Source organism: Dendrobates tinctorius, unplaced genomic scaffold, assembly GCF_039654945.1.
Source record: "Dendrobates tinctorius isolate UK_male_01 unplaced genomic scaffold, ASM3965494v1 ptg000228l, whole genome shotgun sequence".
In the NCBI taxonomy this organism is placed as follows: Eukaryota; Metazoa; Chordata; class Amphibia; order Anura; family Dendrobatidae; genus Dendrobates; species Dendrobates tinctorius.
The window spans coordinates 969,133-1,041,221 of NW_027361895.1; the positions used below are offsets into that span (position 1 = coordinate 969,133).

The window sequence follows — 72,089 nt, forward strand, 5'->3', positions numbered from 1 at the left end:
TCTTTCGCATGACTGGAAAAAAACACTGGGTGTGCATGAATTTGTGTTGTTTATGCGCATGTGTTCAATATGACATGAGACAAAAATGGGCGTGTCTCATGGGATTTCTATATGTATTGTGAATAACGCATGCATATTGAACGCATGCGTACGCATGTCCTTGCGTACGCATGCGCTCCCTTAGACAGTAATGCGTTTTTTGATGCACTCATCCGCATGCCTGCGCATATTTGACAGATTTTTGACGCCTCAAAAAAAAAAGCATGTGAACGCATGCAAACGTATGTCCCTGCATATACCATGTTAAATATATGTGCGCAGGACGCATGCGGATCTATGAGGATCAAATGCTGCGCACACAGACGCAAATGTGAAACCAGCCTAACACATTCCATTAAAGAAAAAAAAAATAAAAGTATAAATAAAAAGAGCATTATAGGTTAGAGTAGAGCTCAGCCAAAAAAGAGTCTACCTTGCCGTGGTGACCAAAAGCTTTTGGCCAAAACAAAAGCTGCCAGCTATGCATGTGATCTGGTGATGGAAGCTGTTAATATGTGATTGGTGAGAATGTGGTGCAGAAGTGGAGTTTTTCCAAGAGAGGGTGGTGGGACTGTGGAAGGTTTGAGAGGCGGAGGCAGAGCTGGGGTGGAACCTGGGCAGAGTCTCAAAGGGGGCCGAAATTATGCCAGTATGGGACCTTTAAAATTCCTGGTGACAGCCCTGGGCATGAAATTATATTTCCAATATTCTTCACGCTGTGTTTTACAGTAATAGAATAAGCTATGAGACTTCAGAAATCTCATGCACACATTTTTTTTTCCTATTTGAATTGAAAAAAATCCTGCGTTTTTTAAAACTATATGCTATTTTTTCAGCATTTTTTCACCCATAAAAGACAATAAGTAAAACAAACGCATCAAAAATGAAGGTATCAGACTTTTTGGTGAGAAAACCCAGGAACAACAGACACCAAACTGTATTAGCATGAGAAAAGCGGCAAGAAAAACGCAGCAAAATATGCTTTTTTTAAGCAGTTTATTTAGCGCCAAGAGAGCAGGTTTTGCCTGTAAAAAAAAATGCAGCAAAAATGCAACATGTGAACATAGCCTTACTGCTATTCAGTGTGACCAGATTTGGGAACGCTGGACCTCAGGGCTGCCACTAGGAATTTCGGGGCCCCATACTGGCAAAATTTTCGGGGCCCCCTTGAGACTCCGCCCAGGCTCCACCCCAGCCCCGCCTCCACCCCTCAAACTGTCCACAGTCCCACCGCCCTCTCTTGGAAAAACTCCACTTCTCACCTATCGCACATTAACAGTTCCCATCACCAGATCACACATATAGCCGGCAGCTCTTGCTTTGGACAAAAGATTTTTTTAAGCCACTACCATAACCATGTGGTGCATGCAAATACATGCATAAGAGTAACAGATAGACACACGCTGCAATCACATAATTACCCAGAGCCCAGGTTACACCATCAGGTCTGTCTGGTACGACGCGCGTCGATGTCCCCACAACAGCTTTGTCAGGGAGGTCCCAGAAATGATGTTACTCTTATGCATATGTTTGTATGCACCACATGTTCACTGCTGAGAGCACTCTGGATATAGCATTGTTACTGCTCTGGCACTATTTTTAAGTGATAACATTTCATTAATTATCTATCATACCAGCCTTTCTGGTTTTGAGCAATTTTTTACATGATTTTTGGCTTTGTGCATAAATTATTTCTCTGTATATTGCATTCACCAGAGCAATACAATGGCGCATAGTGCCCCAGCTTTGGCTAGTTTGTGAGTTCTTTTTTGATCTTTATAACACAGTTGCATGGAGTGCACTCAGTCTATAATGTTTTATATATGTATCTAGCGCATGATCTCTGCTCAGGGCGCTTTTGGTATTAGTAAATTAGCAAATTGGAATAATTTTGATGTGATATTATATTATCGAACATTAGCTATAATATCATAGCATCTATTTATATTGTGGACTGGAATATTAGTTATCCTTTACATGCCGCCCTGGCAGTGATCTGTGTGTGAATCACTTATTCACAGCTGCACCTTTATCAAATATTGCCCTTATGGTATACCTTGTCAGGCTTGAATTGTCCATGTTCTTTGTGATTTTATGGTGTTTTTAAATATATTTTCTGTCTGTCAGGCATTGGTGTTAAATAAAGCCTTTTTATACACATATTTGACCTATTTGTGCACTGTTTTCTGCACTTCTGTTTCTACTCTCCCAATTTACAGTGTTTTTGTCGCATAGTAGCACCCGGTTTATTTACTGTCTAATACTAAGTGTGGTGCCCACCTTTTCTTTCATCATTACCATAACAGGGTAGACACTTTTGGCTGAGCTCTATTCTACTGTAACCTTTTAAATATTTGTTAAAATATGCAATACAATTTAGGTGTATTTTTATTTATTTTTCAATTTTTAAAATTACCAATAATATCACATACAAGGAACAAATACCGCTACACCATGTCCAGACAACAAATTACCACCACATAGTGACCTATAATACCACATACAAGGAACAATTACCGCCACACCATATATTACTACCGTAGTGACCGAATAATATCACATACAAGGAACAAATACCGCTACACCATGTCCAGATCAAATATTACCACCACATAGTGACCTATAATACCACATACAAGGAACAAATACCGCCACACCATATATTACTACCATAGTGACCGAATAATATCACATACAAGGAACAAATACCACCGCACCATGACCAGACCACATATTACCACCACATGGTGACTGAATACTACAATGCTGATAATTAATAAAAAAACATAATACATGTAACGGGGTCTACCCAAGCTGGGGTACCTCTTACAGTACCACCCTATGTTTTCGGAGGTCCGCTCTGCGTTGGCTGGGGTCTGAATGAATGACGCTGGCTGGAATTCCTTGGTTACATGGGCGCATATAAAAGATCACTGCTTCTCTACGTATTTCCAGTCTGACAACACTTTACTCACAGGACACAGAATATATCACACAGATACAGAGGGCAGGCCAATAGAAAAGCGGCAGGCCAGACATGCATTACAAAAGCCGCAGGTGGCCGGAGCCTGCCGATGTTTACTGTGGAAATTACAAAGGTGGGGGGAGGGCGGACAAAAGGAGAATATCGTGTCCTCTCTGCCCAGGGGCGCAGCCTGTGGGCTGATGCATTAGGGACATGCATCTCACATAGAACCTATTATACATACATATAACTGCACAACATATTCTGGGTGCTGAGTGGTTCTGTAACACGTAACACGGCTCCCCTTTTCAGCGACGCGATCGGCATACATAGTCTGATCCTCAACAGATCGGTTTGGGGATGACCGAAGTTTATGGGGTTGGTACAGGTTCCGTTTGTTGACTTAGTCCATCGGCGTTACCATTTTGTTTGCCGGGTCTGTGGTGGATGGTGAAGTCCAGAGGTTGTAGGGCTAAACTCCACCACAGCAATCTGGCGTTGTCTCCGGAGACCCAATTAAGCCAGACTAGGGGATTATGGTCCGTTAGGAGGGAAAACTGTCGTCCATACAAATATGGTTGCAACTTCTTGAGTGCCCACACTACTGCCAGGCACTTCTTCTCGATGGCCGCATAGCTTACTTCACGGGGCAGTAGTTTCCGACTCAATTAAGCTACCGGGTGTTCTTGACCGTCCGGCCCGACTTGGCTCAGTACTGCCCCCAATCCAAACATAGAAGCGTCTGTGTGAACAAGGAAACGTTTAGTTGGATCGGGTGCGGCCAATACAGGGGTATTGGAGAGGGCGTCCTTTAGTTGGCGGAAGGCTTCCTCACACTCTGAGGTCCAGGTTACCTGGCGGGGTTGGTTCTTACGGGTCAAATCAGTGAGGGGCTTGGCTACGCTGCTGTAATTGAGAACGAATTTCCTGTAATACCCCGCTGTCCCTAGAAACGCCATGACCTGGGTTTTAGTGCGTGGGATGGGCCAATTGGCTATGGCCTCAATCTTGGCTGGTTCTGGTCGCTGTTTCCCACTTCCCACCCAATGCCCTAAATACTGAACCTCTGCTTTGCCCACTTGACACTTGTTTGGGATCAGGGTGATTCCGGCCTGGTGGATCCTGTCCAATACTGTCTCTAGGTGATTTAGATGCTCTTCCCATGTCGCACTGTAGATGGCAATGTCATCCAGGTAGGCACAAGCATAGTCCTGGGACCATCCAGAAGCCGGTCAGCCAGCCTTTGGAAGGTCACCGGGGCATTCTTCATCCCGAATGGCATAACTCAAAACTGGAATAAGCCGAACGGGGTGACAAATGCCGACTTGGAAATAGTGTCAGGACTAAGGGGAATCTGCCAGTAGCCTTTGCATAGATCGATGGTGGTCAAATACTTTGCCCCCGCCAGCCGGTCTAACAACTCATCCACACGCGGCATGGGGTATGCATCCGTCACTGTTTTCTCATTGAGCTTACGATAGTCTACACAAAACCGTGTAGTCCCATCCTTCTTGGGCACTAACACTAAGGGGGATGCCCAGGGACTATCTGACTCTTCAATGACCAAACGCAACATCTCTTGTATCTCTTGTCGCATCCCCTCTCGTACAGACTCAGGGACGCGGAAGGGATTTTGTCGCAGGGGGGTCTGATCCTGGGTCTCAACCTTGTGTTGTGCCAGGCGAGTGTACCCCGGTCTCTCTGAAAACATCCTCTGTCGCAGCCTCAACAATGCCTCCGCCTGCTGTCTCTCCTGCGGGCCTAGGTCTTCACCCAAGTGTACCTGGTCCCATGTTTTAGACTGAGCCCTTTCCCCTAAGACATCCGGCAAAGGAAGTCCGGCTAAATCCTCTGCTTCAGGTGCACAGATGGCCACAACCTCTTCAGGGCGCTCCCGGTAGGGCTTCAGCATATTCACATGGAACATGCGGATAACCCTGGGGTCGTCACAATTGGCGACATTATAGGTTGTGTCGGCTATTTTCCCCACTACCTGGTAGGGCCCCTGCCATGCAGCTTGAAACTTATTCTGCTTAGTGGGCTCTAACACAAGGACCTTCTGTCCTATTTCCAAAGTGCGCTCTCTGGCCCTCCGATCATACCATACGCGCGGGCGCCGCTGTGTCACCTGCAGGTTCTCACGTACAAACTGGGTCAGCTCCTGTAGGCGGTCCCGGAATTCCAGCATATAGGGTACAATAGGTATCCCTTATATGAGGCCCTCCCCTTCCCAGTGTTCCAGCACTAAGTCTAGGGGTCCCCTTACCCGTCTCCCGTATACCAGCTTGAACGGGCAGAACCCCGTGGATTCTTGGGGCACCTCCCGATAGGCAAACAGGAGGTGTGGCAAGAATTTCTCCCAGTCCCTGTAGGTCCTGGTAAAAGTCCCAATGAGCTGTTTCAATGTCCTGTTAAAGCATTCACACAACCCATTGGTTTGCGGGTGGTACAGGGCGCTTCTAATGGACTTTACGCCGCACAGCTTCCACAGTTGGTTGGTCACCTCTGCTGTAAACTGGGTAACCTGGTCCGAGATAATCTCCCGGGGAAATCCAACCCGTGAGAAAACCTGGAGCAGGGCAGCCGCCACCGTCTCTGCCAGTATGTTAGGTAACGCAACCGCCTCTGGATACCGTGTGGCATAATCTACCACTGTCAATATATACTTTTTCCCGGACGGACTGGGTTTGGCTAACGGCCCTATCAGATCGACCGCTACTCGGCTAAATGGTTCCTCCACAATGGGGAGGGTGCGTAATTTGGCCTTGCATCGATCCCCCCTCTTGCCAATGTGCTGACAACTGTCACAGGTCTGGCAGTACTGATGAACATCATAGGTTACCCCCGGCCAAAAGAAGTTTTGTGTCAGACGATGCCTGGAGCGACTGACGCCGAAGTGCCCGGCCAAGGGTATATCATGAGAGATTCGCAGTAACTCCTGCCTATACTTCTTGGGAACTACCAGCTGTTGTTTTATAGTGGGCTCGTCCCTGTGTGGTGCTGCTCTGTGATCCGGTAGAGGAGTCCCTGCTTCCATACAAACTGTTCCTCTTCCAGTACTCCTCTCCCCTCCTGTGCCTTCCCACGATATCCCTCTAATGAAGGATCCTCAAGTAACTCCCTCTTAAATTCATGTGGGGTGGCCCAAGAAATGTGTCTGGCTATGGGAATACGTGCAGGGCTGGGATGTCTTAACTGGGCCTCCTCTGAGTGTGATTCCGCCTCCGCAGCTCGAGCTTGTCTCCGGGTGGTCACAGGATAGGTCTCAGCCAGAGGGGCCACCGAGAATGCAGACAACATGGGCCCCAAGTCATTTCCCAGCAAGACATCTGCAGGCAAATCCTCCATCAAGCCGACCTCAACAAGGCCATCCCCGACTCCCCAGTTCAGGTGAATCCTGGCAGTGGGTAGTCGATGTATAGCTCCCCCTGCTACACGGACTGCCACTGTCCGGTCCGTCTTCTCTTGGTCCCGGACGAGATGAGGCTTCACAAGGGTCAAAGTTGCCCCGGAATCTCTTAGTCCCTGCATACGTTTCCCATTAACCAGCACTTCCTCCATCTCTTCCACCCCTTGGTTAGTCGTAGCCCCCAATGCCGGGTCAGCTACGCCTTGGTAGCAGTGTACAGCAGCCCGGCTGAAGGTAGCTGTTCCCTCCTTTGGCCACTGGGTATGCTGAGTCCGGTTGGGACATTGTCTTTGCAGGTGGCCCAGCTGACGACAGGTGTGGCATCGCGCCCCAGGGGGACTGTGGTAGGCCGGGTTTCTAGCTGGTCCCCCTACAATCTTCGGTGGGTTGGGGCCCTCCAGGTTCATGGGCGGGCCCCTAGTGACCACCTTTGATCCGGACAACTGCGGCCTCCTGGCATCTTGATGTTCATCAGCCCGACGAGCAGCTTCCTCAAGAGTCGTTGGCCGCCTGTCCCGAAGCCATTCCTGTGTCTCGGGGTTTAGTCCATTAAAGAATCGTTCTAACAGGAAGAGCTGGAGGACGTCCTCCTTAGTGGTTGCTTGGCTCCCTTGTACCCACTGTAGCAGTGACTGCCGTAATTTACAGGCCCATTCAGCATGGCTATCGGTTACGCGTTTTATAAGTCCGCGGAACTTTTGGCGGTAGGCCTCTGGTGTCAGCGCATACCGGGCCAAGATCACTTCTTTGATCTGCTCATAGTCCATACAGTCCTCATCAGGTAACGTGCGATAGGCGTCCACTGCCCGGCTTGTCAGCTTGCTGGCCAGAATCTGAACCCGTTCCTCCAGATTCACTTGATGAAGGGCACACTGCCGCTCAAAGTCCTGCAGAAAGCCATCAATTTCTTCCTCTGCCTCCCCCAACTGTCGGAAGGCATTATACTGGATCTTTTTGTGGCTTACTGTTGAAGGTACCTGGTCGAAGGCCAGAGCTCCCCCTGCTCACTGACTCTCCTCTCTCCGCTCTGCCATCTCCATCTTGGCCAGCTCCACTTTGGTCCGCTCTGCCATCTCCATCTTGGCTAGCTCTATCCTGGTCCGCTCGGCCATCTTTTCCTTCAGATCAGTACGCACATCAGCCATCACCTCTCGTACGATCTCTACTGCCGGGTTTAGGTCATAGAACACCAGTCTGTTCTTTACCTCCCTCTGGAATTCGGTCTCCTCCACATTCACATTGGGGGGCGCTGCACTGTCGTGTTCCATTATGGCTGCTATCAAATCCGCTTTTGTTTTGTTGCTGGCGATCAACCCTCGTGCTTCCACCAGATCTTTTAATGCAGTCTTCTTTAACTTCTGGTAGTTATTTTCCATTCATTCCTTTCCTCCGGTAGAAGGGGTATCAAATCCCGCTGTCTGCCACCAGTGTAACGGGGTCTACCCAAGCTGGGGTACCTCTTTCAGTACCACCCCGTGTTTTCGGAGGTCCGCTCTGCGTTGGCTGGAGTCTGAATGAATGAGGCTGGCTGGAATTCCTTGGTTACATGGGCGCATATAAAAGATCACTGCTTCTCCACATATTTCCAGTCTGACAACACTTTACTCACAGGACACAGAATATAACACACAGATACAGAGGGCAGGCCAATAGAAAAGCGGCAGGCCAGACATGCATTACAAAAGCCGCAGGTGGCCGGAGCCTGCCGATGTTTACTGTGGAAATTACAAAGGTGGGGGGAGGGCGGACAAAAGGAGAAAATTATGTCCCCTCTGCCCAGGGGCGCAGCCTGTGGGCTGATGCATTAGGGATATGCATCTCACATAGAACCTATTATACATACATATAACTGCACAACATATTCTGGGTGCTGAGTGGTTCTGTAACACGTAACAATACTATCACCATAAGTGGCATTATACACAGGAGATCTGTATTTAGTATGCAGTGTCTGTGTACAGGTAATATAGTGATCAATGACATTATACACAGGAGCTCTGTATATAATGTACAGGTAACACAGTGATCACTGGTGACATTATACCCAGGACCTCTGTATATAGTATACAATGTATAGTGTCAGTGTATAGGTAACACACTGACTCACCAGTGATGTCTCTAGGTGAAGTCCTTCATCCTTGCTTTTCATTCATCCAGCACAGACCGCCATCACGTCTTCCAGCCAGGACTCGTCTCTGCAGGAAATAACACAGTTATCTAGAGCTCCACTTACAGAACACATTACTTATTTTTTCCCAACTTCTACAGTACAACACATGAAGAAAAAAAGGCGACATAGTGTCGCTCTGCACAGGAACAGGACCGCCCCCCATTTAAAAGTATCCTCAAAAGACTAAATACATCAATGCAGTAATAATATCCCTTAATTAGCTCCTATGGTAATAATATCCCCCATCCTGACCCCCGCGTGTCTCATTCCTGGCTTTAGCCATATGTTCTCCCATCCCGACCTCATGTGCATCCATTCTGCCCCATCTATCTCCATCCTGCCCCATGATCCTGTGTGATCTGTCTCCAACCCTGCCCCATCTGTCTCCAACAATGCCCCGTATCTCCATTCTGCCCAGTGTCTCCAATCATGCCCCATGTCTCGCATTCTGCCCCCATGTCCAGCATTCTGCCCCATGTCCAGCATTCTGCCCCCATGTCCAGCATTCTGCCCCAGTCTCCAGCATTCTGCCTCATGTCCAGCATTCTGCCCCATGTCCAGCATTCTGCCCCATGTCCAGCATTCTGTCCCCATGTCCAGCATTCTGCCCCAGTCTCCAGCATTCTGCCCTATGTCCAGCATTCTGCCCCATGTCCAGCACTCTGCCCCATGTCCAGAATTCTGCCCCCATGTCCAGCATTCTGCCCCAGTCTCCAGCATTCTGCCTCATGTCCAGCATTCTGCCCCATGTCCAGCATTCTGCCCCATGTCCAGCATTCTGTCCCCATGTCCAGTATTCTGCCCCAGTCTCCAGCATTCTGCCCTATGTCCAGCATTCTGCCCCATGTCCAGCACTCTGCCCCATGTCCAGAATTCTGCCCCAGTCCAGCATTCTGCCCCATGTCCAGAATTCTGCCCCATGTCCAGAATTCTGCCCCAGTCTCCAGCATTCTGCCCCATGTCCAGCATTCTGCCCCAGTCTCCAGGATTGTGCCCCATGTCCAGCATTCTGCCCCATGTCCAGCAATCTGCCACATGTCCAGCAATCTGCCACATGTCCAGCAGTCTGCCTCATGTTCAGCATTCTGCCCCAGTCTCCATCATTCTGCCCCAGTCTCCATCATTCTGCCCCATGTCCAGCAGTCTACCCCAGTTCAGCATTCTGCCCCATGTACAGCATTCTGCCCCAGTCTCCAGCATTCTGCCCCAGTCTCCAGCATTCTGTCCCCATGTTCAGCATTCTGCCCCATGTCAAGCATTCTGCCCCATGTCAAGCATTCTACCCCATGTCCAGCATTCTGTCCCCGGCCCCCTGGATCGCCGCTGTAAAAAAACAAACAAACAAACAAAAAAACAAGTTCTTCTTACCTGGCCGCACTCCAGCGGCGGGCGAGGTTCGGGCTCCGTCCCTCCAAGCTGCTGAAGCGTGCTCTAGCCGGCGACTGACAGTGACGTCAGACGCCGGCGATGTGCGCGCTGCGGCTGACGTCAGCTGCCAGCCTCCGATTGGCTGGCGGCTGTTAACTATTGAGTGCGGTCCGGCGGACCCGCATGTCAATAGCGTTTAACTGCCGCCCGTAGCACCGCGCTAAGGGCCCCATTTACCTGCCGGAAAGGGCCCGGTGAGCAGAGGAGACTGGGCCTGATGTGGGCCCCCTCTGCTCACCGGGCCCCATATGCCAGTCAGGGAAGTAATGCCCTGATGGCGGCCCTGCTGGACCTGCATGGGAATATTTTTGCTAAAAAATTGGTGAACCAGGAACAGTCTCTTGTGTTTCTCTCTCTCTTTTTAGGTTTTTCAGGTTTCCATTTCTGAGCCACAGGGGATTCTCTGGACTATGTGGGACCTGTATTGTTTTTTTTCCAATAAATTGGTCAACCAGGGATAGTGGGGGGTCTTTATTGAAATAAAAAAGAATTGTGTTTTTCTTTTTGATTACTGAGCTAGCAATAGGGGTGTCTGATAGTCCCCTCTCCATTACTAACCCCAGGGGTTGATGGCAGCTATGATTTTTGACAAATCACAGCTGACATCAACCCCAACTACAGTTACCCAGATTGCCACCACAATCGGGAAGAGCGAAGGCTAAGTGCTCGAATATGATGCGCCACTCCTAGCTGCGGGCTGGTATTTTAGGCTGGTTAGGAACCAATAACCATGGAACATTCCATCCTGATAATATAAGCCTCCAGCTGTCTGCTTTACCTTTGCTGGATATCAGAAAGGAGGGACTCCACGTTATTTTATCTATTTACTTAAAGGTAACCTGTCAGCAGGATTGTGCACAGTTACCGACACATGGTGTCAGGTTGGTGCCGTTATACTGATTTAAATGATACCTGGTGGTGAACTCTGTCTTGTGGTGGTTGTTTATCCTTTACTGTCAGCTTTGAGTTAATGAGATTCTCGTGTTCCGAAACAGCATGTGGGCGGGGCTGTGGGTGGAGCTTTTTGTAGTGACCTGCCCCCTTAACACCCTGTCCCCCAGCAGCACCTCACACCCTGCCCCCCAAGCAGCACCTCATACAATGCACCCTAGCAGCACCTCACACCCTGCCACCTGCAGCACCTCATACCCTGTTCTCCCAGTACCTCACACCCTGCCCCCAGCAGCACCGAACACCCTGCCCCCAAGCAGCACCTCATAAAATGCCTCCTAGCAGCACCTCACACCCTGCCCCCCAGCAGCACCTCATACCGTTCTTCCAGCACCTCACACCCTGCCCCCAGCAGCACTGTACACCCTATCCCCCAGCAGCGCCTCACACCCTGCCCCCAAGCAGCACCTCACACCCTGCCCCCAGCAGCACTGCACACCCCATCCCCCAGCAGCACCTCACACCCTGCCCCCCCAAGCAGCACCTCATACAATGCCCCCTAGCAGCACCTCACACCCTGCCCCCCAGCAGCACCTCATACCCTGTTCTCCCAGCACCTCACACCCTGCCCCCAGCAGCATTTCACACCTTGTTCCCCATCAGCACCTCACACCCTGTCTCCCAGCAGCACCACACACCCTGACCCAGAGCAGCACCTCACAACTTGCCCCTCAGCAGCACCACGCACCATCCCCAAGCAGCACCTCACACCCGGTCCCCCAGCAGCACTGCACACCCTGCCCACAGCAGCACCGAACACCCTGTCCCCCAGCAGCACCGAACACTCTGACCCCGAGCAGAACCTCACACCTTGCCCACCAGCAGCACCACACACCGTCCCCAAGCAGCACCTCACACCCTGTCCTCCAGCAGCACTTCACACCGTTCTCCCAGCACATCACACCCTGTTCCCCAGCAGCACTGTACACCCTGCCCCCAGCAGCACCTCACACACTGCCCCCCAGCAGCACCTCACACCCTGTCCCCCAGCAGCACCTCACACCCTGCCCCCCAGCAGCACCTCATACCCTGTTGTCCCAGCACCTCACACCCTGCCCCCAGCAGCACTGTACACCCAATCCTCCAGCAGCACCTCACACCCTGCCCCCCAGTAGCACCTCACACCCTGACCCTGAGCAGCACCTCACATCCTGACCCCGAGCAGCACCTCACAACCTGCCCCCAGCAGCACCACACACCGTCCCCAAGCAGCACCTTACACGCTGCCCCCTAGCAGCACCTCACACGCTGTCCCCCAGCAGCACCTCACACCTTGCCCCCCCAGCAGCACCACACAACCTGACCCAGAGCAGCACCTCACACCTTGCCCCCCAGCAGCACCACGCACCGTCCCCAAGCAGCACCTCACACCCTGTCCCCCAGCAGCACCTCACACCCTGACCCAGAGCAGCACCTCACACCTTGCCCCCCAGCAGCACCACGCACCGTCCCCAAGCAGCACCTCACACCCTGTCCCCCAGCAGCACCTCACACCCTGTCCCCCAGCAGCACCTCACACCCTGACCCCAAGCACCTCACACCATCTCCCAGCACCACACACCCTGACCCAGAGCAGCACCTCACACCTTACCCCTCAGCAGCACCACGCACCATCCCCAAGCAGCACCTCACACCCCGTCCCCAGCAGCGCTGCACACCGTCCCCCAGCAGCAACTCACACCCTGCCCCCCAGCAGCACCGAACACTCTGACCCCGAGCAGCACCTCACACCTTGCCCCCCCAGCAGCACCACACACCATCCCCAAGCAGCACCTCACACCCTGTCCCCCAGCAGCACTTCACACCCTGTTCTCCGAGCACCTCACACCCTGTTCCCCAGCAGCACCTCACACCCTGCCCCCAGCAGCACTGTACACCCAATCCTCCAGCAGCACCTCACACCCTGCCCCCCAGTAGCACCTCACACCCTGACCCCGAGCAGTATCTCACATCCTGACCCCGAGCAGCACCTCACAACCTACCCCCAGCAGCACCTCACACCCTGCCCCCCAGCAGCACCTCACACCCTTCCCCCAGCAGCACTGTACACCCAATCCTCCAGCAGCACCTCACACCCTGCCCCCCAGTAGCACCTCACACCCTGACCCCGAGCAGCATCTCACATCCTGACCCCGAACAGCACCTCACAACCTGCCCCCAGCAGCACTGTACAACCTATCCCTCAGCAGCACCTCGCACCCTGTCCCCCAGCAGCACCACACACCGTCCCCAAGCAGCACCTCACACCCTGTCCCCCAGCAGCACCTCACACCTTTCCCCCCCAGCAGCACCACACAACCTGACCCAGAGCAGCACCTCACACCTTGCCCCCCAGCAGCACCACACACCGTCCCCAAGCAGCACCTCACACCCTGTTCCCCAGCAGCACTTCACACCCTGTTCTCCCAGCACCTCACAACCCTGTTCCCCAGTAGCACTGAACACCCTACCCCCAGCAGCACCTCACACCCTGCCCCCCAGCAGCACCCCACACCCTGACCCCGAGCAGCACCTCAGACCCTGTCCCCCAGCAGCACCTCACACCCTGACCCCGACAGCACTTCACACCCTGACCTCAGCAGCACCTCACACCCTGTCCCCCAGCAGCACCTCACACCCTGTCCCCCAGCAGCACCTCACACCCTGTCCCCCAGCAGCACTTCACACCTTACCCCTCAGCAGCATTTCACATACTGTACTCTTGTGATTTCACCATGTCACGGGCTGCCCAGCTCTTGCTCCATAGTTGCTCCAGTGGCGCAATCGGTTAGCGCGCGGTACTTATATGACAGTAACTTGTGAGCAATGCCGAGGTTGTGAGTTCGAGCCTCACCTGGAGCAGAATGTTTTGATGACAACGGTATTATTTTTAGAATAATATTCAGTAAATCCTTTTGAATTTTGTACTATGGAAATCAATATCAGGTTTAAAAAAAATAAATAAAAATATAACGAGACCAGGAGAAAGAAAAATTGAAAAATGTTTCTGCCCGGTTTCGAACCGGGGACATTTCGCGAACGTGATAACCACTACACTAGGGAGACTTCCACAGAATATAGCTGGTGGCCTGTAATGATAGCCTTGTGGTCATGTGACAATACCAGTAATACGTCATGTTAGTGAATACGGGTTCTGTACACTTTCCCTGCCAGTCACGTGTGCCTGCGCTGCATGCCAAGCTGTAGCGACGCTCTGTCCTCCAGTGGCATCTATGGTATAAGAGGATGCGTAGCTGATGTGAGACGCTCTGCCCTTCGTCACAGTTGTCTCTATGGTCGCCGTTGACAGTCGTGAGGCGGAAGTGCACTGTGTCCATGGAGATGGGAAAGATGTCGGCCGCGGTGCATTATGGTGAGACCTCCAGCGGCATATCTACGACTCCGACCCTGTCGTGGCTGCCGGACAGCGTCCTGCTAGAGGTGCTCAGCTTCCTGTCTGTGAGGGACCTGATCCGGAGCTGCCGGTGAGAGGCTGGGGCGGGGATAAAGGCAGGGCTCCCTGGGGGCTGTGACCCTTCTGAGCATGTGCCGTAGTACTACAAGTCACAGAGGGGAAAGCAGTGGATACTGGGACTAGTAATGTCGTGTACCAAAGATGCGTCCTTCATTCTACACAGTGACCATAGGTGACATATCTGCGGTGAGAGATCGGCCGACCCCCCCCCCCCCCCCCCCCAATACCACCAGTGGCAGGAGAGTGCCCCCCCCCCCAATGCCACCAGTGGCAGGAGAGTGCCCCCCCCCCAATGCCACCAGTGGCAGGAGAGTGCCCCCCCCCCAATGCCACCAGTGGCAGGAGAGTGCCCCCCCCCCCAATGCCACCAGTGGCAGGAGAGTGCCCCCCCCCCAATGCCACCAGTGGCAGGAGAGTGCCCCCCCCCCAATGCCACCAGTGGCAGGAGAGTGCCCCCCCCCCCAATGCCACCAGTGGCAGGAGAGTGCCCCCCCCAATGCCACCAGTGGCAGGAGAGTGCCCCCCCCCAATGCCACCAGTGGCAGGAGAGTGCCCCCCCCCCAATGCCACCAGTGGCAGGAGAGTGCCCCCCCCCAATGCCACCAGTGGCAGGAGAGTGCCCCCCCCCAATGCCACCAGTGGCAGGAGAGTGCCCCCCCCCAATGCCACCAGTGGCAGGAGAGTGCCCCCCCCCAATGCCACCAGTGGCAGGAGAGTGCCCCCTAACACCAGTGCCCCCAAGCCACCAGTGGCAGCAGAGTGCCCCCCAATGCCAAGTGTGCTAGTTCAGTTCCCACCCCCCAATGCCTGCAAGGTCAGCAATGTGCTTCTATGCAATAGTGCATCCCTAAAATCAACAGAGCCAGCAGAGTGCTCCCCTTATTGGTGGGACCAGCAGAGTGCTCCCCTCTAATAACAGGGGCTGTCAGCCCATTCCGCCTATTACCTGGGCAGTAGAGTGCGTCCTCCAGTATCCCGGGCCAGCTGAGTGCACCAAAGCCCTTATACCAACAGGACTAGTGGAGTGCAGCTTAATATTAGCAGGGCAGGCAGCAGAGTGGTCCCCTCCCCCATACCCGTCCATGTCTATGCTTCTAGGACTTCTGCCAGCGTGGTGTGAGGAGGAAGGTCCCGGCAGGGCACCACACACACATGATGTAGGGATCAGTCACTTTATTTTCCAAAAGTAACGCTTCTTGTCATTGACTTTTTTTTTTTCCTCTTCAAGGGTCTGCAAGAGGTGGAAAAGGCTGATTTTGGACAAGTCCTTATGGAGATACGTTGATCTGACACCATACAAGGTCAGATACTCACCGATCGTGTTTTTTGTCCACTCGTGTGTCTGTCAACTGACTGCCACACAGGATTGTCCCACCTAAAGGGGTTAATGGCACAGTGCACAATGCAAATGAGGAAATCTGGAGAACATGTGTTTCCCGTGTGATTTTAGGTGGGGTCCTTAGGAGTCCCAAGACCACCCTGCCCAGGGCTCCTCATCTGGAAGTGACCCTGCTAGGCGATGTGGCCACTGGTGTCCCAACATCATCAGGGCTTACTTTCCTTGCAGCCATGTTTTACATTCAGCCATATAGAAAGTAATGCAGATCTGAATGGAGGAACATTACAGGAACCTTCTGGGGTATCTGATCCTGATATTTGTAGTGCAGGGTCTGAGGGGGTGGGATGTGTCCAGATGCGGCTTGTTATGTGATCCTGACCAGTCTGCATTGCTCACATGCTGAGCACGCACATCACCCAGGCAGACAATCACTAGTCTCAGCGGTGAAGCCTACACATACAACATGCAAACTAAGAAGCCAGTGATTGGCTGCAGCGGTCTTGTGCATGTACGCCATGTCAGGAGCAGTAGGAACCGCTTAAACTGTAAGGATTTTTTGAGAATCATTCTTTAACACCTTAGTGTCTGCCGGTGCATATTCTATGGCTGTCATTTAGGATCATAAGCGCATAGCATCTCCCAGAGGGTGCTGTCTGAGTGGATGGGTGTCAGCTGTCCACTACACAAGGGGGGTTTGTTTTTTTGTGAGATGAGTTGAAGTTTTTCATTGTTTGTTTTATAGGGGGGTCCGGTACTTACGAATCATCACATGCCGCTATGAGGATTCTCCGGCGCCTTGAGCGGGCAGTCATGTGACCGAAAGTATGTGATTGGCATACATGTGGTCACATGCTTACTAGACGTGTGCGACCTTGCTCAGTTTACTTCTATTAAGCAAGGCCGGGCACGTCTAGTCGTAATGTGACCGAAAGTATGAAAATTGCATCCTTGTGATCACATGACGATGCTCCTGGCACAGGAGAATTCTGACAGTGCATAGTGTGTGCGATGTGACGATTTGCAAGTCTGCAGTAACATAGAGTGACTGCAGACTTATTGGGGGCGGAAAACCCCTCTAAGGCATTTGTCAAGGTCACCAGCCAGTCAATAAGGAGACAGATGGACACAGTCTGGACTCCATAAAGTCTAGATTCCAACTTCAGCTAGAAACGTGGATCATTGGTCAGAGAGCCTTTGTCTGCCTCATTAGCGAGTGGTTCTGATGAGTCTTTCGCCTGAATCCTGTAGGATTTAGGTGAAACCACCAAGGTAAGTGCGAACCGAGCCTTAAACTGATACATGGGAAGCAGAAGGAACAATTGAGCAGCAGTTATGGATTTTTCTTTTCTTGTTCCTGTTTATGCCATTCACCATGAGGGTCAGAACGATTACAGCGATACCAGATTTATAAAGGGTTTTTTTTTGTTTTTTTTTTTTAATACCATAACTCAAGAGTTATAACCTTGTTATTTTCTGCCCACAGGGCCATGTGGCAGCTTGTTCTTTTGCGGAACGAGTTAATGTTTTCAGTGATTGCATTACTTTTCCGTACAAAGTTTTGATTGCTTTTTATACCATATTTTGTTTAGCTTTTCTTTTTTTTTTTTTTTTTTTTTTTAATCTTATGGGATTTAAAATGTTGCAACAACGGTGAAATCAGTTATGGTTTAATCTAAACTTTCTGGTCTGTTCTGCGCTCCATTCTGCCGTGAGCTGAAAGCCCGAATGCTTTCCGGCATAGAGTTGGTGACGGCTGTTGCTGATGGCATGTCCTTATTTTCGTTCTGTGTTTAGGTATAGAAGTCTTATTACTATGTCAGCGGTTGATTGTTTCCAATTCTATGAGTCAGATGGCCGCGTTACAGGTACATTACTGCACATTTACGTCTTGGCTGGTAACTGTGGTCTCTACACAGCTGTCATATCACAGGAAACTGGTGGTTCGTAGGAAACCAGTAGAGCTTTACAGGTTATGTTGCCAGATGGTAAAGGAATCAGGTTGATTTGTTACAAGAAGGCCCTATAAATCTGACCTTGTATGTTGTAAATATACTGATGACTGTCTATGTGGATGGTGAGCGGACTGCAAAGTATGTCCTACGAGGAATGGATAAAGGATCTGGTAATGTTTAGCTTGCAAAAATGAAGGCTAAGAGGAGACAAAATAGCTGTCTACAAATATGTGAAGGGCTGTCAGTGTAGAGGGATCATCCTTATTCTCATTTGCACATGGAAACAGAGAAGCAATGGGATGAAACTGAAAGGGAGAAGATACAGATTAGATATTATGAAAAAAACAATTTGACAGTGAGGGTGATGAGTGGAACAGGCTGCCACAAGAGGTGGTGAGTAGAGTTGAGCGAATATCTTCGGTTCCTCGCTTACTCGGCAAGCTATAGCGCTTGCCGAATAAGCTACAGTGGGAACCCGCTTCCTGGATCACGCCCGCTAACCAGCTGATCGCAGCTGCATGTGTCGCGACTGTGTCACAGTCACAGCACATGCATGGAGAGCCTGTGTGTTGGGCTTAAATCGGTTTTATCTGATATACCAACACTATGCAGTGTTTATGAAGTGTAATGAAAATGATACAGGGTTTTCTAAATATTTTAGAAAATCTAAATCTGAAAATTGTGACGTGCATTTGTATTCAGTCCCCTGAGTCAATGCTTTGTTGGACCACCTTTCGCTAAACTTATTGCTGCCAGTGTTTAGGGGTCTGTCTTTACCAGTTTTGCTCATCTAGTGGTGACATTTCTGCCCTTTCTTCTTTGCACACTTGCTCTGCCTCAAGAGATTGGATATCTGTTAACAAAATTTTTCACGTCTTGCCACAGATTCTCAATGGGATTTAGGTCTAGACTGTGACTGGGGCCGTTCACACGCATGAATATGCTTAGCTCTAAACCATCCATTGTAGCTCTGGCAGAATCTTTCAGCAGACCCTAAACGTGAACCTACACCCCAGTTTCTAGTGTTCTGCAGCCTCTAACAGGTTTTCCTCCAGGATTGTCTTATGTTTAGCTCAATCCATCTTCCCATCAACTCTAACCAGCTTCCCTGTTTCTGCTGATGAAAACCCTTCCCACAGCATAATGCTGCCACCACCATGTTTTGATAGTGGGGATGGTATTTCAGGGTGATATGCAATGTTAGTTTTCCGACACTTATAGTGCTTTGAATTTAGCTGAAATGGTTCTTTGGTCTCATCTGACCAGAGTACCTTCTTCCACATGATAGCTGTGTCCCCTACATGTCTTTTTGTGAACTGCAAATGGTACTTCGTATGGCTTGCTTATATGCCATATGACTAATAGATGTCCTGCGGACACATTCATCCACCTGAGCTGTGGATCTCTGCAGTCACAGTGGACTTCTTGGCTGCTTCTCTAATTAGTGCTCTTCTTGCTTGGGATGTGTGTGTGTGTGTGTATGTGTGTGTATGTATGTATGTGTGTGTATATATATATATATATATATATATATATATATATATATATATATATATATATATATATATATATATATATATACACACAGTACAGACAAAAAGTTTGGACACACCTTCTTATTCAAAGAGTTTTCTTTTCATGACTCTGAAAATTGTAGATTCACTCTGAAGGCATCAAAACTATGAATTAACACATGTGGAATTATATAATTAACAAAAAAGTGTGAAACAACTGAAAATACTGTGTGTCTTATATTCTAGGTTCTTCAAAGTAGCCACCTTTTGCTTGATTACTGCTTTGCACACTCTTGGCATTCTCTTGATGAGCTTCAAGAGGTAGTCACCGGAAATGGTCTTCCAACAGTCTTGAAGGAGTTCCCAGAGATGCTTAGCACTTATTGGCCCTTTTGCCTTCACTCTGCGGTCCAGCTCTCCCCAAACCATCTCGATTGGGTTCAGGTCTGGTGACTTTGGAGGCCAGGTCATCTGGTGTAGCACCCCATCACTCTTCTTCTTGGTCAAATAGCCCTTACACAGCCTGGAGGTGTGTTTTGGGTCATTGTCCTGTTGAAAAATAAATGATGGTCAAACTAAACGCAAACCGGATGGAATAGCATGCCGCTGCAAGATGCTGTGGTTCAGTATGCATTCAATTTTGAATGAATCCCCAACACTGTCACCAACAAAGCACCCCCAACACCATCACACCTCCTCCTCCATGCTTCACTGTGGGAACCAGGCATGTAGAGTCCATCCGTTCACCTTTTCTGCGTCGCACAAAGACACGGTGGTTGGAACCAAAGAACTCAGATTTGGACTCATCAGACCAAAGCACAGATTTCCACTGGTCTAATGTCCATTCCTTGTGTTCTTTAGCCCAAACAAGTCTCTTCTGCTTGTTGCCTGTCCTTGGCAGTGGTTTCCTAGCAGCTATTTTACCATGAAGGCCTGCTGCACAAAGTCTCCTCTTAACAGTTGTTGTAGAGATGTGTCTGCTGCCAGAACTCTGTGTGGCATTGACCTGGTCTCTAATCTGAGCTGCTGTTAACCTGCAATTTCTGAGGTTGGTGACTCGGATAAACTTATCCTCCACAGCAGAGGTGACTCTTGGCCTTCCTCTCCTGGGGTGGTCCTCATGTGAGCCAGTTTCTTTGTAGCGCTTGATGGCTTTTGCCACTGCACTTGAGGACACTTTCAAAGTTTTCCCAATTTTTCGGACAGACTGACCTTCATTTCTTAAAGTAATGATGGCCACTCGTTTTTCTTTACTTAGCTGCTTTTTTTCTTGCCATAATACAAATTCTAACAGTCTATTCAGTAGGACTATCACCTGTGTATCCACCAGACTTCAGCACAACACAACTGATGGTCCCAACCTCATTTATAAGGCAAAAAATCCCACTTATTAAACCTGACAGGGCACACCTGTGAAGTGAAAATCATTTCCGGTGACTACCTCTTGAAGCTCATCAAGAGAATGCCAAGAGTGTGCAAAGCAGTAATCAAAGCAAAAGGTGGCTACTTTGAAGAACCTAGAATATAAGACATATTTTCAGTTGTTTCACACTTTTTTGTTATATAATTCCACATGTGTAAATTCATAGTTTTGATGCCTTCAGAGTGAATCTACAATTTTCATAGTCATGAAAATAAAGAAAACTCTTTGAATGAGAAGGTGTGTCTAAACTTTTGGTCTGTACTGTATATATACTAATTGAAAAGCCCGGGCATAGTAACAAACTGTGGTTAGTTATAACAAATTATAATGATTATATTGCACATAAAAACCGTGCATCTAATCCTATCCTGTGTGATACTGACTGCTGAGCCGTGTATCTAATCCTATCCTGTGTGATACTGTGCTCCCCCTGCAGTCTGTCAGAGGGTGGTCTGTGTTGGCACGGTAATAAATTGTTATTTCCAACTTTACAGAAGGACGATAACACCATAGAAATGATAAGAATAATAGGCCTCAGTTACCACAACTGTCTACAAAGAAAACTGTTGCTGATAGCAGCCAATCACAGCTCAGCGTTCATCTTTTAAACAGCTCTGGGACAGCGTGGCGAGTTTTGAGTGGCGACTTTTGTGTTTGAACTTTTATGTGGCGAGGTTGGTGTATGTGTGGTGGAATGTGTGCTGAAGGTGGTATATGTGTTGAAGCACGTGGTAGTGTGTGGCGCATTTTGTGTGTGTGTTCATATCCCTGTGTGTGGTGAGTATCCCATGTCAGGGCCCCACCTTAGCAACTGTGCAGTATATACTCTTTGGCGCCATCGCTCTCATTCTTTAAGTCCCCCCCCTTGTTCACATCTGGCAGCTGTCAATTTGCCTTCAACACTTTTCCTTTCACTTTTTCCCCATTATGTAGATAGGGGCAAAATTGTTTGGTGAATTGGAGCGCGCGGGGTAAAATTTTGCATCACAACATAGCCCATGACACTCTCGGGGTCCAGACGTGTGACTGTGCAAAATTTTGTGGCTATAGCTACGACGGTGCAGATGCCAATCTCGGCGAGACACACACACACACACACATTGAGATATATATATCACTATGTAATAAACTGTGCAAGTGGTAAAAAAAACAGTTTTCTACAACAACATGCCGTATATACTCGAGTATAAGCCGACCCTCCTAATTTTGCCACAAAAAACTGGGAAACCTTATTGACTTGAGTATAAGCCTAGGGTGGAAAATGCAGCAGCTACTGGTAAATTTAAGAAATAAAAATAGATACCAATAAAAGTAAAGTTAATAGAGACATAAGTAGGTTAAATGTTTTTGAATATCCATATTGAATCAGGAGCCCAATATAATGTTCCATACAGTTCATGATGGCCCCATAAGATGCTCCATACAAAATACACCCCATATATTGCTGCACAAAGGTTAATAATGGCCCCACAAGATGCTCCCTAGAATATGTCCCATATGCTGCTCCGTAAAGGTTATGGCCCCTTAAGATGCCCCATATGCTGCCCCTATAAGATGCTCCATAGATTATTCCCCCATATGCTGCCCCCATAAGATGCTCCATAGATTATGCCCCTATATGCTGCCCCTATAAGATGATCCATAGATTATACCCCTATATACTGCCCCCATAAGATGCTCCATAGATTATACCCCCATAAGATGCTCCATACAATATGCCCCCATAAGATGCTCCATAGATTATGCCCCCATGTGCTGCCGCTGCTGCATTTAAAAATAAGAAAAAGACCTACTCACCTCTCCGTCGCTGGGGCCAGGTGCCGCTGCATGCTGCTGTCTGGCACATCTGTCAGTGACGTTCAGACTGCAGGGGGCGCGGCGTGCACTAACAAGTCACCGCGCCCTCTGCTGTCTGAACGTCACTGACAGATGACGTGCCAGACAGCAGCAAGCAGCAATGGACCCGTACAGGTGAGTATCGCTATACTTACCGGTCCTGGCACGGTCTCTGCAGCCCCCAGCTTCTCCGCGATCTCCCTTCCTGCTTTCAGCGGTCACGTTGTACCGCTCATTACACCTCATGAATATGCGCATATTCATGAGTGTAATGAGCGTTACCATGTGACCTCTGTAGGAAGGAAGGGAGATCGCAGAGAAGCTGGGGGCTGCAGAGACCGTGCCAGGACCTAACCCCCTCCCCCCCCCCTCCCCCTCCGACCCCCTGGTGTATATGACTCGAATATTAGCCGAGAGGGGGACTTACAGCCCAAAAAAATGGGTTGAAAATCTCTGCTTATATTCGAGTATATACGGTACTAAATAACATTTGTGCAGTATATGAATTTGTTCTAAGAAATAGAATTGCCTCCATCAGATCCTCCTTCGTAGATGACCTCAAATCTGACCTAATAATTTTAAGGCTAGAGAACAACCTCTCTACACTAACTTGGGTTGGAGGCAAAGCCGTAACCACATGGGCAACATCTCTAACAATTTCCGGGTATAAAGGAATTGCCTCATGCACAGTTTTGATGAACGGTTGAATTTTTCTATTTCTTTGAGAGCAAGTGAAACATTTTGCTGAAATATGGTCAATCTGCTTGTTATAGGAGACAGAGTGAAATCTTTTTCCTTGCGGCAATGCTTTGCCTGCTCCATGTCATCCAAATACTTGTCAAAGTCAAACTCCTCATCTGATGAGGATGAAGATATGGCAGCAGTAGCACTGGCAGGACCCAAGTCCTCTTGCGCCTGGCAGTCCTCCTGTAGGCCACTCATCCTAACTGCTACCTCTCAGTCAGAGCTTCTTTTCCTTTAGTAAGCTGTTGATCATCAAGCAGTATACGATGACTTGGGTCCACATAAACAGCTGCCAGAAAAAATTTATTTTCCAATAGGTATGTCTCTCTCCATTTTATTGAAGCAGAATTGCCATCTGCGATTAAACCTCCTCTTTGGGACAGGCAAAATAGCAAGTTCTTCCACTCCCTTATGAAAATGTCAGGAGCTAAATCCTCAGCTTTTAATTTTTTAGTCACCTGTAAATGGGTGATTAAGCAATTCCTTCAGTTCAGCCACCAGTGTCCATTGACCTTCATTTAGGGTTACCTGATGGTTCACCATATCTTTAAGAAACGGATTTAGTTCAAGCCATCACTCAATCATTAAATAAGTGCTGCCCCACCGAGTGGCTTGATCGACAATTGCCTCTTTCCCAGCACGTCTTTTCAAGATGGAATCAATTTTAGGGGTTCTGGCATCAATAACCAATTTCCTCACTTTTCCAATCAGATTTCCAGCATGTCCCTCTTGCAGACTATCTCTTATTGCCAGCTGCAGCGTGTGCACAACACAGCGCATGTGATGAATAGGAAAGTGTTTTGAAGCAGCTTCAACAAGATCATCTATTTCTACAGTATAATTTTGCTGTTCTTCTGTAGTAATATCTGTTTGTTCCTCAGTTACATGAACAGCACTGTGGCCTTCCATCTCAAACATACTGAATCCTAAATTTTCTTCTAGCTGTTGTTCATTACTCTCATCAGTTTAATTGTACTTATCATGTTTGATTCATTGTCCGTTACAATAGCAAGAACCTGTTCTTTTTTGCATTCATAATCTTGTAGAACTTTTTCCACTAAGGCCTGGAGAAACTGGCTGCTGTGATGAGCTTTAGCATCTTTTACTGCCAGTGTCTTGGTAACAATTTCTTTGTTGTCACAAACATATCGAACATTGATGGCAAAATAGTTCACTCTGTGTCGTGTGCAGGCATCCATTTTAAGAAACATGAAGCGTCTTTTGAGAGTCTTTTTAAGATCTTCCTTTTGTTTAAGGGCTTCTTCAATCACTAATTTTCTAATACTTTCTCTTTCCAGAGAAACACCAAGTTTGTGGGCCATTTCTCCATTAAGAGCTGTAAAAGCTGGTCATGCAAATAATGTTAATGGTACACCGTCCTTCACAACAAGCTGTATGAGCTGTGTTTTAAACATATCTGCTGTCATTGTTACAGTAACTTTGTCACTTACAAAATATCTTGTTAGTGATGTTTGAAATGCTCTTTCCTCCTCCTTTGCCTGGCACGAAGTGCTGGGCACAGGTTTCTTGATGCTGCTGTTATCTTTCTCAGTCACAGCTTTGAAAACTTCTGGGTGGAAGCGTTGTAAGTGTCTTTTTAGATTGGAAGCTCTTGTAGGAGCATTTTTTTCACTGCCTGAGTATGCACTGATTTTGGCATCACGGCATTTGTTTTCCACTGGGTCACTTGTCATACATTGACACAAAATATTTTTCATCTTGAGTCACTGTGAAATGCTCAAAAACCGCTGACTTCATCTGGAGCTTCTTAGACATTTTGTAATCCTATAAATTCACTCTCAAAATAATTTTGTCCTATAAAATAATGTATAATTCCAGCAAGAGCAGGGAACCATGTACAGTGGGGAAAATAAGAATTTGATACACTGACAATTTTGCAAGTTTTCCCACCTACAAAGAATGGAGAGGTCTGCAATTGTACACTTCACCTGTGAGAGACAGACTAAAAAAAATCCAGAAAAATCACACTGTATGATTGAAATAATATGCATTTTATTGCACGAAATATGTATTTGATACAATAGAAAAACAGAACTTAATATTTGGTACAGAAACCTTTTGTTTGCAATTACAGAGGTCAGACATTTCCTGTAGATTCTGTTTCTCTCAGTTGAAGTGTGCCTATGATTAAAAATTTCAGACCTCTCCATTCTTGTAGGTGGGAATCGACGGTGTATCAAATACATACTTTCCTCACTGTATAATTTTAGATAGAAATAAAACAAACTTTGCATAAATCAATAGTACAGATGACAAATATAAAGTTTGTAAAATATGTTATTAGATGGCTTTACTTTGAATTTCCAATCTCACGCTTTTCTTAGGCTACAGCTCACTAAATGCTTCACAGTCTATGAAGAGGGGAGGGAGCAAGTTTGTTATGTATCATACTCCAGGAACAAAGAAACTGACAACAGAGCTAATAACTTGATGTTTTGGCTTCTATACCTATACAAGTCCTCATCAATCCTGTTGCTGTATTTTCCCTTTATATTGTATGTATATTGTATAAAAGCTAGCTTCCCAAAAGTATGTGAGCTCAAAGAAAAAACAAACAAGCATCAAGCATACAGAGAGAACATACAGTATACTGGACTATTGATTTATGCACAGTTTATTGAAAGTTTAAATATGCTTTAAGAAGTAATTACCTTAATCTTGTTATCCTGTTCACTCTAACAATTCTTCTGAGATGAGTGCAGGCCTTCCTTCTTTCTGAGTGTGTTTACTTTGTACCCTTGTCTGTAGAGGAGGAGCTTCCCTGGTGCTGGAGTGCAGCACTGACTTGTCTCAGCTAAGGCCTGTTTCACACTTGAGTTTTTTCTGTCAGTGTAAATCTGCCAAAATAGCGGAAAACGGATCCACAGGCGGACTGAAAGAAATGGGGGACAGCGGATCGGCGGATGTACGGATCCGCCGATGGTAAAAATTTAAAGGAAGGAAAAAAAATTAATACCGGTCATCGCGCGATGAGAGATGTGGGGCTGGAGATCGCGCGCGAGGAATGGAGGTTGCGGGTAAGGGGGGGAGAGAGAATGAATTTTAAACCAGCAGCGACACGTGATTCAGGGTTAAAAGGCAAAAATGCGGATCCGTACTTCAAAAAAAAACGTTGCATGGTCCGTTCGGTGATTTCTGCGGACGCCAAAATTTTGGCGGATCCGCAGAAATACGGATGCAACGGACGGACAGTCATCAGTCAAAATCCGCCGATAATGAAAGTCAATGGGGAAAAAAACTGATCCGCAAGGAAAATTGGCGGATCCGTTTTTTTCACAAAACGGCGGATCTTGACTAATTGTGAAACAGGCCTAAGACAAAGCCTAGATCCTCAGGCTGCATTCACACCATGGGTGTAGCCAGGATCAAACCTAGGGGGGGCAGAACCTCATACTGCACACCTCAGCTGCAGCACACCCCTACACTTGAAAATAAAGCCTGCACCTTAAGAAGATATGGAGATGAATGCAGTCTATTTATTCCATCTATCAATTTACGTTGATGTGTTACTGAAGACAAGCAATGCCTGTCCTCGGTGTCCTTTTGAGCAGCTATGAGGTGTACTCGACTGGTGCTAAAAAAAATAAAATGAGTGTTAAGGTACTGTCACACTTAGCAATGCACCAGCGATATGACGCGGTCAGGATCGCTGGTGCATCGCGAAGTGGACGCTAGTGAGCTGCCACACAGGCAGATCTCACCAGCGACATCGCAGGGGTCGGGGGTCGCTGCTCACCTGTCAGACGCGGCGATGCTGACGTCCTCCCGCCCGCATCCACACGTCGCTCGTCTCCACAGCAGGAAGCCCAGCAGGAAGCTGACGACGAGAAACGGCCCAGGACGTTCTCGCGCGATCAGCGATAACCAGCAGGGAGCGGTCGGAGGTAAGTATCAGACATAGCGATATCGCTAGCAATATCGCTATAACGTCGCAAAAACCAGTGCCGTTATAGCGATATTGCTAGCGATATCGCTTAGTGTGACGGGCCCTTAAGTCTGTGTACTACCCGGCTTTCATTCTTTTTAGTACTGATAAGATATGGATAAATGGATAGAGCATATTTCTAATCTGCTTTTGCTTTTGAAAACATTATCTATGAGCTCAAAAACCTTTCAGGTGATGCGGTTTTTTAAAAAGCTGATCTGCTTTTGCAGCTGAAAAACGTATCCTCAAAAAACGCAGGAAAAACGCTGTGTGTGAATGTAGCCTTAGATCAGGAATAGAACAGCCATTTTTAGGACATTTCATAACTTTCCCAAATTCCTATGATAAATATTCAGCACATTCTGCATTGAACTACTGTACCCAATTTATTATATATTTTAGGAGTCTGTCCATTTTATTCCGACTCCACAGCCTTGGTGGCGACGTGGAAATCTCAAGGCTAGTAGAGGTGGCTAAAACCTTAGGAAGAGTATTTGCATTGAGTTTTGTTTTTTCTTTTCTTTAAAGTCTCTATTGCTTTAGGCTGTGTGCACACGTTGCGCTCTTTTTTTTTTTTTTTTTTTTTTGCGTTTTTCCGCTGCGGAATCGCCACGAAAACGCATCCCATGCAATCCTATGGGTTTCTGCAATGCTGTGCTAATGCTGCGGATTTTTCCGCTGCGGAATCACATAGCGGAAAAATCCACAGCATGCTCATTCTTTTTGCGGAATCGCGGCGATTCCGCTCACATAGGATTGCATTGAAACGCTTACGCATCTAGCTATTCCCACCATGCGCAAAGTAAGTGGATCATGTGCGGATGGTACCCAGGGCCTTTAGGAGAGGAGACTTTCCTCCTTGCCCTGGGTACCATATTCCTGTAAAAAATAGAATAAAAATAAAAAATAGAGATGTAATCACCCTCCGGCGGCCCCCCGAAATTCTTCTCGCCTCTCACCACGCTCCCAGCATCTTCCGGTCCCAGTAATGCTTTGCGCGAATTACCGCTGATGACGTCGCTCTCTTGCGAGCGTGATGTCATCTCAGGTCCTACGCACAAAGCATTACTGGGGCCGGGAGTGCCGCAGAGCAGATAGGGAGCTGTCGGAAGGTGAGAATAACAATATTTTTTATCTTTTTCTATTTTTAGCATCCTATGTTGTACTATTGATGCTGCATAGGCAGCATCAATAGTAAAAAGTTGGTCACACTTGTCAAGCACTGTTTGACAAGTGTGACCAACCTGTCAATCACATTTCCACCTGATGCTTAAAATCGCTTGGAATGCGCAAGCGAAAAACGCTTGCAAAACGCTTGTTTTTCACGGGAAAAACACATGCGAATTCGCATGCGTTATACTCACGGCAGGAGTTGTGGAAATGTTACGGAAATTTCTGCAACATTTCCAAACGTGCGCACATAGCCTTAGGGTGCTTTCACGTTCCGTTTATTCACCCATTCAAGGGGCCCTGTTGGGGCTTTTCGTCATTTGTGATTCCGTTATCCTTTGCATATTGCTGTTTGTCAGTCACTGACATTCTTTTCACGATTCCTTTATATACTGCCCATGGTAACATAAAAAAGCCTTTACTAATTAGTCAGATTTTTGTAAAGTTACTAATTTTTACCTAAATCCAGACCAGTTGTAATAAAATGTTTCTGTTTTTAAAGTGTATAACCATTTGTATCTGTTTCACAGCTGAATTCGAAGATCTTGTGGCATCTGTTGAGGCATTGGCTCGGGACCAGCCTGCAGACCCTGAAAATTAAGGGCCTCTTAAAGTCGGTGAAGAAACAGGAGTTCCTTACACCAGCCGTCCTTCAGGTCCTTGAAAAGCGTTACCAGAGTCTAGAATACCTCCATCTCCAGGAAACAAACCTCCGCTCCGTGGGCTACGACTGTTTACCATCCACCTTGAAGACGCTTGAACTGTCAGAATGCGAGGTCCCACTAATCTGGTTCAAAACCACCGGCAAAACCAAAGAGCTCCTGAAATTAGAGAATCTCATCCTGAACAAAGTGTCCTCTTTTTCCAACCAACATTTAGAGATCGTTTGCAGCCAGTCAAGCCTAAAGAGCCTCTGCCTGTCTGGCACCTACAGAATTAATGACATTGGGGTTCAAAAAGCAGTTCCTTACCTGAAAGAATTGGAGCACTTAAAGTTGAACGAATGCGACATAACCGATATCACTTTACACTTAATCGGCTGCCACTTGAAGCATCTCCAGACCTTAGCGCTTCTAGATCTCCGCTATTTAACCGATGCAGGTCTGGCCTGTCTATCTGGAATGAAGACCCTAGAGAAGTTGTGGTTGGACTACTGCATCGGTTTCTCCGCCCCGTCTATTGTTACCGTGAGCGGCAGCCTCCCTGTCCTGACCTTTCTCAGCCTCAATGGGATCTTGTTTGAGAGCCAAGGAATAGATGAAATACAGAAAAGCCTCCCACACTGTACAGTTAATGCTTTCTCCAACACGGACAATCTTAAAAATAAATAGTGTCACCTGCGAAACAACACAACGCAACCTTGCTCCTATGTTCTGAACAGTGCCGGAATTAGGTGCCTATATAGCTGCTTCTCTCCTCCGTTCTCTGTGCTTATGTTATTTCCTCTACAATGTACACTGAAATATTATATCTATTGCAGCATAAGGGTATGTTCACACAGCGTCTTTTTCTGGTGGTCAATAAGTTTTTTTTTCATGCAGAAGACTCTTCCAGAAACACTTTTTTTTTTTTTTTTTTTTCTGGAGTTTTGTAAACCTAAAGGGTCTTGTTTTTCTTAAGTTGCTTCCTGAGCACCTTTTTAACTTTCTATTTGTCCTATTGACTTGCTTTAAGTATCGAGTGTCTTTCTAGCAGAAAATGGCAGAAGTATGAATATGTTACTTTTCTAACCTCATCACGAGGTTGTGTGCTTGCATTCCATGCAGGCTCAGGTGCTGAGCCCGCTTGTTTTCTCTCAAATTGCAGCTGATTTTCATCAGCTGACTTGTGCACCTAACAGCCGCGGCTGTTAACATGTTAAATGCTGCTGTCAATCTCTGACGGTGACATTAAAGGCTGGGTCCACATTGCGTTAGGGGGGTGCGTTTAGCATTAACGCTATGTAACGGATGCATTAACGCACCCATAGACGGCAATAATGTAGCGCATTGCTAACGAATGTCATAAGCGGCATGCGTTAGCGATGTGCCGTCATTCTGTGACGGACCCTCGGAAGCGGTCTGCAGCGTTCGAGGGTCCGTCACTGCTAGCGCAGATGGAGCATCTGTACTAGCGCGATCGCGTTAGGGAGTAGCGTTAACAGTCCGAAAAACGCAATGGGTTGAACGGACTGCATTAACGCTATGTGAACCTGGCCTTACATAGTCACGCTGGAAGCATGTCATTAATCTTGCCCATGGGTGCCCCATCATATGATCACGACGCGCTGATGGGTTGGCATGACAACCTGGGGTCTGCAGGAGACCCCTGTGGTTGTCATTTCCGCTTTGCTATGAGTGCCGCCCAGTGGCCTGCACTCATACCAGATGATCAATTCTGCTACAAATAGCAGGGCTGAAGCACTACTATGTGTAACACAGTCGATCAGATGATCGCAGCTTTAAGTCTCCTATGGAGTCTATTGAAGCAAGTTAAAAGCAGAAAAAAGGTTTTTAAAAATATAAAAAATGTAATGTAAAGGTTCAAATCATCTCCCTTTTGCCCCATTAAAAATAAAGCAATAAAAAACATTTATCGCCGCGTTCAAAAATGTCTGATCTATCAAAATATAAAAAGAATTTACTAGAAAAAAAAATCAAAATGCCAGAATTATACTCTGGATTTTTTTTTTTTTTTTTACCACTTAAATGAAAAAGAACCTATGCATGTTTGGTGTCTACAAACTTGTAATGACCTGGAGAATCAATGGCAGGTCAGGCCAGTTTTAGCATTTGGTGAACATGGTAGAAAAAAGAAAAAAACAATTTTGGAATTGAACTTTTTTGCAATTTCACTGCACTTTGAATTTTTTATCCCATTTTCCAGTACAAGATGTGGTAAAACCAATGGTGTCTTTCAAAATTACAACTCATCTCACAAAAAACAAGCCCTCACATGGCCATATTGACTGAAAAAATAAAATGTTTTCTACCTCTGGGAAGAAAGGGAGCAAAAAAGAGAAACTGAAAAACCCAAGGTCTTGAAGGGGTTAAACGCGTGGCGTCTTTTGAAAGGCTGATGTGCTTTTAAAAGACACTCCAAAAATTGGACATTTGAAGAGCAAGTCATGTTATACAACTGGGCGGAATGAAAAGGTGCAGTGTGAACATACCATATGGTGTACAGGGAGAGCTAGATTTCCACATAGCTAAGCCTTTTCTTAAACTTTTTCCAGACACTTATCAAAAAGTGGCATTTTGAGTTGAGCAAAATAACTCCCAGGATCCTGTGTTTGGCAGGTACCACAAGCCCAAGGCTGCCGGGCTAGAGAATGCCAACCTCTTCCTACCTCGGACATGCCCAGTGCAGTACCATGCATGCGTCACGGCACAACAATGATATCTCGTTGGACCTGACGGAAGGTAGGAGGACGTTTCACGGGCCCTGGTCTAACCTGACGACTAGTCCAAGGTCTTGCAAATAGTTTTTTGCTCAACTTGAGGGGCTCATTCTGAAATCGGTGATCTTTCATCGGTGTCTATATGTCACAACCAGAAGTGTTTATTTCAAAAATACAGAACAGGTGTCAGTCTTTCAATTCTAGTTCCACGCCTGGTTTTAGCACTTGTCAGTGGTTCTTTATCAGTGTTCATCTGAAAGAGTCCTTAGGGCATCTTAAGCATGGGATGAAGGATCTGTTAATTACTGATTGTCCATACTAAATCTCCTTTATATACCAGTCGCCCCTTCATTTTACTTTAAGGGATTATCCTGATTAGAAACCTGTTCACTTATGCCGTAGAGTGTATTGGCTACAGTGAAGAGACCGGCCTACTATTTTATGTGTATCGATGAGGAGTCGGGAATCCACCTTCCTTATCTCTAAAAGGAAATAACGACTGGGCATGTTTAATTTCTATGTGCTCAATCTTCTGTTCTCATGGGAGATAATCCACTATCAAAGGTGTCTGGCGGTGGCATATTTTCCTCTACACATGTGCATGTGTTTGAAGGGGGGTTCTGCTTTTGGCTGAGTGAGCCGCTATTGAAGGTGTATAGTACCATTACTTCTTCAATAGTCACAGCAGGACTCCCTGTGCACTCCTCTTCCATGTGTGTCTATAACGTGTCCTCTACTGGACCCTAGCCGCCGGTTGCCAACCGCTGTATGTGTTGCTTTCTTCTAACGATTACTGATACAACGCAGTGGAGCGTGATGATGTCAGCGATTGGTTTTATCGAATGTTCTTCTGGCAAGTCACACAATACTGGTCTTTCCTTCCTTCTCATAGGATGTGTCCCCTTGCAATCGGCATCTCGCTCATACATGGACAAGACATAAATGTGATTATTTGGGTGGATATTGCAGGATGACAGAATCTAACTTCATGTGATACAATAGGAAGAAAGTTTTATGTTTTCAGTATTATCAGATGGTGCAGTGGTGATATAAGTGAAGATACCGTCTGCTATATTATGTTCCCGTGAAGAAAAGCAATCAAGAAATGATTTGTGTTTCACTGCTTAATCGAATAATTCTGTTCTTTTGGTATGACTTAGATGACTTTGTACCTCTCTATCAGACTGTCTCCTGTTGAATGAATCGGGTCATCATCTCCACTGTAAATGGGAGTTCCATACTCCTGTCCGAACCGTATTTGACAAAATCTGCCATATATTAGGAATCTTCTTTCTAAATGTGATAATGTTGCTGAAATCGTCCACACCTGATCATGGATTATGAAAATTCCTAGAAAGCTCAACTGAACTTTTCAGTGAGGGTCCCAAAAGTAGGACCTCCAATGATCAAATCTTAAAAGCCGTAAGTCCTGAAACAAGAAGTGTGGTTGAACCTCATCTCTCTTTGTGTGACTTATATACGTGCATGGAAGAGTAGAAGCAGTAAGATCTTCTTTTGGGAGCTGTTCCCATTTATCATATGGGAATTTAGTTCTTAAGTTTGACCCTCGCGTTATGCACACAACGGTACTACAAAGCCATAGAACAGGAAGAAAAAGTTGGACGACGGCCGTTTCACGCTCCCTTGCGCTTCTATGGGTCCTGTCCAACAGATTGGATTTTAGAAACAGTGAGTGCCACCCTTTTTGCTCTTCAGTATATGGATTTATGCAATTGTTTATATGGGTTGGCACCCGTGAATCCGTAAGGGCGGTGTATTTGACGATGTAATCACACGTGGTGGATATTTGGGTTCAGGTGTTGCAGTGGTGCAGGATTTTCTCCTCTACAGTATTGATCCCGAATGTCATTAGGTTTGTTTGTGGTTTTAGGTCTGACTTCTATCGTATATCTGGACAGTACCAAAATAATGAGAATCAACACATTGCTGATTTATTTTTTAACCTGGCTTAATGATGGGTTGTATTTAGGGAGGAAAACAAAGGGTGCACTCTTTTGGCATCCCTCATTTTACTTTTTGTATGGATGCTGAACCTGGAATATAAATTGGCTTCTACAAGGACAAGCATCTCTGAGAAAAAGGCGAAGATGTTTTTGGCAGAGTTGCGATAAGTCTGGGTGGGCTTCCTTTCATGAATTCCATTGGTGGACACTGAAACTATAACAGTGACCAAGTCTTCAATTATTATGGAATCGCATAAGGCAGGAGAGGACGAAATGTACAAGACTTCAGGACGACGGCCGTTCCGCGCCAGTGTGCGCTTCTACGTTTTTAAAGGGACGGTGAGTGCCACCATATTTCTGATTCAACATTGAAGACTTGGTCACTGTTATATTCCATTGGGTGTGCACCCAGGTACCCTGTAGTAGGTACACCGTTGAGCCACAGTTATAATCCCACTATGTTTTCCTGTGAAGTCACAGTGGAGGTGGGGCACTGTTTACAATTTTCAGACATGACGGACATACCAGGTTTAGACATCCGTTCCAGGTTTCCCCAAAACAAGGAAAAATGTCACAGATTATGGGCCCGCTTCATGACTGCTTCCACGCCAAAATTTTGACATGAAAGCTTCGAAAAGTTGTGAAATTTTATGTGCAACTCAGAGGTTGCGCCCAAATTTGAAGACTTATGGCTGTTTTCACACCAGTTCCTTGATGCACTAACAAACGGAGGAGCTGGAGTGGGTTGAAGGTATGTAGACTGCACCATGTCATATTCATGACGAGCGTCAACATTCACTACGCCACAAGTCTTACTCCAGCACGGATTAAGGATTTGTGGAGATTTGCACACAGAGGTTTACGCCACTGTTCTGGCGCTCCTGATTCATGAAAAGACCCATTCATCCTCAGACCAGCGTGAAGAATGATGGCCTTGATGTATGGGGCCCTACGTGTTAAGGAACTCTAATGCAAGTATTTTGGCTCAGGCACCCTGCTTGGGAAACTGGTTGTGCCTCCCTGACATGATATGTCTTCAAATTATCATTTTAAGTTCAATGCCTTCTAAAATTTGTATGAAATTTCTGACCAGGTGTTTGTTTCGTATGGGTAGTATTCAACAATCCATACTTTTTAATCACGTAATGAATGTACAATTTCCTTACCTCCTTCCTGCAGGGATTCCTCACAGCTTTCAAGATATTATTGATGCCATTCAATAGGAATTCAATTTTTTTTTTCCAGTTGTCCAGTTTGACAGGGTAAAAGCAATGGTGTCGTTCAAAAGTAAAACTCAAGCCACAATAAAAAAAGCCCCCAACATGGCCACATTGAAGGAAAATAAAAAAGTTATGGCTCTGAGAAGAAGGGGAGCAAAAAACAAAAAAAATACCCGTTAATAATCCAATAGAAGCATTCCCGTGACTGCCTCGTTAAGCAGCAGAGTGCGCCGATCATCCACACCTTCAGTAAGTAAAATACTTAGCAATAAAATCCTATTACTTCCCTGCACTATTGCCATTTATTTACTGATTTTGTTTTCATCTTCGGTTTTGACTGGTGGCCAGTGTGAACATGTGCCTACGCTCTGCCTGCCCGCCAACTTATATTCCAGTTCATCTCTCAAAAGTTTTTCGAAATTTTTGCCTGATCCGCCCATATCTAGTCCTTAGGCTGGGTTCAAATTACGTTTAGGCAGTCCGTTAGACGGTCTGCGTTACACCGCGGCATAACGTGGTGTAATGCGGTCCGTTAACTCTGCCATTGCCCTCCATTCGCGATGTGCCGTCATTCAGTGACGGAGCCTCGGACGCGGGCTGCAGCCTCTGATGCTCCGTTACCGCTAGCGCTGTTGAATCAGTGCTAGCGGGTATAGCATAACGCGATTGCGCTATGCTATACCGTTTAACCAGCCCGTCAACCCTATGTGTTGAACGGGCTGGTTCAACGCAATGTGACCCTGGCCTTACACTTTAAGGATTAGCGATGTACACTTCTATGTAATAGGATGTTTGCTTGGAAAAAGACAAAAAAAATGTAGATTTCTGAATGAAATGCAGCTGCGCAGTTTACTTATTTCCCATGTGTTTTTCGTCAGAGAATTATTTGCGGTATATGACATATGGGGCTTTATTTATTTTTATTTCATTTTGCTTCCGCACCTTGTGTTTAGAGATAGAAATGTGGATTTTAATTTCTTGTATAACATTTTTACTATTTCTAAATATAAAAAAAACAATGTTTTTAAAGCAAAGCAATTTTCTGTCAATGTTCCAGTTATCTTTATTCATTTGGAAACGACGACTACGACTGCCAGTTAGGATTTAGTCTTATTTACTTTGCTGTAAAAAATGTTATCTCCCCCCTCCCTCAGCCTAAGCCCCTCGGTCCTGCCATTTGATGACACTCCTTGTCACTAAAGGGCCGCAGTACAGCTCCCAATATGGCTGACTCTTGGGAGCACATCGTACAGTTGAAGGATTGTGCACATTTCTCATTTCGTGCTTCTCTATTTATATGTATTGTTAACATTAAAAAGTCATATCCTGAAATAATGCAATGTAAACTTTGCTTTAATAAATGTTTGTTTTGTAATATTTTTGATATATATTATTTTTTACTTTTTGTAATTATACCTCTGGTGTTTTTGGCTTTAGTTGTTTTCCGTAAAAAAAATGCATAAATCCTTCATTGCTATTTGACGCCTTACACAGGTGCGTACACTGGCGCTACATACTTGAATGCCAGCTGCGTTGTACAGCCAGCACCTGCTCCTAATGGGAAGAGTTGGCTCCGATCGCTGCTGTTAAACCATTTAAATGCCACTGTAAGTCTGACAACAGAAATTTAAGGGGCATTCCCATCTCCAAGATCTGTCACTGTAGAAGTGGTCAAAACCATGGATACCTAAGCTACCACAATGCCCTTCACATGGAGTAAGCAACATTGCAAATCAGAAGAAGTATACTACATTTGTAATTTGAGGTATTTGTGAATATTATACCTACTACATAATGGGATAGCCAATGTGGAGCTGGGAATATCCCTTCTAAAGGGATAACCAGGACTTTGTTCTCTTTGCCAACAGAGAAGTGCCTTTTCCAGTCTGTTCTGTCATTAAGGTGTCCCGCTAATTGACAGTCAGCGGGGAGCCGCTGTTAACCAGTATGTGGTACTATTAAGATTAATTATTAATCTAGATTAGATAAGACTATATGAAGTGAAAACAAGAAGACAAACATGAAATAAGGCCCAGCCGGACCTAAAGTGCAAAGACGGTGCAAAAAAAACCATACCTGTTGATTGTAGTTGAAGGGTCTTCCCCCAAAAGGGTCTATAGCGTGTGTTCCCTGTCAAATTTAATGACACCTCTAACAAAACAGACTATCACAGGTATAAAAATGTCAAAAAGACTCACATGCCACTCCTTTTAAATGTCATTTTAGCTTTTTGGTGCAAGGTGTCATAACTCAAAAACATTTGTAACTTTAAAATAAAACCTGTCTAGCAGTGTGAGATACCAATTCCCGTTATGATGTAATAAGACTGGAACACTCTCACAAATTAACAACTTGCAGGACTCAAATAGCCCGATCCGACATGTTCCATTCACATGGGCCTAATCTCGGCATGTCATATCCAGTGCATAGTATTTGGTGCCCTGCTCCTGATGCGTTTCCTCAGGCAGCAGATTGCTCGGGAGAGGACATATGTATTGTTATGGATTACCATCCCATCTTAATAGCACCGTGTCACCGCTGATGCCCGTAGCTATGCGGTGAGTGTGGGTCAGCGCTGTCTGAGCTTTAAAACTGCCATGTTCATATCTCATTGCGACGTCATTTCCAGGATTGACCGTGTCTGGCATTGACACGCATATGTCTCTTCTGGCTGGTGCATCCATTGGCACAAGTAAGTGCACTGCTCCAAAAAATAAAGGGAACACTAAGATGTCACATCATAGATGTCACTGAATGAAATATTGCAGCTGAAAATCTTTGTTCATTACATAGTGGCATGCGTTGAGAACAAAAAGCATAAAAATGATCAATGTAAATCAAAATTAATATCCCATGGAGGTCTGGATTTGGAAGGATACTCAAAAAGTTGAAAATCAAATTACAGACTGATCCAACTTCAGTGGAAATGCCTCAAGACAACGAAATGATGCTCAGTGTGTATGACCTTGCTACAATGCCTGGGCATGCTCCTGATGAGGTGGCGGATGGTCTCCTGAGGGATCTCCCAGACCTGGACTAAATCATCCGCCAACTCCTGGACAGTCTGTGGTGCAATGTGACGTTGGTGGATGGAGCGAGACATGATGTCCCAGATGTGCTCAATCTGGGGAATGAGCAGGCCAGTCCACTGCTTCATTGCCTTCATCTTGCAGGAGCTGTTGACACACTCCAGCCACATGAGGTCTGGCATTGTCCTGCATTAGGAGGAACCCAGGGCCAACCACACCAGCATATGGTCTCACAAGGGGTCTGAGGATCTCATCTCGGTACCTAATGGCAGTCAGGCTACCTCTGGTGAGCACATGGAGGGCTGTGCGGCCCTCCAAAGAAATGCCACCCCACACCATTACTGACCAACTGCCAAATCGGTCATGCAGAAGGATGTTTCAGGCAGCAGATCGCTCTCCACAGCATCTTGAGACTCTGTCACGTCTGTCACATGCTCAGTGTGAAGCTGCTTTCACCTGTGAAGAGCACAGGGCGCCAGTGGCAAATTTGCCAATCCTGGTGTTCTGTGCCAAATGCCAGGCATCCTGCACGGTGTTGGGCTGTGAGCACAAACCCCATCTGTGGACATCGGGCACTCAGACCATCCTCATGGTGTCTGTTTCTAACAGTTTGTGCAGACGCATGCACATTTGTCACCTGCTGGAGGTCATTTTGCAGGGCTCTGGCAGTGCTCCTCCTGTTCCTCTTTGCATAAAGGCTGATGTAGCGGTCCTGCTGCTGGGTTGTTGCCCTCCTACGGCCCCCTCCATGTCTCCTGGTATACTGGCCTGTCTCCTGGTAGCGCCTCCAGCCTCGACACTACGCTGACAGACACAGCAAACCTTGCCACAGCTCACATTGATGTGCCATCCTGGATGAGCTGCACTACCTGAGCCACTTGTGTGGGTTGTAGAGTTTGTTCCATGCTACCACAAGTGTGAAAGCACAACCAACATTCAAAAGTGACCAAAACATCAGCCAGAAAGCATTGGTACTGAGATGTGGTCTGTGGTCCCCAGCTGCAGAACCACTCCTTCAGGGTACCGTTACACTTAGCGATGCACCAGCGATCCCGACAACGATATGGATCGCTGGTTCATCGCTAAGTGGTCGCTAGTGAGCTGCCACACAGGCAGATCACGCCAGCGACATAGCAGGGGTCGGGGTTCGCTACTTACCTGCCAGACGCGGCGATCCTTACGTCCTCCCGCCCTCCTCCACGCGTCGCTCGTCTGCGCCACAGGAAGCCCAGCAGGAAGCGCCCGACGAGAAATGGTCCAGGACCTTCTCGCACGATCAGCGATAACCAGTGGGGGAGCCGGTCGGAGGTAAGTATCACATGTAGCGATATTTTCTAGCAATATCGCTGCTACGTCACAAAATCGGTGACGTTACAGCGATATTGCTAGCGATATCCCTATGTGTAACAGGCGCTTTATTGAGGGTGTCTTGATAATCTAATATATAAAGCTCAATGTGTGTGTGTGTGTGTGTGTATGTCCGGGTTAGGCATCCGCACCGTCGCAGCTACAGCCACAAAATTTTGCACAGTCACACGTCTGGACCCCGAGAGCGTCCTAGGCTATGTTGTGAGGCGAATTTTTAATCCCACGCGTTCCAATTCACCAATTCATCAAATGGATTTAAGCCCAATAGATATTTTTCTGAAACTAGTCTCACAGGAACTAAGAGATCTTGGGGCCAAAGGACACATATGGAAATTCAATATGACAAGAACAGAAATGGAGGCACTATGTAACCTATAGAAGGATCACATGATCATCATTAAACCATCAGCCAGAGGTGGGAATGTGGTGATGATGAATACAGCTGATTATCAAAAGGTATGCATAGGATCACTACATGATAGAGTGTTACAACATACTTCACAACCTGTGCACTTGACCCCATCCCACCTCCCCAACCTCACCACCACGCTTATCCCATCCCTAACCCACCTTTTCAACCTATCGCTAACATCCGGTACCTTCCTTTCTGCTTTTAAACATGCCACAATCACGCCTATCCTTAAAAAGCCAACACTCGACCCAACGGCTATGTCCAGCAATCGCCCAATATCACTGCTCCCATTCGCTTCCAAACTCCTGGAACAGCATGTCCACGCTGAACTTTCCTCCCACCTCTCATCTAACTTGCTATTTGACAATCTACAATCTGGTTTCCGCCCCCATCACTGCACTGAGACAGCCCTGACTAAAACGACTTACTTACAGCCAAAGCAAACGGACAATACTCTATACTCTTCCTACTAGACCTGTCCTCTGCATTCGACACAGTTGACCACTGCCTCCTACTACAGATCCTCTCCTCCTTTGGCATCAAAGACCTCGCCCTATCCTGGATCTCTTCATACCTTTCCAACTGCACATTCAGCGTCTCCCACTCCCACACTACCTCCTCATCCCACCCTCTCTCTGTTGGAGTCCCCCAAGACACTGTTCTAGGACCCCTACTCTTCTCAATTTATACCCTTGGCCTGGGTCAACTCATAAAGTCCCATGGATTCCAGTGTCACCTTTATGCTGATGACACTCAGATCTACCGCTCTGGCCCAGACGTCACCTCTCTGCGGTCCAGAATCCCGGAGTATCTATCAGCCATATCCTCCTTCTCCTCTCGCTTCCTCAAGCTCAATGTGGACAAATCTGAACTCATCATCTTTCTTCCATCTCACAGATCTTCCTTACCTGACCTATCTATCACAATTAATGACATCACGCTTTCCCCAGTACCAGAAGGCCGCTGCGTCGGAGTAACCCTTGATTCTGCCCTGTCCTTCAAACCGCACATCCAAGCATTTTCTTCGTCCTGTCGCCTCCAGCTCAAAAACATTTATAGAATCTGTCCTTTCCTCAACCCTCAATGTACTAAAATGCTTGTGCACGCCCCCATCATCTCCCGCCTCGACTACTGCAACATCCTTTTCTGTGGTCTCCCTGCTAACTCCCTCGCACCTCTCCAGTCCCTCCTTAACTCTGCTGCCCGACTAATTCATCTCTCTCCTCGCTACTCCTCTGCTTCTCCCCTCTGCAAATCTCTTCACTGGCTTCCATTCCCTCAGCGTATCCAGTTCAAATTACTAATACTGACCTACAAGGCCATCTATAACCTGTCTCCTGCATATGTCTCTGAACTAATCTCCCGATACCTTCCCTCACGTAATCTACTGTCATCCCAAGACCTCCTTCTCTCCTCCACACTTATTCACTCCTCACCCAACCGCCTCCAAGACTTTTCCCGAATAGCCCCCATCCTCTGGAATTCTCTGGCCCAACATGTCCGACTATCAACCACATTCGGATCCTTCAGACGGAACCTGAAAATCCACCTCTTCAAAAAAGCCTACAGCCTGCAATGACCCTGCTACCTCCTCACCACTACTGGAAATATCACCTCAACCAACACCGGAACTGCTGCAAACCACCAACCTACTGTCTCCTTCCCCACAATCCTGTAGCATGTAAGCCCGAAAGGGCAGGGTCCTCTCCCCTCTGTATCAGTCTGTCATTGTAAGTTTCTTTACTGTAAGTGATATCTGTAATTTGTATGTAATCCCTTCTTATGTACAGCACCATGGAATCAATGGTGCTATATAAATAATAATAATACTTGAGGAGAATCCACAGGACAAATTTCAGCAGGAGTTGGGCAAACTTGCAAAAGCGGGCCTAGACAGTCATGTTCTCAGTAAACAAGAATATGACTTTGTGTGGCCCCAGTTTCCAGTGATGGCAATTTTTTATTCATTGCCAAAGATCCATAAGGGCACTAATCCCTTGAAGGGACACCATACTGTGTCAGGGGTAGACAGCCTGACAAAATTTGGGTATATACCTAGAGTCCTAAAACCATGTGTGAGCTGCCTTAACTCTTATATCTGTGATACCCCTGATCTCAGGACAATTGAGGGCCTGATTTTGGACCCAGGTATGATACTGGCAAGCATTGACATTGAATCTTTATTTTCATCAATTTCACATGCCAAAGGAATAGCAGCAGTTGACTTTTTTTTTTCTTGAGGAGCACTGGTCACAAGTATGGAACAACAAAATGAATTTATCCTGAAGGCCCTCCTGTTATGTCTGTCCAAAAAACATTTTTCTCTTGAATAGGTAGTATTTCCACCAGCTCAAGGGTATGGCGATGGGGAGTCCCTGTGCCCCATTGTAAGGCTACTTTCACACTAGTGTCGTGCACTGCACGTCGCTATGCGACATTGCAGCGCACCGACGCACAGTGTGGAAGCGCCGCCCAACGGGGGCAGCGGATGCTGTTTTTCATTGCATCCACTTGCTCATTGTGAGGTGCGGGGAGGCGGGGGCGGAGTTCCGGCCGCGCGTGCGCGGTCAGAAATGCTGCAGACGACGCACCAAAAAACGTTACATGTAACGTTTTTTGGTGGCGACGGTCCGACGCAACCGTCGCACGACGGTTGCGACGTGTGGCAATGCGTCGCACTGCATCGTTAATAAAAGTCTATGGAGAAAAAACGCATCCTGCAAGCACTTTTGCAGGATGCGTTTTTTCTTCAAAACGACGCAAAACGACGTACAGTGCACGACGCTAGTGTGAAAGTAGCCTAAGCCAACCTATACCTGGGTTGGTGGAAGGAAACCACATTGCTTGGGGATACACCAGTAGCGGGCAGTGAGCATGTCTCACTTTGCATCCGTTACATAGATGACATATTGGATATTTGGAAGTGCAGCCCACAGTTTGGAGAATTTGTGGTGAAATTGAATGACAATTACCACAATTTACATGTCATTTACAAGCGGAGTGAACAGACTGCCCTTCCTCGATATTCTGATCCAGAAGAATACTAGGGCTGAGCTTGTAAAAGTAAAGTACAGAAAGACAATGGCTGCAACCTCTTTGCTAAGATTTTAGAGTGACCACCCATACCATTAAAAAAAGAGGTTCTGAAAGGTCAATTTGAGAGTATGCAGAATTTGTTTGCACACCATGAGCTTTGTAAAACAGGCTAGGGATCTGGGTGACAGGTTTGTGAAGAGGGGCTAGGAGTTGTTAGGTAAGCATATTTAGAGACGCGCATCAGTGATTGCTCCAGTATGCTAAAGACCTGCAAACACTGAACATGTGAATTAGGCATTAGACTACATAGTGATAAAGGGGACTTTACCTCTATAGAATCACGCTAGCCTTTTACCTGTTACTGATACAGTGTTTATGAAAAGAACTATTAATCTTTTTGCAAATGTGGGCACGCCGGTGCATTATTAAACCCCCCCCCAACCCACCCCTGCAATTTGACTCTTGGGGATTGCCCTAACTTGTAATGGACAGTGGAAAAATAGAAGTAAGAGAAAGCTACTGACCAAGAACTGGGATCACCACAATAGATCACAAAATATCAAAAATTTTTATTTAATGTCAAATTAGACCAAAACACAATTAAAAGCATTAAAAAGTCACTTAATGACAATATACAGTGGGGAAAAAAAGTATTTAGTCAGTCAGCAATAGTGCAAGTTCCACCACTTAAAAAGATGAGAGGCGTCTGTAATTTACATCATAGGTAGACCTCAACTATGGGAGACAAACTGAGAAAAAAAAATCCAGAAAATCACATTGTCTGTTTTTTTTTTCATTTTATTTGCATATTATGGTGGAAAATAAGTATTTGGTCAGAAACAAGCAATCAAGATTTCTGGCTCTCACAGACCTGTAACTTCTTCTTTAAGAGTCTCCTCTTTCCTCCACTCATTACCTGTAGTAATGGCACCTGTTTAAACTTGTTATCAGTATAAAAAGACACCTGTGCACACCCTCAAACAGTCTGACTCCAAACTCCACTATGGTGAAGACCAAAGAGCTGTCAAAGGACACCAGAAACAAAATTGTAGCCCTGCACCAGGCTGGGAAGACTGAATCTGCAATAGCCAACCAGCTTGGAGTGAAGAAATCAACTGTGGGATAATAATTAGAAAATGGAAGACATACAAGACCACTGATAATCTCCCTTGATCTTTTGCTCCACGCAAAATCCCACCCCGTGGGGTCAGAATGATCACAAGAACGGTGAACAAAAATCCCAGAACCACGCGGGGGGACCTAGTGAATGAACTGCAGAGAGCTGGGACCAATGTAACAAGGCCTACCATAAGTAACACACTACGCCACCATGGACTCAGATCCTGCAGTGCCAGACGTGTCCCACTGCTTAAGCCTGTACATGTCCGGGCCCGTCTGAAGTTTGCTAGAGAGCATTTGGATGATCCAGAGGAGTTTTGGGAGAATGTCCTATGGTCTGATGAAACCAAACTGGAACTGTTTGGTAGAAACACAACTTGTCGTGTTTGGAGGAAAAAGAATACTGAGTTGCATCCATCAAACACCATACCTACTGTAAAGCATGGTGGTGGAAACATCATGCTTTGGGGCTGTTTCACTGCAAAGGGGCCAGGACGACTGATCCGGGTACATGAAAGAATGAATGGGGCCATGTATCGTGAGATTTTGAGTGCAAACCTCTTTCCATCAGCAAGGGCATTGAAGATGAAACGTGGCTGGGTCTTTAAACATGACAATGATCTAAAGCACACCGCCAGGGTTAACGAAGGAGTTGCTTCGTAAGAAGCATTTCAAGGTCCTGGAGTGGCCTAGCCAGTCTCCAGATCTCAACCCTATAGAAAACCTTTGGAGGGAGTTGAAAGTCCGTGTTGCCAAGCGAAAAGCCAAAAACATCACTGCTTTAGAGGAGATCTGCATGGAGGAATGGGCCAACATACCAACAACATTGTGTGGCAACCTTGTGAAGACTTACAGAAAACGTTTGACCTCTGTCATTGCCAAGAAAGGATATATCACAAAGTATTGAGATGAAATTTTGTTTCTGACCAAATACTTATTTTCCACCATAATATGCAAATAAAATGAAAAAAAAACAGACAATGTGATTTTCTGGATTTTTTTTTCTCAGTTTGTCTCCCATAGTTGAGGTCTACCTATGATGTAAATTACAGACGCCGCTCATCTTTTTAAGTGATGGAACTTGCACTATTGCTGACTGACTAAATACTTTTTTTTCCCCACTGTACCTGTAAGGTTAATAATATAACCCTTAGAAGGTTCCCCTATAGCTTAAGGTAAGCTTCATCAGGGGCTGCCTGTGTGGTAGCAACACGCGTTGGGCATCCACAGGCTCCCCCTAACTTTGGTATGGTACGGCTGCTTTATTTTTAAGCGCACGGGTTATGCGCTACTCTGGAGGATGGTCACCTGGCTCTGAATATATTTCTGCAGGGCTCAGCTGCACCATTGAGAGAAAAAAATATTTTTTCCGCCTCTAGATTATGTCCTTTTGCTCACACTAAGGAGCGGGTAGATTAAGGTTTCATCTTATACTATTTAGCAGCCTATTGTCTTTGGTTTTCAATTGTGTCCATTTGGACTCTATTTATTCATCTGTATCACATGTTTTGTGGCATAATATTATGTGATTTTTGATTCCATGGACCAATTACTTGTCTGTATTACATCTGTACCTTAAGCTATAGGGGAACCTTCTAAGGGTTATATTATTAACCTTACAGGTATATTGTCATTGAGTGACTTTTTAATGCTTTTAATTGTGTTTTGGTCTAATTTGACATTAAATAGAAAATTTTGATATTTTGTGATCTATTGTGGTGATCCCAGTTCTTGGTCAGTAGCTTTCTCTTACTTCTATTTTTCCAGTTTCTTATACTGACTATTGGTGTATCCCCGTGTTTATTGTTGGTGGTGCCCTCCCTATCTCTACTATTGTGGTTGTAATGGACAGTGCTCACTCCTAGATTAAATGCTACCCGAAGTGTTTGTGCATGTGCACTGATAGCGGCTGTCGGCCTGGCTCGCAAACAATAGATGGGCACATACACTCCACTCCTAGGTATTTGAGTGGCATCAACAGATGTGAAAATGCGCACACACTTGGGGCAGCGTTCGCTCTATTAGTGAGCGCTGTCCATCACAAGCTAGGGCAGACACCAAGACTCAAATTGAGGAGGCGTAACGCTGCAACAACTCATAGCCAAGCCATGGATGCACTGAAGCCTCGTCATTGGCACAAGAATTAATTGTTGTACCATTAACAGTTACAGTGCCGATATGATTTTTATATCGATGACATCACCAATATCACTGTATAGTTAGTATAAAATGCAATTTGGGGGTGACACACTGCCTTGAAGGTTGTGGGAGTGTTGGATGTTGCTTCTTCCAATAGTCACGGAAGGACTCTCGTAGTCTAGTGATGGCTGTCCCAGTAACAGTCGATGGTTCACCAATAGTCATTGACAGTCACTTTGCCTCTTTCCCAGAATGTTCAGGATTTTATTCCCTGAGTAGTTTTATAACTTATATACATCACTCAACCAACAATCTCAAACTTGTTGGGGTCTGTCCTAATCGTGGTGTTCGGCACAGTAAACGTCCCCTGGTATTCTCTCTACAGATCGTGTCGACAGCTTGTCTTAAGCCCCCTTCATACATAGCGAGATCGCTAGCGATATCACTAAAGCGTCACCGATTTTGTGACGCAGCAGCGATATCACTAACGATCTCGTGTTGTCTGATACCTCCGATCCGGCTCCCCACTGGATATCGGTGATCATGCGAGAATGTCCTGGTCCATTTCTCATCATCGGCTTCCTGGCGCCGACGAGCGACTCCATGGACGCGGGCGGAAGATGTCACCCTCGCTGCGTGTGACAGGTAAGTGGCGACCGCCGACCGCTGCTGCATCGCTGTGAGATCTTCCTGTTTACCAGCTCACTAGCGACCATTTAGCGATGCACCAGCGATCCTGACCGGGCCATATCGTTGTCAGGATTGCTGGTGCATCGCTAAATGTAAAGGGGCCTTTATTCACCACTCGTCTACACTACAGACAGGTCTAGCAGGTTGGACCTGTTGACTGTCCAAATAAACCCAAATCTGTGAAGTGCTATGAGAAATTTTGGAAAATATGTAATTAACCCCTTTCTGACATCAGACGTACTATCCCGTCCATGGGACCCGGGCCCCTATGTCCATGGATGGGATAGTATGTCTAGCACGATCAGCTGCGCTCACGGGGGGAGCGCAGCTGAATGCGGCCAGGTGTCAGCCGACATGTTAACCCCTTGCACACCGCGATCAAACACGATCGCGGTGTACCGGGGGTTAAAGGGAAGCATCGATCGGCAGGGAGGGGGCTCCCTCCGTGCTTCCCTGAGCCCCCCACAGCAGCACAATGTGCAGCACTGCTGCGGGGGTCTCCTTCCCTGCAGGTCCCCGGATCCAAGATGGCGATGGGGACCTTCGGGGGGCCTGCAGGGAGCTGGCTTCCTCATGCCTGCAAAGCGCAGGCAAGGAGGAAACCTGCACACTGCCTGTGACAGATTGCTGATCTGTGATGTGACAGATCAGCGATCTGTCACGTGACAGCTATGGACAATGTAATAAAGTTAAAAAAAAAAGTGTAAAAATAATTTAAAAAAAAATCGCTAAATAAATTAAAAAAAAAAAAAAATTCCCTAATAAATTCATTTTTTGGAAAAAAAAACAAAAAAAGTACACATATTTGGTATCACCGCGTCCGTAACGATCCGCCCTATAAAACTGTCCCATTAGTTAACCCCTTTACTGAACCCCTTAAAAAATAAAAATAAAAAACGAAGCAAAAAATGATTTATCATACCGCCGAACAAAAAGTGCAATAACGCGCGATCAAAAAGACGGATATAAATATCCATGGTACCGCTGAAAGCATCATCTTGTCCCGCAAAAAAACGAGCCACAATACAGCATCATCAGCGGAAAAAAGTTATAGCTCGCAGAATAAAGCGATGCAAAAATAATTATTTTTTATATAAAATTGTTTTCATTGCATAAAAGCGCCAAAAAACATAAAAAAAGACCTAAATGAGGTATCGCTGTAACCGTACTGACCCGAAGAATAAAACCGTCTTATCAATTTTAATCGCACCCCCCAAAAGAAATTCATGAAACGCTGGGTTTTGTTCATTCAGTGTCCCAAAAATCGGAATAAAAAGCGATCAAAAAATGTCACGCGCCCGAAAATGGTACCAATAAAAACGTCAACTCGTGCCGCAAAAAATAAGACCTCACATGATTCTGTGGGTCAAAATACGGAAAAATTATAGGTCTCAAAATGTGGTGATGCAAAAACTATTTTTACAATAAAAAGCGTCTTTTAGCGTGCGACAGCTGCCAAAAATAAAAACCTTCCATAAATAGTAAATCAAACCCCCCGTTATCACCCCCTTAGTTAGGGAAAAATAATAAAATTAAAAAAATGTATTTTTATTTCCATTTTCCCATTAGGGTTAGGGCTAGGGTTAGGGCTGAGATTAGGGTTAGGGGTGTGTTGGGGGTTAGGGTTGAAGTTAGAATTGGGGGTTTCCACTGTTTGGGCACATCAGGGGCTCTCCAAACGCAACATGGCATCTGATCTCAATTCCAGCCAATTCTGAGTTGAAAAAGTCAAATGGTGCTCCTTCCCTTCCAACCTCTGCCATGCACCCAAACAGTGGTTTACCCCCCATATATGGGGTATCAGCCTACTCAGGACTAATTGCAAAACAACTTTTGGGGTCCAATTTCTCCTGTTACCTTTAGGAAAATAAAAAATTGGGGGCAAAAATATCATTTTTGTGGAAATTTTTTTTTTATTTTCATGCCCGGACGTTCTAAACTTCTGTGAAGCACTTGGGGGTTTAAAGTGCTCACCACACATCTAGATAAGTTTTGTTAGGGTGTCTAGTTTCCAAAATGGGGTCACTTGTGGAGAGTTTTAACAGTTTAGGTACATCAGAGGCTCTCCAAACGTGACATGACACCCGCAGACCATTCCATCAAAGTCTGCATTCCAAAACGTCACTACTTCTCTTCCGAGCCCTGACGTGTGCCCATACAGTAGTTTTCTCCCACATATGGGGTATCAGCATACTCAGGACAAATTGGACAACAAGTTTTAGGGTCCAATTTCTCCTGTTACCCTTGGGAAAATAAAAAAATTGGGGACTAAAAGATCATGTTTGTGGAAAAAATGATTTTTTTATTTTCACGCCCGGGCGTTATAAGCTTCTATGAAGCACTGGGGGGGTTCAAAGTGCTCACCACACATCTACATAAGTTACTTGGGGGGTCTAGTTTCAAAAATGTTGTCATTTGTGGGGGGTTTCCACTGTTTTGGTACATCAGGGGCTTTCCAAACGCGACATGGTGTCCGATCTCAATTCCAGCCAAAAAAGTCAAATGGCACTGCTTCCCTTCCGAGCTCTGCCAGGCGCCCAAATAGTGGTTTACCCCCACATATGGGGTATCAGTGTACTCAGGACAAATTGCACAATAACTTTTGGGGTCCTGTTACCCTTGGAAAAATAAAAATTGAGGGTGAAAAGATAATTTTTGTGGAAAAAATATGATTTTTTAACTGTACGGCTGTACGTTATAAACTTCTGTGAAGCCCTTGGGGGTTCAGAGTTCTCACTACACATCTAGATAAGTTCCTTGGGGGGTCTACTTTCCAAAATGGTGTCATTTGTGGGGGGATTCCACTGTTTAGGCACATCAGAGGCTCTCCAAACGTGACATGGCGTCCGATCTGAATTCCAGCCAATTTTGTATTGAAAAAGTCAAACGGCGCTCCTTCCCTTCTGTGCTCTGCCATGCGCCGAAACAGTGGTTCCCCCCCACATATCAGGTATCAGCATACTCAGGACAAATTGCACAATAACCTTTGCAGTCTAATTTCTCCTGTTACCCTTGGTGAAATAAAAAAAACTGGACCTGAAGTAATTTTTTTTGTGAAAAAAATTTAAATGTTCATTTTTTTTTTTTAAACATTCAAAAAATTCCTGTGAAGCACCTGAAGGGTTAATAAACTTCTTGAATGTGGTTTTAGCACCTTGAGGGGTGCAGTTTTTAGAATGGTTTCACTTTTGGTGATTTTCTATCATATAGACCCCTCAAAGGCACTTCAAATGTGAAAATAAAATGGTGTTGCAAAAAATGAGAAATCGCTGGTCAACTTTTAACCCTTAGGCCGGGGTCACACTAGAGAGGAATACGGACGAGTGAGAGGCGCTAAAAGCACGCATTACACACGGACCAATGATTCTCTATGGGTTTGCTCCCAACAGCCGTATATTTCTCGTCCGTATTCTACGCTCCGTGCCAATCGCAGCATGCTGCGATTGTCAGCGTACTACGCCTGTAATACGCCAATGCAAGTCTATGGGTGCGCAAAAAATACGGATTACACACGGACCACACATGTGACTTGTGAGAAATACGCACCCGGTGTCTTTTAGAAAAGCCGGCAATTCAGTGCACTATACAGTAAACTCATACCGACAGGTTTAATAAAGAAAGAAAGAATAGATATATACACATAGAATACATATATATATACATGTCATTGTGACAAATATATATATATTTATGTTTCACAGAGTTCTTTATAGCAGAATAGCCACTATTTCAATTGCCGGCTTCTATCAAATCATTCCCCAACCTGACATGAAATGACACATGGTTTACATTCAGTAAAGCATTATTATTATTATTATTATTTATTGTTATAGCGCCATTTATTCCATGGCGCTTTACATGTGAGGGGGGTATACATAAAAACAAGTACAATAATCTTAAACAATACAAGTCATAACTGGTACAGGAGGAGAGAGGACCCTGCCCGCGAGGGCTCACAATCTTCAAGGGATGGGTGATAATACAGTAGGCGAGGGTAGAGCTGGTCGTGCAGCGGTTTGGTCGATCGGTGGTTACTGCAGGTTATAGGCTTGTCGGAAGAGGTGGGTCTTCAGGCTCTTTTTGAAGGTTTCGATGGTAGGTGAGAGTCTGATATGTTGTGGTAGAGAGTTCCAGAGTAGGGGTGATGCGCGAGAGAAATCTTGTATGTGATTGTGGGAAGAGGAGATAAGAGGGGAGTAGAGAAGGAGATCTTGTGAGGATCGGAGGTTGCGTGCAGGAAAGTACCGGGAGACGAGGTCACAGATGTATGGAGGAGACAAGTTGTGGATGGCTTTGTATGTCATGGTTAGGGTTTTGTAATGGAGTCTCTGGGCAATTGGGAGCCAGTGAAGGGATTGACAGAGGGGAGAAGCTGGGGAATAGCGGGGGGACAGGTGGATTAGCCAGGCAGCAGAGTTTAGAATAGATTGGAGGGGTGCGAGAGTGTTTGAGGGGAGGCCGCAGAGCATGAGGTTGCAGTAGTCAAGGCGAGAGATGATGAGGGCATGGACTAGGGTTTTTGCAGATTCTTGGGTGAGGAATGAACGGATGCGTGAAATATTTTTGAGTTGAAGTCGGCAGGAAGTGGAAAGGGTTTGGATATGTGGTTTGAAGGAGAGATCAGCATCAAGGATTACTCCGAGGCAGCGAGCTTGTGGGACTGGGGAGAGTGGGCAGTCATTTACTGTAATTGATAGGTTCGTAGGGGGGGTCACGTGAGATGGGGAAAGATGATGAATTCTGTTTTGTCCATGTTGAGTTTCAGATATCTAGTGGAGAAGAAGGATGAAATAGTGGACAGACATTGAGGGATTCTGGTTAGTAGGGAGGTGATATCTGGTCCAGAGATGTAGATCTGTGTGTCATCAGCATAAAGATGATACTGAAAGCCATGAGATTCTATGAGCTGTCCCAGGCCAAAGGTGTAAATAGAGAACAGCAGGGGCCCTAGGACTGAACCTTGTGGGACTCCGATAGATAGGGGGCGAGGTGAGGAGGTGGTGTGTGAGTGGGAGACGCTGAATGTCCGGTTTGTTAGGTATGATGAGATCCAGGAGAGGGCCAAGTCTGTGATGCCGAGGGATGAGAGGGTCTGCATTTCATTTCATGTTTTTTTTATATGTCTCTGACTAATAATTAGATGCGGGTTTGTGTGCAAAATTTGGGAGTTGTAGTTGTTATTTTAAGGAGGTAATTCGTTGTTTAAAAATGCGTGGGCTTCCCATTGCCCTATAGTGGTGGCGAGTGGGTTAATCTAACAAAGGGTTAATGTCACCATACGATTGTAAGATGACATTAACCCTTTGTTAGATTAACCCATTCGCCACCGCTACAGGGCAATGGGAAGACCACGCTTTTTTTAACAACGAATTAAACCCTTAAAATAACAACTACACCTCCCAAATTTTGCACACAAACCCGCATCTAATTATTAGTCAGAGACATATAAAAAAACATGAAATGAAATGTTTTACTGAATGTAAACCATGTGTCATTTCATGTCGGGTTGGGGAAGGATTTGATAGAAGCCGGCAATTTAATTAGCGGCTATTCTGCTATAAAGAACTCTGGGAAATACAAATGTGTATATATATAATTTGTCTCAATGACTTGTGTGTGTATATATATCTATATAAATTATTATATGTGTCTATATCTCTTATTTCGTTTCTGTTAGAAACCCTGTCATAGGGCTCCATTATATGTCCATTTTGCAAGGCGGCGAGAAAATCTCGCCGTACGGATTACATACGGATGCTGACATGCGCAAAATACGGGACCACACCTTGCTTACGGATGACATACGGAGCACTGTTTAGGGGTCATTCATCTGTATTACGCCTGTAAACTACGGACTGTATTTTGCGTCGGTTAGTGTGACCCTGGCCATATAACTTCCTAACAAAAAAAAATTTTGGTTCCAAAATTGTGCTGATGTAAAGTAAACATGTGGGAAATGTTATGTATTAAGTTTTTTGTGTGCCCTATCTCTGTGATTTAAGGGCATAAAAATTCAAAGTTGGAAAATTGCGAAATTTTCAAAATTTTCGCTAAATTTCTGTTTTTTTACAAATAAATGCAAGCTATTTGAATGACATTTTACCAATAGCATGAAGTACAATATGTCAAGAGAAAACATTGTCAGAATCACCGGGATCCATGGAAGCGTTCCAGAGTTATGACCTCATAAAGGGACAGTGGTCAGAATTGTAAAAATTGGCCCGGTCATGAACGTGCAAACCACCCTCGGGAGTAAAGGGGTTAATAGTTATTTTCCGCAGAACCTAGCTTGTCTAAACGTGATTCCTGATGCCTTCTTTGTTCCCCGACACAGATCTTTTAAGCACATGTCTGAAAGAAAGGAAATTCCACAGCATCGGGAGTTTTCAGCTCCACCCAAGTGAAGTGTCCTTTGGGAGAAACTTTTTAGCATGAAATAATTCGCCTTTAAAGCCTTAGACAGGATGTAACTGAACATAGACAAACCATCTAGAGACCTGGTCTGCAACAAGGGGACACACATCACGTCTGGTTTCTTAAAGATATAGAGCAGCAAAAAAAAGGCCATCTGTAAAACTGTAACCAATATAATTTTAAAAGAACTGAATTAATCTAAAGCAATTGTAGTTCATAATAATAGGAAGGAAAAAAAGTAAAAAAAAAAAAGCTTCCGCCCGAACAGGGACTTGAACCCTGGACCCTCAGATTAAAAGTCTGATGCTCTACCGACTGAGCTATCCGGGCTTCTGTAGGAGCTAGGTTATGACACCAATGTGAGGCTACTCACAGAGATCCAGATTTTCTGCTGTCTGGAAAAATACAGCATTACATGGCCCAATGTTATTCTGTCAACCATTTTTTTACACAAACCGATAATTTGCATGAAAAGAAGGAACTAGTCTCATATATTGGATGAGACTCGCCTATTATTGGTGCGCAAAAAAATTCTGATTCTGTACAGATCAACGGTATAAAACCTGATTTTTACATTTCCATTATTAACAGAGGAATTAATTTTTGGGTTTTGTAAATTGTATCCACAACGGAAATTTACGAAAAAAACGGATGACAATACAGATGAAAAAAAATTATCCATTTTTTCTGGATGAAAATAGACGCGCGGCCCGAGATTCCCAGCCATGCAGTGTGAATAAACCATAAGCGACTGCGGGGCGAGATCTATGGCCACGCGTCCATGCAGGCGCGATAGGATGGCCAGGAAGTCATGAGAGAGGGCGGGCAGCGGTAACTGCGCATGCCCAAGAATTCATAATACAGCGCAGGTGCCAGGATTTGAAAAGAACGATGTGGAGGCGGAGCAAACAATGCAGGAAGACATGAGTGATGGATGTGAGGCGTCTGTCAGATGGGGAAAGACCTGCCCCCTGTCAAATATAAGGTATGTCTGACCAATTTTAAAAACGATTATTTCTGCGGTGGAAGGTACCCTAAATATAAGAGCCACCTTGACAGAATGCAGCATTAGTGCTGGACAAGGTGGCGCTTTTACTTAAAAATGCCTGGGGGGTGACCGGTTCCCTTTAAGAATGATGTCCAAGGCCGCCCCCTCCTAACCTTCTGCTACCTCTTGTTGCTTACCTTCTTCCCACTCCTCACACAACTGTCTCCAAGGTTCCCCCATGCGTCCCCCTCCTCTTGAACTCCTTATGGCCTCCGATCAGACCCCATCACCTCCCCACCCACATCCGATTCATCTCTACTTTTGTAGCCAACTGCAAGTTGTATCTAAATTCCAGACTTTTTGCAGTAGTCCAGTGCAGTTCTTCTAATAGCCACCAGATGCTACTAAAGTAACTCCAAAATGTGTGTAGCCCATAAAAAAAAAAGCTGAAATGTCATCTGCGATTGTAGTATGGTGGCATTTAGGTGCGCGCTTGGCAGCAGCTCTCAACTTGGAGACGACCTCCTGTGGCATTCAAGTATCTTAAGAGAGGAAGAGTAGAACTCTATAGCGCCACCTGTTGGAAGCAGCAATCCTACAAGTCACTATCGACCCTTTACCGAGCCTTGCAATATGACTTAAGATAATAGCCAAAACAGAACCTCAATTTGTAGACGCTGTTTATTCACTTATATAGCGCCATTAATTCCACAGTGCTTTAGAGACATCATCTCTATCCCCATAGGGCTCAAATCTAAATACCCCATCAGTATGTCTTTGGAGTGTGGCAGGAAACCGGTGAACCCAGACAAAATCCACGCAGACACGTTTTAGGGTATTGCCCCTTGTCGGTATAAAGAGATCTGATTTGGCAAGGTGAAAGGCTCTAGACTTGGTCTAAGGCTGGAGTCACACACAACGTATAAAAAATTGGTCCGTTTTTCACAGACAGTGATCCGTATGTCATCCGTGTGCAATGTGAGGATGCGATTTTCTCACATCTAAGCACCCGTGTGACATCCGTGTGGTGAGATTTTCTCCCCGGCTTGCAAAATGGACACATAATGGATCACAATGACAGGTTAAAATAGAAAAGAAAGAATAGATATATACACATAAAATACATTATATATATACACTCACTGGCCACTTTATTAGGTACACCATGCTAGTAAGGGGTTGGACCCCCTTTTGCCTTCAGAACTGCCTCAATTCTTCGTGGCAGAGATTCAACAAGGTGCTGGAAGCATTCCTCAGAGATTTTGGACCATATTGACATGATGGCATCACACAGTTGGCGCAGATTTGTCGGCTGCACATCCCTGATGCGAATCTCCCGTTCCACCACATCCCAAAGATGCTCTATTGGATTGAGATCTGGTGACTGAGGAGGCCATTTGAGTACAGTAAACTCATTGTCATGTTCAAGAAACCAATCTGAGATGATTCGAGCTTTATGACATGGCGCATTATCCTGCTGAAAGTAGCCATCAGATGTTGGGTACATTGTGGTCATAAAGGGATGGACATGGTCAGCAACAATACTCAGGTAGGCTGTGGCATTGCAACGATGCTCAATTGGTACCAAGGGGCCCAAAGAGTGCCCAGAAAAAATTCCCCACACCATGACACCACCACCACCAGCCTGAACCGTTGATACAAGGCAGGATGGATCCATGCTTTCATGTTGTTTACGCCAAATTCTGACCCTACCATCCGAATGTCGCAGCAGAAATCGAGACTCATCAGACCAGGCAACGTTTTTCCAATCTTCTACTGTCCAATTTCGATGAGCTTGTGCAAATTGTAGCCTCAGTTTCCTGTTCTTAGCTGAGAGGAGTGGTACCCGGTGTGGTCTTCTGCTGCTGTAGCCCATCTGCCTCAAAGTTCGACGCACTGTGCGTTCAGAGATGCTCTTCTGCCTACCTTGGTTGTAACGGGTGGCAATTTGAGTCACTGTTGCCTTTCTATCAGCTCGAACCAGTCTGCCCATTCTCCTCTGACCTCTGGCATCAACATGGCATTTCCGGCCACAGAACTGCCGCTCACTGGATTTTTTTTCTTTTTCGGACCATTCTCTGTAAACCCTAGAGATGGTTGTGCGTGAAAATCCCAGTAGATCAGCAGTTTCTGAAATTCTCAGACCAGCCCTTCTGGCACCAACAATCATGCCACGTTCAAAGGCACTCAAATCACCTTTCTTCCCCATACTGATGCTCGGTTTGAACTGCAGGAGATTGTCTTGACCATGTCTACATGCCTAAATGCACTGAGTTGCCGCCATGTGACTGGCTGATTAGAAATTAAGTCTTAACACACAGTTGGACAGGTGTACCTAATAAAGTGGCCAGTGAGTGTATATAATCATTGAGACACACACATACATATATACAGTATATATATATGCAGGGGTTGGACAAAATAATGGAAACACCTGGAAACATCAACAATAGTTTAATATGGTGTAGGTCCACCTTTTGCGGCGATTACAGCCTCAATTGTCCGAGGTATGGATTCATACAAGGTGTGAATTGTTTCCAAAGGAATTGTAGCCCATTCTTCAGTTAAAACACCCTCCAGTTCTTTGAGCGACGATGGCGGCGGAAATCGACGTGTAACTTGAATCTCTAAAATCAACCATAAATGCTCAATAATGTTGAGGTCTGGGGATTGTGGGGGCCAGATGAGATGCTCAACTTCATTGCAATGTTCCTCGTGCCATGTTTTAACGATTCTAGCTGTATCAATTGGTGCATTATCATCCTGAAAGATGGCGTTCCCCTCCGGGAACAGTGCTGGAACCATAGGGTGCACTTGGTCGCCCAAAATGCCTAAATAATCGCGGCTGTTAATTCTTCCATGAAGGGATATCAATGGCCCGGCGGATCTCCACGAAATAGCACCTCAGATCATCACAGAACCTCCACTATGTTTTACGGTTGGGAGAAGGCAGTCTGGATGGAATGCTTTCAGCTGTCTGTTTTCAGTTGTCATTAATCAAGTTTGCCTAGGGTGCTCGGGTATGCACCGCGTGGTCTCAAGTGACATGTTTGAGTCCCTGCAGCTACATGTTTCCAGAAATATAATGGGATTGCCTGCCATACACAAGCAATCCGCACATCTTTTGTGGCAGTGTAACAGCAGCGAAATGTGGCCGCGTGGACTCAAACACATCACTTGAGTACCCGCTCTACTTTGTGTGTACCCAAGCTCCCTAGGCAAACTCAAGTAATGAGGACTTGTGCTCATCTCAATTAGCCATGGCTTTTCCTACAATCCACCACCTGATCTGTAAAGTCTATTTTTTCTGAAATGCTGGTTTGGGCAGCACTAAGCAAGTGGCAGGTTCTCTTTAACTAAACTACGGTATATATATATTTTTTTTTTTCTTTAAGAACAAAGCTTCTTCTGAGTTACCTTTGGGTTAAAACTTTAAACAAAAAAGAACTCTCCCGCCCGAACAGGGACTTGAACCCTGGACCCTCAGATTAAAAGTCTGATGCTCTACCGACTGAGCTATCCGGGCTTCTGCACATGTGTGGTTATGTCACTATTGTGAGGCTACAGAGACACAATTGCAGGCTTTGTCTGAGTGCTGTTGGAGAAAATTGCACATTCAAATAAAAAAACCACAATGTGCACTAGTCTCCCATATTTTGGATGAGGTGTACTATTCAAGTTTATCAGTGCACAAAAAAGTCAGATTTTGTGCTGATCAGCAGTATAACATCTGATTATTACTGATACATTGAAATTATTGATATCGATAACTATTTTTGGTCCTGTAAATTTTAACAACTTCCGATATTGAAAAACGGATGGCAATACAGATGAGTAATACCGTATTTTTCAGACTATAAGATGCACCAGACCATAATGCGCACCCAAATTAGAAAATAGGGAAAAAAAATTAATGTGTCAAATGGAGGTCCATCTTACAGTCTGAATTCAGCTTACCAGGGAAGGGATCGGCATAGGTGGAGGAGTGGTCACAGGGGTCATTTGGTGGTTCAGGCTGCTGTGGTGGCGTCTGGGAAATTCCATCCCAAGCTGGTATGGTGACGCGGCTCTGTGCTGGGGCAGGGGGGCATTGCTGAGGCAGGGGGGCTGTGCTGGGGCAGAGGCTCTGTGCTGGGGCAGGGGGGGCTGAGCTGGGGCAGAGGCTCTATGCTGGGGCAGGGGGGCTGAGCTGGGGCAGAGGCTCTATGCTGGGGCAGGGGGGCTGAGCTGGGGCTCTTTGCTGGGGCAGGGGGCTTTCCTGGGGCAGGGAGGCTGTGCTCCGATGCAGTGGCTCTCTGTGCTCCATGGGGGCTCTGCCAGCATTTTGTCAAAGCCCAGAGGCCCCCACACATCTGTTGCTGCCATGTTGTGGTGGCCTCCTGGAACATGGCCTCTGGTAACATGCATACTTCCCAACTTTTGAAGAAGGGAGAGTGGGACAAAGGCAAATTTTAGACCACACCCCAACCACACCCATTTAAAAACTAGTCAAACACATGTCCACACCCATTTAGCACTGCTGATGACACTGACTGGTACTGAGGGTACGGTGGCTGGCATTATAGGCACAGTGGCTGGTACTGTGGGTACAATAGTAGTGAGGAAAAGAAAGAACAGAGAGAGAGAAAAAAGAAAACAGAGAAAGAAAGAACAGAGAGAAAGAAAGGAGAAAGAAAGAACAGAGAGAGAAAGGAAGAACAGAGAGAGAGAAAGAAAGAGGGGAAAGAAACAGAATGTGATGGTTACGTGTGACTGGACACACCGCCTCCAGCAGGGCAAATTTATATGACACACGTGACCCTGGATACACCGCCTCCAGCAGGGCGAATTTAAGCAAAGTAATGGGCAGCCGGATGCACTGCCTCCAGCAGGTGAATTTCAGTATTACACGTGTATCTGGATACACCGCCTCCAGCAGGACAAATTTACAGAATTAAGGGAAACACCAGGGAAACCGATACAATGGAGGGCCCTGCGATAGGGACCGGGGACGTGGAGACCTCCTGCACTCCCCTGAGTCAGTGTCTCTACACTCCTGACAGTCCCTATGCAGGTTCCGCACCTGGCGCCGAGCAGGATACCTAAAAACCCTAGCTTGCCCTGCACCTATCCTTTTCTAGTGAAATGGACGGTGCAGAAACTAATCCCACCACTGCTCTGAAACACACAAAAGGAAAGTTACAAACAGGGGTAACACCACTTAGCTTTGCTCTGTTGCTATTGCTCCCAGCAACAGAGTCCAGCACCTCAGTACAGCTTTCCTCCTAAATAGCTGCTACTTCACCAAGCTTTTTTAGAGCTGCAAGGAACTCCTCACTGTGGCTCCTTCCACACCAGGACTCTGACTTTGCTGCAAGGAACTCCTCTCTAGCTCCTTCACCAAGGATGGTTGGAAATGACCAATATCACCAACAGTGAGTGAGACCTCTTGACAATCCTTTATAGGTAAGCCAGAGCAATCTTCAGAGAGAGAGAAAAAGAAGGGGAAAGAAAGAGGGAAAAGAAAACAGAGAAAAAGAAAGAACAGGGAGAGAAAGAAAGAGGGGACAGAAAAAAGAACAGAAGAAAGAAAGAGGGGAAAGAAAAACAGAGAGAAAGAAAAAAAGAGAAAGAACGGAGAGAGACAAAGAAAGAAAAAGAAGGAAAGAGGGGAAAGAAAGAGAACAGCATGAAAATGAAAGAAAGAAAGGGTAAAGAAAGAACAGAGAGAGAGACAGAGAAAGATTAGAGAGGGAAATAAAGAACAGAGAGACAGAAAGAAACAGAGAGAGAAAGAAAAGATTCTATAATGATAATAAAGCAGCCCGGCTCCCATTGTAATGCCCACCTGAGCCTCCCGGTGCAGGATATATCATGATCCGCTCACATGGCCGGCATCCCTGATTCCAAGGTAATCCTGATGTCGGAGGATGACACAGTGATGGATCTGAACCATTCCCTGAAGTGCCTCCATGATTCCGTCACAATCTCCTCCCGAAATTACCTCATTTCCAGTCAGCTTCCAGCACATCACTTCTGGTGGAACGTCACGTGCGAGTTTTAAACTGCTCCTCGGGGCTCTGCCATGAACTCCTGTGTCCGCAGGAAAAGTAAGCTCCCGGCCGGGACAGCGGGGCAGACTCTCAAAATCGGGACTGTCCTGCTGGATCTGGCATGGTTGGGAGGTATGAATGCTCCCCACCATACACCTTGTAGACGCATGGCTCCACACACCTCATACACACACGGTTCCGCTTTGTATGCCTGATACACACACGGCTCCGCTCCGTACACCTTGCATACACACGGCTCCACTCAGTACACACATGGCCCCACTCTTGTAAACCTCGTACACATGGTTCAGCTCCATGCAATTCGTACACACAGGGCTCCATTTTGTACACCCCGTACATACGCAGATCTTCTTCGAACACCATGTACACACACAAGGCTCCATACACTTCATACACACAGGACTCCGTTCCGTACACATCTTACACATATGGCTCCACTCCGTACACCAAGTACATGTGACTCTGCTCCGCACACCCCATACACACGCAGCTCCACTCCGTACACCCTGTACACTGCTCTGTACAATTCATACACACAGGACTCCATTCTGTACACCTGTTACACACAGGGCTCTGCTCTGTACACCTCGCACACACACGTCTCCGCTCCATACACCTGATACACACACAGATCCACTCCGTACACCTTGTACACACACAGCTCTGCGCCATACACCTCGTACACACGCGGCTTCGGTCCGTACACCCTGTACACACACACGGCTCCGTACACTTCATACACACAGGACTCCATTCTGTACATCTTGCACACACAGGGCTCTGCTCCATACACCTCATACACACACGGCTCCGCTCCGTACACACATGACTCTGCTACATCCACCCTGTAAATCCCTCCTGACCCCACACATAAACTTCCTCTCTTCCAGCAACATGACAACCAGCACAGCAGAGTCCTGCATACACCGAGGCCCCTGATCATGTGACACCTGACTCCTCCCCTCCTGAGACCTCATCACAGGTCCTGTGTGCACGCTGCAGCCTAGCAACGTCATTGCTGGGATTTATCAGTGAGGGGCTGTGGTGGGTCTCTCTGGGAGGGTGAGGAATGGATGGGGATGATGCATGGGGGGGTGTGGTGGCTCCATGCAGTGCAGGAAAGTAAATTCCCGGGCGGGGCGTGTAAAAATTGGGACTGTCCCACTTGATCCAGGACGGTTGGGAGGCTTGAACATGACCATGTGGCTGGTGCGGGTGCGGCGGGGCTCTGGTGTGGTGGCGGGCTGTCCTCTGGTGCAGTGGCAGTGGCTCTCTGTGCTCCGTGGGGAGCTCTGCCGGCATTTTCTCAAAGCCCGGATTCCCCCGCATATCCTTTCCTGCCATGTTACGGTGGCCTCCGGCAACATGGCATCTGGGAACATGGCTAACGCTCCCGCACCAGCCACAGGATTTGTAAGTATATTGCGACCATAAGACGCACCCTCATTTTCCCAAAAAATTTTTGGGGAAAAAAGTGCATCTTATGGTCAGGAAAATACGGTAACTATTTTTTCCTCAATGAAAATTGAAAAAAAGTGCACATACCTAGCCATAGAGTTTTCCTTTATTATACAATTTAAAGTGTTTGCATGTATATACAGTGGGGCAAAAAAGTATTTAGTCAGTCAGCAATAGTGCAAGTTCCACCACTTAAAAAGATGAGAGGCGTCTGTAATTTACATCATAGGTAGACCTCAACTATGGGAGACAAACTGAGAAAAAAAAATCCAGAAAATCACATTGTCTGTTTTTTTTTCATTTTATTTGCATATTATGGTGGAAAATAAGTATTTGGTCAGAAACAAAATTTCATCTCAATACTTTGTGATATATCCTTTGTTGGCAATGACAGAGGTCAAACGTTTTCTGTAAGTCTTCACAAGGTTGCCACACAATGTTGTTGGTATGTTGGCCCATTCCTCCATGCAGATCTGCTCTAGAGCAGTGATGTTTTTGGCTTTTCGCTTGGCAACACGGACTTTCAACTCCCTCCAAAGGTTTTCTATAGGGTTGAGATCTGGAGACTGGCTAGGCCACTCCAGGACCTTGAAATGCTTCTTACGAAGCCACTCCGTTGCCCTGGCGTTGTGCTTTGGATCATTGTCATGTTGAAAGACCCAGCCACGTTTCATCATCAATGCCCTTGCTGATGGAAGGAGGTTTGCACTCAAAATCTCACGATACATGGCCCCATTCATTCTTTCATGTACCCGGATCAGTCGTCCTGGCCCCTTTGCAGAGAAACAGCCCCAAAGCATGATGTTTCCACCACCATGCTTTACAGTAGGTATGGTGTTTGATGGATGCAACTCAGTATTCTTTTTCCTCCAAACACGACAAGTTGTGTTTCTACCAAACAGTTCCAGTTTGGTTTCATCAGACCATAGGACATTCTCCCAAAACTCCTCTGGATCATCCAAATGCTCTCTAGCAAACTTCAGACGGGCCCGGACATGTACAGGCTTAAGCAGTGGGACACGTCTGGCACTGCAGGATCTGAGTCCATGGTGGCGTAGTGTGTTACTTATGGTAGGCCTTGTTACATTGGTCCCAGCTCTCTGCAGTTCATTCACTAGGTCCCCCCGCGTGGTTCTGGGATTTTTGCTCACCGTTCTTGTGATCATTCTGATCCCACGGGGTGGGATTTTGCATGGAGCACCAGATCGAGGGAGATTTCAGTGGTCTTGTATGTCTTCCATTTTCTAATTATTGCTCCCACAGTTGATTTCTTCACTCCAAGCTGGTTGGCTATTGCAGATTCAGTCTTCCCAGCCTGGTGCAGGGCTACAATTTTGTTTCTGGTGTCCTTTGACAGCTCTTTGGTCTTCACCATAGTGGAGTTTGGAGTCAGACTGTTTGAGGGTGTGCACAGGTGTCTTTTTATACTGATAACAAGTTTAAACAGGTGCCATTACTACAGGTAATGAGTGGAGGAAAGAGGAGACTCTTAAAGAAGAAGTTACAGGTCTGTGAGAGCCAGAAATCTTGATTGCTTGTTTTTGACCAAATACTTATTTTCCACCATAATATGCAAATAAAATGAAAAAAAAACAGACAATGTGATTTTCTGGATTTTTTTTTCTCAGTTTGTCTCCCATAGTTGAGGTCTACCTATGATGTAAATTACAGACGCCTCTCATCTTTTTAAGTGGTGGAACTTGCACTATTGCTGACTGACTAAATACTTTTTTGCCCCACTGTAGATGTTTGATACCACATGAGCGCTGCAGCCGATCAGTGCCCGCAGATAAGCTGCTTCACTCACACTTCAATAGGATGTCCGAGGATTGTCTGAGGGGAGCATGAGCACTGGAGCCCATCAGCAGCCGGTATAACTATGTCACGGGAGCATCGAGAGCCTCGACACTGACATCACTAAACTGTCACTGGTGCGGTAGGTGAGCGTAAAGTTGTTTTATTATTATTATTGTAAAGAATCGCACAATGTTTTTGTTTTTAAAGGGAATCTGATAATGCTGAAGTTGGTTTCTTATTATTGTTAAGATCACGTTTTCTGCAGCAGGTATTAATAATTTACAGGACTATTTACACCGTCCCTATGTTACAGAAGTGCGATGTATCTAAATACCTTTTTTAGCTTGTTGTGGATGCATGCCAATTGTCGCGGTCTGGTCCGATGGGCGTGGCTTAGGAGTCCCCCCCCTCGGCTTGCTTCATGTAATCTTCACCTGTGAATACCGTAGACACCGTTGGTTTCCGTGTTTGCGCAATGTAAAGGCCCCCGGCGCCTGCGCAGTATGCTTTGCTCGACTGTGGGCGAAGCATATAATCGGCACTGGGCATGCGCCAGTATTTTCCAGCGCAGTCTATGCCCCGGAAGTGTGTCCTTCATGTGAAGACTTCCGGGGCATAGACTGCACTGGAAAATACTGGCGCATGCCCAGTACCGATTATATGCTTTGCCCACAGTCGGGCAAAGCATACTGTGCAGGCATCAGGGGCCTTTACATTGCGCAAACGCGGAAACCAACGGTGTCTATGGTATTCACAGGTGAAGATTACATGAAGCAAGCCGAGGAGGGGGGAGAGAAGACTCCTAAGCCACGCCCATCGGACCGGAATGCGGCAATTTGCATACATCAAAAACAAGGTAAAAAAGGTATTTATGCCTCAAAGGTGCGGGGTCTGGGAGAGTCAGTATCCCGACTAGAATCCTTATGGGATGCACTATTTAGTGATATCTTTACATCATATCGCTAAATATAGGTGACAGATTCCCTTTAAAGCCACATTAGTGATGGGATATTGGAAGCCTTCCAGGCGTATCTTTCTTCAGCCCACCCGTCATCAAAATGCCAGAATTAGGGTCTGTACCTACTGCATCGTATCATATAGACTCACCTACATTGCCCCACTCCCTCTTAACAGGATCATATTTCTGAATATCTAATGAAAGCTGAACAACATCACCTGGAGAAAAAAAAAAAAAGCCTTTTCCCTGACCGGGAATCGAATCCTAACCACTAGACCACCAGGGAACTTAAAAAGCTAGCTATGTCATATGTACCAGGACCTAAGACTGATGGATTTCATCTATAGATATATTTAGATATTAGAAAAAACTTTTTGACGGTTAGAGTGATCAATGAGTGGAATGCCATGAGAGGTGGTGAGTTCTCCTTCAATAGAAGTCTTCAAATAGAGGCTGGACAGACATCTGTCTGGGATGATTTAGCGAATCCTGCTTTGAGGAGGGGGTTGGACCAGATGGCCCAGGAGGTCCCTTCCTACACTACGATTCTATGATTCTAAATATGAAATTCTGCACATAGGAATATCTAGTCCTAAAAAATAGTTGTTTTACACCATTGATATTTTTCATTTACTTTGACGGCTGCATTGTACAATGAAGGCAATTGTTAGCACCCACCTCTCGTGTCTCCCCTATTTCCTCATAGATTGTAGCTTGTGATCAGGGCCCTTATTCCTCTTGGTATCTGTTATGATCTATGTGATTATTGTTATTCTGTAATCTCTATCGTCTGTACAAGTCCCCTCTGAAATGTAAAGTGCTGCGGAATATGTCGGCGCTATAGAAATACAATTATTATTATTTATTACACCCTCTTATAAGGAAACAGCGGAGGTATAATTATCTACTACAGAGTGTTTGAAACATTACAATATTCATTTTTACTCAAAAGTGCAATTTTTTGTCATTTGCACCAATCCTGGCCAACTCAGCAAACTTTCTGAAAAGTGGGCGGTGCATAGCCAGTAGGGGGCGCGGCCAACAAATGTATCATCATTTACACCAAGTAGTTAAGGAAATAAGGAACAGATTGCAGAAATGTCTTCCTGTCCCTGACCGACGACGTACTTTCCTTGCGGCAGCATTCAGCCGCTGATAAAGGCGGAAATTCTCTAAGAGAAGTATCTTCAGCGCACCCTTCATCTAAATAACAGTATCGATGACTTGTGGTCAGCATCTATTGTATCAAACTCAAATGTCCTAAAGCTGAAAAATATAGATGCACCTACAATGCCCTGCTCCCTCATACCGTGATAGGATTAGGATTAACAAATCGTGCAGTTATAAACTCAATTGTGATTATCATTGTAAAAATATAAATAAAACATATTTCCCTAACCGGGAATCGAACCCGGGCCACGGTGGTGAGAGCGCCGAATCCTAACCACTAGACCACCAGGGAACATGAAAAGTCAGCTATGTCATATGTACCAGGACCTAAGACTGATGGATTTCATCTATAGATCTGCATCATAGAATTGTAGAGTTGGAAGGGACCTCCTGGGCCATCTGGCCCAACCCCCTCCTCAAAGACTCTTCCCCTGGTTTTCCAATTTCCTCTTTTCGGCTGCAACAGCCAAAACCCAGTGATCATTGAGCTCGCGGAGACTCTTCATTTATCCCAGAAGGCACTGGGAATATGCAAATGATCTCACAACTCTTCCCCTGGTTTTCCGATTTCCTCTTTTCAGCTGCAACGGCCAAAACCCAGTGATCGTTGAGCTCGCGGAGACTCTTCACTTATCCCAGAAGGCACTGGGAATATGCAAATGATCTCAAGACTCTTCCCCTGGTTTTTTTTTTAAAGGAATCACACTCAAATGCCCTTAAAAAATCCATTTTTACAATGTCCTCCCTCTTGCTGTGATCTTGTTTCTGTATGACTGTGTTGACCTAAAAGGAGGGGAAGATAACCCCTTAACGCATTTCCTCAGCCCCTCTTAACCACTATTAATTAGACACTGAAAACCAATGATGGGTGAAAGTCGGTCACAGCTTTATTAAAATTCTTTTATAAAATTTAACAACCTTTTGTAAACAGGCACTTAGCTTTCTTAAAACGCGCTAGCCGCTCAATGCCCCGCTCCATAGACGCAGGCAAGTTAGCCGGCAAGCCGTAGCTTCGTGCAATAACTTCTCCAACGCCGTGACTTGTAATAACTACAAATAAAAGAACGAAATAACATAACATCAGCAAATTCGTAACAAAAAGGGGAGGGAGGGTGGGAAAAGCACTTCCAGGACCGCAGTGAACGGAGGAAGAGGAAGGGCTGCTAAAATCCCAGGATTTTATGTACATAGGAAGGGGCTGTGCTAATCCCTTCTTTATCCCAATTGGCTCCCCATACTTAAACCCCACCTTCATTAAATCATGGAAGGGCAGCTGTCATGCCCGAACCAATCAGGGGTAAGGGGAGGGTAGGAAAGGCACACCCAGTCAGTGGCACTTTCCTTAATCAGATCAGTGCCCACCATTAGTTAGATTATCTAATGGAAGCAGAGCATCGGGCCCCCTCTACTCAGCGGACCCCAGTGGCAGACTTATGCTGGCTCAGTAACTGCCCGTGTATCCTCAGTCATACGGGCAGTTAAAATTTGTCATGCGGGAGATTCCTACATGGCAACAGTTAACAGCCACCGGCCAATCATCGGCTGGCAGCTGGCATCAGCGGGCACGATGCTGGCATATGACGTCACTGTCATACACCGGAACGACTCTGCATGCCTCAGATGTATCAGGTGGAGGACATCGCTGAAACTCTGCCAGGTAAGGAGAAACTTTTATTTTTTTGTAAAGCCACAGTATGGAGGAGCATTATACCCCTATGGGGTGTGAAGAATCTGCTGAGTTTTGGGGTGCCAGTTACTAGTAATTAAAAGGAACTACTGGATCTTTTAAAGGGGGTTTATTACAAACAAGGTATTTATAATGACATACATAAGGGAAGTCTAACGAGGAAAGGGTACAATAAGGGAAGAGGTAATAGGAAAGGGTAGTAGAAGCTGGTATGTGGGGAAGGGGAAGAGGGAAGGGGAAGATATATATCTGATCCTTACATATATATTAAACCAATACACATCCACACTGTGATCACTCCTGCAGTGGACCCTCTGGGTTGTGGCACCAACCCTCCCAGGGTGAGCTGACCTAGTGAGGACCACCCCATATACAGGGAGTGTCAGGGGCAAGCCCAAGAGGGTAAGGTACCATGACTGCTGGCACCAGGTGGCCAGCTCACAGGAGACACGAGTGAGTTTGTCTGCAGGAATGTGCAAAGCATGGACACAGGGGCACGCAGGGTACAGGACGTACAGGGCGACTGTCGGAGGCACGGAGAGTACAGGAAAATACAAGGCGTATACACGGGAGTGCGCTAGATACAGGATAGTGAAAGGCGGGTACACGAGAGCACGTATGGCGTGCACAGACATGCACGCCTGGTTGCGAGCAAAGCAGGGCGCGTGCAAAGGAGCATGCCTGAGTACAGAGTTAAACAGAATGTGCACAGAGAAGTATGTCAGAGTGCTAGGCTAGGCAGGTGTGCCAGGAGGCACAACATTACAGGAACAGAGCATGTACCAGGAGGCACAACAGAGCACAGGTCAGAATACAGGAACAGAGCATGTGCCAGGAGGCACAACAGAGCACAATGCAGAGGAACCAAATACAGCGCACAGCCAGGCAAGGACAAAGCAGACCAAGCCAGGAAGCACAACAATAGTCAGGCACCTCCCAAAGAAGATCACCAGGACTTCTGGGTCAGGTCCTCCAATACCATAGAGAGGACAGGCCTGGAGGCAGAGCTGAGACAAGCATGCGTGCGCACAAAGAATATGGTGCAAACATGGAACTAAGTACGAGAGGTGTGTGTGCGCAACCGACGGGACCCCTGGAGCGACCGTGGCTCCGGAAGAGGTGACATCGGGACCGAGATCCCACCCCCAGGTGAGAGCAGCATGACAGGCAGCATGACACACACCCACATACAAGCCATGACTCCACCCTTGCTCCGGTATCATTTGTAGTAGAGTATCCAATCATCTTCTGGTAATATGAGAAATTATGATTGCAGTGGTCACCATTTTTCTCTTAATGGCGTCCTCGGATTTAGGATAAAGTCCTGGTGTCAAAAGGCCTGAGGGCATTCCATTTAGGCCAGAGACTAGATGTCCATCTGAAGAACAATGGCTTGTACTTCACCTCCACATGGAATGTGCGTCCAAGATAAGATATTCAATTCAGGAGCAATAGCTTGTACTCCCAACTCCACAACGGTTATGTATTATTATTATTATTATTATTTATTGTTATAGCGCCATTTATTCCATGGCGCTTTACATGTGAGGGGGGTATACATAAAAACAAGTACAATAATCTTAAACAATACAAGTCATAACTGGTACAGGAGGAGAGAGGACCCTGCCCGCGAGGGCTCACAATCTTCAAGGGATGGGTGATAATACAGTAGGCGAGGGTAGAGCTGGTCGTGCAGCGGTTTGGTCGATCGGTGGTTACTGCAGGTTATAGGCTTGTCGGAAGAGGTGGGTCTTCAGGCTCTTTTTGAAGGTTTCGATGGTAGGTGAGAGTCTGATATGTTGTGGTAGAGAGTTCCAGAGTAGGGGTGATGCGCGAGAGAAATCTTGTATGCGATTGTGGGAAGAGGAGATAAGAGGGGAGTAGAGAAGGAGATCTTGTGAGGATCGGAGGTTGCGTGCAGGAAAGTACCGGGAGACGAGGTCACAGATGTATGGAGGAGACAAGTTGTGGATGGCTTTGTATGTCATGGTTAGGGTTTTGTAATGGAGTCTCTGGGCAATTGGGAGCCAGTGAAGGGATTGACAGAGGGGAGAAGCTGGGGAATAGCGGGGGGACAGGTGGATTAGTCGGGCAGCAGAGTTTAGAATAGATTGGAGGGGTGCGAGAGTGTTTGAGGGGAGGCCGCAGAGCATGAGGTTGCAGTAGTCAAGGCGAGAGATGATGAGGGCATGGACTAGGGTTTTTGCAGATTCTTGGGTGAGGAATGAACGGATGCGTGAAATATTTTTGAGTTGAAGTCGGCAGGAAGTGGAAAGGGTTTGGATATGTGGTTTGAAGGAGAGATCAGCATCAAGGATTACTCCGAGGCAGCGAGCTTGTGGGACTGGGGAGAGTGGGCAGTCATTTACTGTAATTGATAGGTTCGTAGGGGGGGTCACGTGAGATGGGGGAAAGATGATGAATTCTGTTTTGTCCATGTTGAGTTTCAGATATCTAGTGGAGAAGAAGGATGAAATAGTGGACAGACATTGAGGGATTCTGGTTAGTAGGGAGGTGATATCTGGTCCAGAGATGTAGATCTGTGTGTCATCAGCATAAAGATGATACTGAAAGCCATGAGATTCTATGAGCTGTCCCAGGCCAAAGGTGTAAATAGAGAACAGCAGGGGCCCTAGGACTGAACCTTGTGGGACTCCGACAGATAGGGGGCGAGGTGAGGAGGTGGTGCGTGAGTGGGAGACGCTGAATGTCCGGTCTGTTAGGTATGATGAGATCCAGGAGAGGGCCAAGTCTGTGATGCCGAGGGATGAGAGGGTCTGTAATAATAGGGAATGGTCCACTGTGTCAAAGGCAGCCGACAGGTCCAGGAGGAGGAGGACAGAGTAGTGTCGCTTGCTCTTGGCAGTTAAGAGGTCATTGGTGACCTTAGTAAGGGCAGTTTCAGTGGAGTGGTGTGACCGGAAGCCAGATTGTAAGCGGTCGAAGAGGGAGCAAGAAGAGAGATGGGAGGACAGTTCAAGGTAGACGTGTTGTTCCAGTAGCTTGGAGGCGTATGGGAGAAGTGATATAGGGCGATAGCTAGATACAGAGGATGGGTCAAGAGAGGGCTTTTTGAGGATAGGTGTGATGGAGGCATGTTTAAAGCTTGAGGGGAAAACACCAGTTGTTAGTGATAGGTTGAAGAGATGGGTTAGGGTTGGGATGAAGACTGTGGTGAGGTTTGGGATGAAGTGGGATGGGATCGGGTCGAGTGCACAGGTGGTGAGATGTGATCTTGAGAGTAGAGTGGAGAGTCGATCTTCTGTAATGGTGGAGAAGTTGGTTTTGAAGGTGGAGGGCTGGGAAGTCGGGAGGAAGGGCTCTGGGGGTTGTTGACCAAAACTGTCCCTGATGTTATCAATTTTCTGCTTGAAAAATGAGGCAAAGTCTTCAGCTGAGATGAGTGGGGAGGGAGGAGGTGCTGGGGGGCGGAGGAGAGAATTGAAGGTGTTGAATAACTGTTTAGGGTTGTGAGACAGGGAGGATATGAGAGATGAGAAGTAGGTTTGTTTAGCTGTGGCGAGTGTGGTCTTGAAAGTAGTGAGGGACTGTTTGAATGCGATGAAATGCTCGTTGGAGTGGGATCTTTTCCATCTGCACTCAGCAGCCCTGGAAGCTCGCCTCAGCTCTTTGGTCAGGCTGGTGTGCCAGGGCTGTCTGTTGATTTTGCGAGTTTTGGTATGTGTAAGTGGGGCAGCGGATTCCAAAGCTACAGCTATTGTGGTGTTATATAGAGCGGCAGCGTCATCCGCATTGTGTAAGGAACTTATATCTGTAAGAGGGAGGAGGGATTCGGAGAATGAGTGTAGGTCAAGGTGTTTAAGATTCCTGCGAGGGTGTGAAAGTTTGTGGGGTGGGGATTGTAGACATGGAGTGAAGAGGGAAGAGAATGTGAGCAGGTTGTGGTCAGAGAGAGGAAGAGGTGAGTTAGAGAGGTTAGATAGGGAGCAGAGGCGGGTGAAGATGAGGTCCAGTGTGTGGCCATCTTTGTGGGTGGCTGTAGAAGACCATTGAGTGAGGCCGAAGGAGGAAGTGAGAGATAGAAGTTTAGTGGCAGCTGAGAGGGAAGTGTCAATGGGGATGTTGAAGTCGCCCATGATGATAGTAGGGATGTCCGCGGAAAGGAAATGAAGTAACCAGGTGGTGAAGTGGTCAAAGAAGGTGGTGGCTGGCCCTGGGGGGCGGTAGATGACAGCCAGTTGGAGGTTGGAGGGGGAGTAGGTGCGCACAGAGTGCACCTCAAAGGAAGGGAGGGTAACAGAGGGTGGCAGTGGGATTGGGGTGAAGGAGCAGGTATCTGACAGGAGAAAACCAACTCCTCCACCATGTTTGCTGCTGGGGCGGGGGGTGTGAGAAAGGTGGAAGCCGCCATACGAAAGTGCAGCAGGAGAGGCTGTGTCAGAAGGGGTGAGCCAGGTTTCGGTGATGGCGAGGAAGGAGAGTTTGGTAGTAACAAAAAGATCATGGATGTAGGAAAGCTTGTTGCAGACAGAGCGAGCGTTCCACAGAGCTCCTGTTAGTGGGACTGGGGAAGCGGGGGCTGGGTGAATGGGTATAAGGTTGGAGAGGTTACGGAAGGTTGTGATAGAGCGTGGATGGGAGGTAGAAATGACTGTGGGAATGTGGTGAGGAGGACCAGGATTTGGAGAGATATCACCAGCAGTGAGAAGGAGCAGAGAAAGTGTTACCAGGTGGGAGCAGGAGAGGGCATGAGGGGGCTGTCTGTGTTTGGAGACAGAGGATTGTATGTTAAGGAACAGTTTTGAGGCGGAGGTGAGGTGGATGGGGAGGATTGAAGAAGAGATGAACAGTTCCTTACTAGGAGTAGGGATTAGGGGAATTAGCAGAAAGTGATGGATTATTGGGGT

At 46.3% G+C, this 72,089-nt stretch overlaps 1 protein-coding gene and 4 non-coding genes across 6 annotated transcripts; 2 read left to right on the forward strand and 3 right to left on the reverse strand.

Moving 5' to 3' along the window:
• The first annotated feature begins 13,710 nt into the window (after positions 1-13,710).
• TRNAI-UAU (transfer RNA isoleucine (anticodon UAU)) lies at positions 13,711-13,803 on the forward strand. Its single transcript is given in 2 exon segments — positions 13,711-13,748; positions 13,768-13,803. It is a non-coding gene; the product is annotated as a tRNA-Ile (tRNA).
• Positions 13,804-14,147: 344 nt separating this feature from the next.
• FBXL12 (F-box and leucine rich repeat protein 12) lies at positions 14,148-36,280 on the forward strand. 2 transcript variants are annotated; one of them, XM_073555680.1, is made up of 3 exons: positions 14,148-14,314; positions 15,645-15,717; positions 28,871-36,280. In XM_073555680.1, the coding sequence occupies exons 1-3, from the start codon at positions 14,235-14,237 to the stop codon at positions 29,669-29,671; spliced, it is 954 nt and encodes a 317-aa protein (XP_073411781.1). In that variant the 5' UTR covers positions 14,148-14,234; the 3' UTR covers positions 29,672-36,280. The 2 variants fall into 2 exon arrangements, with proteins under 2 accessions (XP_073411781.1, XP_073411780.1); XM_073555679.1 differs by having other exon boundaries at positions 14,196-14,426.
• Positions 36,281-53,367: 17,087 nt separating this feature from the next.
• TRNAK-UUU (transfer RNA lysine (anticodon UUU)) lies at positions 53,368-53,440 on the reverse strand. The gene has a single exon. It is a non-coding gene; the product is annotated as a tRNA-Lys (tRNA).
• Positions 53,441-57,551: 4,111 nt separating this feature from the next.
• On the reverse strand, positions 57,552-57,624 carry TRNAK-UUU (transfer RNA lysine (anticodon UUU)). Its single transcript has one exon. It is a non-coding gene; the product is annotated as a tRNA-Lys (tRNA).
• Positions 57,625-65,754: 8,130 nt separating this feature from the next.
• On the reverse strand, positions 65,755-65,826 carry TRNAE-CUC (transfer RNA glutamic acid (anticodon CUC)). Its single transcript has one exon. It is a non-coding gene; the product is annotated as a tRNA-Glu (tRNA).
• Between the last annotated feature and the right edge of the window lie 6,263 nt (positions 65,827-72,089).

Bases quoted from the DNA above. Each gene is read 5' to 3' on its own strand.
- FBXL12 (XM_073555679.1), top strand. From the start codon at position 14,278: ATGGAGATGGGAAAGATGTCGGCCGCGGTGCATTATGGTGAGACCTCC. The intron at 14,427-15,644 runs GTGAGAGGCTGG...TTCCTCTTCAAG, and splicing joins GACCTGATCCGGAGCTGCCG to GGTCTGCAAGAGGTGGAAAA. The intron at 15,718-28,870 runs GTCAGATACTCA...TCTGTTTCACAG, and splicing joins TTGATCTGACACCATACAAG to CTGAATTCGAAGATCTTGTG.